Source organism: Spermophilus citellus (genome assembly GCF_964194105.1).
Source record: "Spermophilus citellus genome assembly, chromosome: 15".
Classification (NCBI taxonomy): Eukaryota; Metazoa; Chordata; class Mammalia; order Rodentia; family Sciuridae; genus Spermophilus; species Spermophilus citellus.
The window spans coordinates 27,207,765-27,279,853 of NC_138195.1; the positions used below are offsets into that span (position 1 = coordinate 27,207,765).

At 38.0% G+C, this 72,089-nt stretch overlaps 2 protein-coding genes and 1 pseudogene across 3 annotated transcripts; 2 read left to right on the plus strand and 1 right to left on the minus strand.

Moving 5' to 3' along the window:
- Positions 1–5,557: 5,557 nt before the first annotated feature.
- LIPM (lipase family member M) lies at positions 5,558–23,809 on the plus strand (the record flags this gene model as incomplete). The annotated part of the gene is made up of 9 exons (XM_081268025.1): positions 5,558–5,719; positions 10,961–11,078; positions 13,856–14,054; positions 14,905–15,014; positions 18,375–18,511; positions 18,655–18,801; positions 19,995–20,066; positions 20,919–20,990; positions 23,540–23,809. The coding sequence occupies exons 1-9, from the start codon at positions 5,573–5,575 to the stop codon at positions 23,807–23,809; spliced, it is 1,272 nt and encodes a 423-aa protein (XP_081124151.1). The 5' UTR covers positions 5,558–5,572.
- A 3,206-nt stretch (positions 23,810–27,015) lies between these two features.
- On the minus strand, positions 27,016–36,787 carry ANKRD22 (ankyrin repeat domain 22; the record flags this gene model as incomplete). Its single annotated transcript, XM_081267658.1, has 5 exons — positions 27,016–27,093; positions 27,361–27,459; positions 29,611–29,688; positions 32,401–32,508; positions 36,560–36,787. 5 exons carry the CDS (start codon positions 36,785–36,787, stop codon positions 27,016–27,018), a joined length of 591 nt encoding a protein of 196 aa, XP_081123784.1.
- Positions 36,788–48,608: 11,821 nt separating this feature from the next.
- On the plus strand, positions 48,609–49,208 carry LOC308634099 (adenylate kinase 4, mitochondrial-like; annotated as a pseudogene). Its single transcript has one exon. The product of its transcript is annotated as an adenylate kinase 4, mitochondrial-like (transcript).
- The last annotated feature ends 22,881 nt before the right edge of the window (positions 49,209–72,089 follow it).

The following is a 72,089-nucleotide window of genomic DNA, read 5'->3' on the forward strand; positions in this document are numbered from 1 at the left end:
GATGAGGGTCTCCTTTCACCATCCATCCTATTCCCCTTCTCCCTCCCTTTCCCTCCCACCCCTATTCCCTATCTAGAGGTAATCTTCCTCCCTTGCTCTCCCTCCCAACCCCATTTTGATCATTATACAAAATACATGTATGAAGATGTGAATTTGGTGTCAACATACCTTATATACAATCAGAGATATGATAAATTGTGGTATAAAGGTGTACTAAGAAATGTAATGTTGGGCTGGGGTTGTGGCTCAACGGTAGAGCGCTCACTTAGCGCGTGCGAGGCCCTAGGTTCAATCCTCAGCACCACATAAAAATAAATAAAATAAAGATATTTTTAAAAAGTTTACTTTTTAAAAAAATGCAATGCAAAAATAAATAAATGAATAAAAAGAATTGTAATGCAAAAAAAGTGCATGTATAAAGGCATGAATTGGCGTGAACATACTTTATATACAGAGATATGAAAAAATGTGCTCTATATATATAATAAGAATTGTAATGCACTCCACTGCTGTCATGTATTAAAAAAAATAAAATCAGGGCTGGGGCTGTAGCTCAGTGGCAGAGCGCTCACCTAGCTTGTGCGAGGCCCTGGTTTCGATCCTCAGCACCACGTAAAACTAAATAAAATAAAGGTAATGTGTCCAACTACAACTAAAAAATAAATATTTTAAAATAAAATAAAAAATAAAATCAATAAAAGATCAAAATTAATTAATTAATTTAAAAAACCCCCAAACTTAGAAGCTAAAACCACAAGTCTTAATTCTATAACATTTAGACACTTCTCTATGATGAAATAATAATAAAAGGTACCAAAAGCCAAATTTTAAAATAGAAAGAAATTATATTAACACATATAACAAAGATCAATATCTATCATAAAGAAAAAGTCTAAGCAAATGATCAGATAAAAATATAGGCTAATAACTTAAATGACCTAAATGCATTTTAAAAATCATAATCTCACTACAACTCAAGAAAATGCAAATGAAAAGTACAATGAGATGTCATCTTTATCCCATCAAATTAGCAAAATTAAAATGTTTTTTTAAATGTGAAGTTGGTTAAGGAAGATATGGAGTAACTGCCACATTCATGCCCTATTATAAGAAGCCACATTGATTCAATCTTTTAGTAGAAAATTCAGCAGTAGCTATCAAAATGTAGACTGTACATAACCATTCATCCAATGTTCACATCTATAAATTTCTGCTATAAATACATTCCCTTATGTGCATACAATATGTGTATACTAGGGCACTGGCTACGTTATTGTTTTTAATAACTAAACCCTACAAGCAAAAGGCCATGGTTGGTACATCAATATAGTTTGATCATCTTGCAAATAAGTTGTCTTTATGCAGTCATTAAGTAAAATTAGATTCAAAATATTGAAATGAAAAAGACTTTGTTGCAGAAAGTTTAGAGCTATACGTAAGTATATACATTACATATATCTTATCTATATCAATAAGGTTGGATATATTTGAGTTATATAATTATGTGTATATGTGAACACATAAAAAATCTCTTGAAAAATGCTAACACACAATCAGGGAGGAGTATAGAAGTTTATTGGATTAGACAAAAGAGAATGAAGGAAAGGGAAAGGAGGATGGAAATAGGGAAGACAGTAGAATGAATCAGACATAACTTTCTGATGTTCGTATATGAAAACACGACCAGTATAACTCCATATCATGTACAACCACAAGAGTGGGAGTTTATACACATGTATGTATACTACGTGAAAATACATTCTGCTGTCATGTATATCTAAAATGAACAAATAAAAAAAAATTTTAAAGCTACACATCAAACTGTTAATGGGATTTAAGTCAAGGAGAAAAATAGAATGTGCTCTCAATCTATGCACAGTGTTTGATGTTTTACCACAAATATGTATTCTATCATTTTTACTAAATGATATAATTTTATATTATCTAGTTTTTAAAAATAAAAAAGCAAGAATGTTGAACTAAACTGTTTCTGCAATCTATGAGGTTAGCTCTAAAACACTATGACTTAATTAAGCCTAGTTTAGAAATACATTTGAAAATTTAAGTCACCAAACTTGTGTCCATACCATTGGTTCCTTTAATGGAAAAGAAGTCAGGCATGGTGGCACATGCCTATAATTCCATGACTCAGGAGGCTAAGGCAGGAAGAGGGGAATTCCAGGCCAGCATCAACAACTTGGTGAGGCCCTAAGCAACTTAGCTAGACCATGTCTCAAAATAGAAAATAAAAAGAGGGCTGGGATGTGTCTCAGTGGTTGAGCACCCTTAGGTTCAATCCCCAGGATCATAAATAAATAAATAAATGAAAAGGAAGGGAGGAAGGCATTATTCAATGTTAGATTATATAAGGCTCTCAGGGGTTGAGTTGTCTGCCCAAGATCAGTGGCCCAGGAAATGATGGAGCCAAGATTCACAGTGGAATTGCTGAGTGGGGGATGTGATTGCTGCTCTCTACACCAGATGTTTTCTAGTTTCACAAGTTAATAGATTCTGCTTCATCTTATAAGCTTTGGGGCAGGAGACCATGGTGCTAGGGCAACTTCCCATCAGCATAACCCTTATAACCTGCATGAAATAAAATTGCTGAAATGTAATGGGTGTTCATTCTGCACCAGGCACTGCATTCCTATCACACTTAACCCTCTCAGCAGCCCAGGGGAGAAGGTGCCTTTCTTTTTCACATCATGCAAATGTGAACAATAAGGCTCGGGAAAAATAGGGAAATGTCCCAAAGCCACATACGCAGAAAGGAATGGAGCTTTTTATCTTACTCCATGGCTTAACTTCTTAATGACTACCTACACTAAATAATGTTTAAATTATTTGCTGCTAGCTAGACTTTGAGAAGAAAGAAATGACGAGGCATGGTGCTACATGCCTATAATTCCAGCAACTCAGGAGACTGAGGCAGGAGGATTGAAAGTTCAAAGTCAGCCTCAGAAACTTAGCAAGGCCTAAACAACCTAGTGAGATCCTATCTCAAAATAAAAAAATAAAAGGGCTGGAATGTTGTTCAGTTGTTATATTCCCTTGGTTCAATCCCTAGAAAAAAAAGGGAGAGAGGAGAAAGAACTGTAAATTATAAGATGTTAGGTGTTTAAGCAACTCCTAAGACAATGCTGGGAGACAATGATAAAGTTGTTTGCTTCTTTTAAAATGGAATTATGTGTAGTATTTCTGCACTGAAGTGAAATACATGTTGATTGATATACCTAAGGTACCCGTTGGAGTCAAAGTGAGAATCAGGTATGTGCAGGCAGGTCTGACCAACTGAGAGGGCAGATAAAAACCATGCCCATTTGCCTAAAGACCTCAGAGTTTCCTAAGAGGTAGTTCATGCTAAGGGAAGGAGTGGTGGCCCTCTTCTATATTCCCAGCAGCTCTGGAGGCTGCAGCAGGAGGATTGCGAGTTCAAAGTCAGCCTCAGCAACTGAGCAAGGCCCTAAGCAACTCAGCAAGACCCTGTCTCTAATTAAAAATAAACGAAGGCCAAGGAGTGAGGTGTGAGTTTGACTCCACCCAAATATTTTGGCCATTTGATCATATAGTGATTTCGACAAGAGCATTGACTCTCTCAGATTGGCTCAGTGGTACCATTCCCACTGGCTTCATGGTTGCAGTTTATAAAACCTGAAAGAATTTCTTTAATAAAACTCATTTCAACACCTGGGTTTACATAAAGCAGCACCAACTTGAAAGCCCTCTAGCCTATAACTCAAACCGAAGGGAGAGAGGGTTAAAGGGGAATTTGTAATCTCCTTGCAAAAAAACCCAGAATTTTCCCCCTGAATCAATTTATTGCTATCAACTCTCTCATGAATAAGTTTCTACAGTATTTACAAGTATATTGATCTCATGTAGGAGATGATCTTACCTGAACATACTAGAGCAAATATGCATAGATTGTATCTGCCAATTTAAATTTAAAATGAAATCAAGACTTATTCTGAATTTTTAAATCCAGAAGAGAACCTCAAGAAATAATTCACAGAGAGTGACGTGATGGCTTTCTAATATTAGATGAGACATCATCCATGAGTGAGGAAGAGGACACTGAAATGACACGTATCTACATGGTCATGATACTAAACAGTGAATTAAAATACCTGAATTTTGACTTGGGCCTTGCCACCATCTAGGCAATATCAAACAAGTCATTCAAGGTATCTTTATATTTCTGAAAATGAAAACTGAATGAGATTTTATTTTCTTTTTGGCTATATAGCATTTTAAAATCTTTGATATGTCAACATTGGAAGCCAAGTTCTTTTGCATAATTGCCTGAAGAACTCAGGCATTTTGAGGACGGGGGCTCTGTGGAGCTAGACAATGATCTCTCTGCTTTGCTAACTAGGTCAAATTGTTTTTCAGTAGCATGCAACAGATCAACCGTGATGGGGATGTTCAGATGGGTCCAGATAAGAATGGCAGGCTCGCCTTTTCACACCTATCCAGCCAGCCCAGGGCGTCTTGCCTGAGTCACTTGGGCAGACACTCACAAACTCATCTTTCCGGTTCCAGCTTTGGCTTCTTCACCCACCACATTCCCAAAGTCTGCAAATTGGCATGGCAGCTGTTAGTTCATTTCTGAAGAGTTGATATAAAAGTAGAGAAATCTTTCACTTGAATCTTTTTTGCTAATATCTAACACATCTTTACTTAAAAGAACAAACAAATCTCCTTTCCTAGCTGCTCAATCATTAATTGGTCCAGGAATTGCTCAGATTGCCTTACAGTCAATTGCACTGGGACTTCAGTTCATGGCAATAACTAGGTTGTAACTCACCATTTCATTTATTGCAGATGATTTAATTACTAGGTATCAATCTCTCGGCAATTAGCTAGTGATTGCAAGCCAAATTGAAAATTTTGTATCTGTTTAATTGAACTAGACAAGAATGGACTAAAACATAGATTTGTTTGTTTTCTTCCACTCAATGTTCTCACTCATCATTAAAATTTAGAAAATGCTTTGTGATTTTTGACATTTTAAATAAAAGTATTTCTCACTACATTTATTCTTCAACAAAGGACAGTAATCATTGAAGCTGCAGAATATGACTACAGAAACTTGCAATGTTCTCTGCAATGTTCTCCGCAGGCTCCAGATCTTGCTACATGTCAAAGAAAAATATAAACTGGGTTGTGGGGAGGTGCTCCTTACGGTCCTTATTACCCAGTGATGAAGAACAGGGATTTTATGGGCTGTATCATGTGCATAAAACTCATTACCCAGTGATGAAGAACAGGGATTTTACAGGCTGTATCACGTGCATGAAACTCCGGGTTGCATCAAAGCAAATTCTACACACCTAGAAGTTGAAGGATTGGTGATTACAAGTTGTGTGAGGGAGGAGCGGGAGGAGCCAAATGGTGTTGGGACATCCTAGGCAGTTCCAGTCTACTCTGTCCTGTGAACTAAGTTGTTCAATTCACTTGAGCATTTGGAGAAGGAATTGGACCTGGGAAATATATAAAAGGGTTTGGAAATCTGTAGATCCCTCTTGTGACTTCAGATGTAGTTGTTTAAAATAAATGCAGATGTTGGACCATGTCAGAAATCTTGTCAAGAGTGTGGATTGTTTCACACAGAGTGGAGATGTGGCTTCTCATTCTGGTGGCGTATTTGTTCCAAAGAAATGTGAATTCAGGACATATGCCTACTATAGCTGTGGACCCAGAAGCATTCATGAATGTTGTAAGTTGGGGTTTTTCATAATGTTTTGGGGAAGTGGAGTGACCTATGTGTTCATGTGTCATCGGTGTGATATCTGCATTGTGTATTATATATTTATATCTGGTGGCAATTCATGCTAGCAGGGCACAGTGGTAAAATAGGTAATCGGGCTGGACAGAAGGCTACACTGGGTGTCAGTAGTCCTGGGGCTCCACCAATTCAGTAAACTTGGGTGAACAGCTTCCTTCCTTTGGGCTTCACATAATTTATCTTTTCTTTTAACTCGTAGGTTCATCCTATGAGCAAGAAGTAACTGAGGTGTTTGGGGCCCATCTCAGATCCCTGATTGCTCAGACCCATTTTGTCTGTGCTTTTATTCTTTTTCTACTTTCTCCCACAACGTAAGGTATCAGCCCTAACTTCTTGCTAGCAGGCCACCTACTTCTGGTAGCATCTGGTACCATTCTAATCTACGCTTTTCACCCTGCTCTGGACTGCTCACTCTGTTGATGACAATAAAAGGATCCTGTGAGTTCTGGAGAAGGCCTCTTGTGAATGAAAGGCATGAATAATAACACACTTCTTTATATCTCCCAGGGAATTTTTTTGCAGCTTACTTTCAAATTCCAACCCTTATCCCATAGCAGACATTGTGTTAAAAGTAACAAAGATATTATTTTATTTCGTCTTTACTGCCCTATGCAGTAGATAACATCATGACCATTTTCAAATCAAGAAACTGAGATTGAAGAAGTTAAGCAAGTTAAACAAGGCCCCACACTGGTACATGGCAGAGCTACAATTTAAATTCAGGCCCGCCTAAACTTTACAAAGCCTATAATTATAACCACGGTGCGTGCAATAAATAATAAACCCTCCTAGGTGAGGAGGAGGAGGAGGGGCTACCTCTAGATGAGTGAGATGATTGTGTGTAATGTCCACAACAAGAACTCATCTAATTCCTCCCAGAAAGAAGAAACTTAACATATGTTTTTGTAGGTTTAAGACTCTTTTTTATAAAAACCTATTTTTGTGAGTTCTAAAATTGACAGGCAGTAGAAATATTCTGAGTCTGCTATCAGGTTCCTTCTGACCATCCCAATGACTGACAGATGGTTTGTCTAAATAGTAAATATATTAGTATAAACCCTTGGGGAGTCATTTTTTGGGGCCCTGAGACTGTCCTGTACAGATTACTATGTTTTATATGTGAAGGGAATTTCTTTTGACTACCAACAAAGACAATCTTCCTAGCTCTCCCCATACTACTGGGTCTTCAAGATTTCTTAAGAATAAAACCCATTGAATTGTTCTCTGCCATTGAGCAGGAGGTTTATATAATTATTGGTGTAAATTCATCAATAGAATAAAAATAGTTGAATCTGAATTGATTTTGACTCTGTATCCTGATAAATATGGATTGTAGTCTATCCTATACTTTGGTATACAACTGGCTTCATTCATGTATATTTTTAGCAAGTGTTTATTGAGCACCTACTAGACACCTGATACGGTGCTATGCACTGAAGTCACAGAGAGATCTCAGAATATCAAAAGCCTTGACTTCATGGAGCTCACAACCCAGCAGGGAAGACTATCAGTTACTAATTAGGAGAATAATGAATTCAAAGAATAAAACATAAAACAGAAGGAACTAATCAGGAAGCTTAAGAAAGTTGCTAAAGTAGGGTTTCTCACCTGACATTGGAAGGATGAAGAGGACTTAGGTAAGAGGGTGGTGGCCGAGAGGTCAGCATGTGGGAGAGCTGGAGCAGCTGGGAACATGCCATCTTCAAGGAGCTGAAGACAGGCTCTGGTGAGTTGGCTTTTAAACACTGAGATCTTTTGTTATTACAAAATAATATGTTTCATTATAGAAAATCTGAGAAAATGCAAAGGAGACCAATAATCACTAACAAACCCTGGACCCAGGACTACCCACTAACAACTGTGTCACAAAGGCTCTTGTTTTCTTTAAAAGCTATGACTTTTTCTGCTATCTCAAGCAAGGAGGAAGAGTGCCATGCAATTGACTGTTCTCTAACCTTTTTTCTACTTCATCTATGTCATGAGAATTTCCCAAAGAGTTTAAATAACCTTCTAAGCACATCATTTCAACTTCTCACATGAAGTTCCATTTGTCGGGGGAGGGTGTATATTTTTCTCAGGTTCTCGGGGGAGCAGACAGACTGTAAGGCCGAGTTGATGTTCAGGTTGTTTTCTAAGGAGAACCCTTAGAGATGGGTGCAGTGGTGCACACCTGTAGTCCCAGCTACTTGGGAGGCTGGGGCAAGAGGAGCACTGGAGTACATGAGTTCAAGACTAGTCTCAGAAATAGAGTGAAACCCTGTCCTGTCTCAAACACACACACACACACACACACACACACACACACACACACACACACCACAGAGAGAGAGAAAGAGAGAGAGGGTGAGCGAGCGCTTTGGGATCAACAGCTGTGGAAAGGAGTAGCAGGAATGGGTAGAGTGTGCATTATGATTTGGACTCCAAAATAGCCTCAACAAACCTCCTGGGGAGCTTGAGAACTAGAAGCATCTGGACTGAGATGCCCAGTCTTTGTACCCCAAACAAATCAGTCTTTGAATGTGGCAGGAAGGGAGGTGCCTTTGAAAAAAAGTGATTCTCTAGAGTTGAGGCCATCCCTAAAGAGGGTGACAGCCAAGGCTCTCTGCTGACAACAGCAGATTGGACAGGTGCTTCAAGGAAGGGGGATCTGGGAAGAGCTTCTCAGCATCCACCAGAATGTTCATTTAACCAATGTCCCAATATAATATTTTATTTCTATAAATAAATGCTGGCATAAACATCCTTATCATTATGCTTTAATATATATCTCTGATTTTTTTCCTTAAGTTAAATTTTGAAGAATGGACAATGGGATTCGAAGTTAAATGTCAAATACAGTTCTAATTTGTGAATTTACAATTAAATTAAAAATTTAAATATTTAGAGTTTAAAAATACATACATATATTGATGAACTACCCTCAAAAATGGTTATGCAAACTGGCAAGTTGAGAAGCAGTATCCCATCCTTCAGGCTATGTTGGGCCTGTATTTTTATACCCACAAATTTACGTTCTAGGCTGGGGATGTGGCTCAAGCAGTAGCGCACTTGCCTGGCATGCTTAGGGCGCTGAGTTCGATCCTCAACAACACATAAAAATAAAATAAAGATATGTGTCCACCTAAAACTAAAAAATAAATATTAAAAAAAGTATATCCTACTACTGTCATGCATCTGTTGATTATCTGTAAACAGTGTTCACTGAGGCTGGGATGCTCACGCCCACAATGCCTACTTCCTCAGTTCCCTTGAGTAACTTCTTTTCAATCCTCAAGGCCCAGCTCAAATCCTTCCTTCACAGGGCCTTGCCTGACTAGCCCTGCTCCTGACGCTCTCCCCGCTCACGATTCCTTTACTCTCTCCTTCACTCACATCTCTCAACCCTCATTGAAAAATAACCTCTAAATAAACACTTGTCACCGTTCTCTGTTCTGATGTTTTACATATTTATTTTATCTCCCTAAGTAGTCTCCAATAGTGATCCTTGAATGTTAGTTCCCAGACCAGCAGAATCAGCATTACCTGGGAACGTATGTCATTGAGGCCAGATACAATGGCCCACACCTGGACACCAGCTGCTTAAGATCCTGGAGGATTGAAAGTTCAAAGCCAGCTTCAGCAACTTAGTGAGGCCCTAGGTAACTTAACGAGACACTATCTCAAAAAATAAAAAGGGCCGGGGATGTGGATGTTAAGAGCCCATAGGTTTAATTCCCGGTACCAAAAAAAAAAAAAAAAAAAAAAAAAAGAAATGTCATTGGATACTGACTCTATTAGAAACTTTGAGAGTAGAGTCCAGCAATTTATGATTTAAGCTAAGTAATTCTGATGCATGCTGAAAATTTTAAAATTAAGTATGCAATGGTGCTACACACACACACACACACACACACACACACTACATTCCATAAGATATGGTTAAGTTATAATTACAGTAGCAGCCAATATCAATTGAGGACATACTACAAAATGCCAGGCATTTGGTAATTAGTGATATATGTTTATCATCTTTTTACAACACTGTTATGCAGTATGAACCAACAAATGAAAACAATTTAATCAAATTTCCCAAGATCATATGGTCAATTTTTGTATTAGTGTTAGAGTCAGGATTAAATCTTGAACAGTAGGACCATAGGGCTTTCCTCTTGATGACCATGCTCTATTCTACGTCAGGCATTTGGCACTTGGCTTCTTTTCTCTTGCTCATTTTAAAGCATCCTTGAAAAAAATAGTTCTCTGCTTCTCTGGATGATGACAGTGAGCAAGAACAGTGAGGATGCTTAGGTGATCTCTGCAGCTTCCTATTTTACAAAGAGGTTTCTACACATAACCAGTGCATGGAGTAGGGACTTTTAACCAGGAGCCCATATATAGGCAACAAGGATCTGAAACCCCTGAAATTATATGCAAATACATTTTTGTGTGTCCATGTGTATATCATTAAAGCCTTGAATTCATAAGGGCTCTTTAATCTAAACTTGTTAAGAATCGCTGCTCTTGAGTATGTCGTTTTAGAACTGGAAAGAACCTTAGGGAAGGCATGGCCCAGGGATTCTCATAAATTGTTCTGGAATAAGTCCCTGCTGGCTGTATTAGAATCACCTGATTTCTAACTTGAAGTAGAACCAAGAATCTGTATGCTTAGATGCCCTGGATGATTCTGATACATATTCGGTTTTTGGAATCAGTGTTCTCATCCAGTGCTTCTCAAACAATAGAATGCATTAGAATTCCTTTAAAAGATTGTTAAAATAAAAATGACTGGGCCCTCTTAGAGTTCCCAATTCAGTATGTTTGGTTGGAATGTGATAATCTGCATTTCTAACAAGTACCCAAGTAATGCTGATGCCTTGGGCCCACTCTTTGAGAACCATCACTTCAGTCCAGGTTCCATATTACGAATAAAGAAAGTGAGGGAGAATGTAGCTCATGGTAGAGCACTCGCCTAGCTTGGCTGAGATCCTGGAGTCAACCCCCAGCATCATAAAAAGTGAGGACTGGAGAGGGTTGGCTGTTTTTTTTTTTTTTTTTGAGGTAACATGGTTTGGGAAAATCAAGGGCTTTTTTATCTATGTCTTTCAGCATCCAAGAATCAACGCTTTCTTCTGAATCCTTGCGAGTACAGCCATATAGAGCTGAATTCAGAAATAAATTGTGCTTTTTCCATAGAGCGAAATCATCCTCCATAAAGGCTACCCCTGTGAGGAATATGAAGTTGCAACTGAAGATGGGTATATCCTTTCCATTAACAGAATTCCTCAAGGCCTACTATCGTTTAAGAAGAAAGGTATGGTTTGCCCAGTGTCACCCCAACACAGCAGCTTCCTTGTAGCTGCGACTTCCTTGTGATTTCTGTTTATAGAAGTCAGGATTCTTAGTGCAGCCAGGGATCCATCAGTCAGGTCAAAGGATGGTGTTAGTTTCCCCAGAATCTCCATCACCACCACCCTATCCCACCCAACACCCATCAGTTATTTCAAATAAACATACAGTGTTTGCTTTTTTAAAAAAAACACCTATAGACTGAGTTGGGGGTTAGTTCAGTGGTAGAGCATGTGCTTAGCATGTATGAGCCCTAGGTTTGAGCCCCAGCACCAACAAACAAACAAAATCCAAAACAAGATAAACTACCTTCAATAAAAATCCATTTCTTCACCTCTTCTAGCACTTAACTCTTTTCCCAAAGTCCTCCTGTATAAATGTTCTAGAATATTCAATGATGATCCCTTGAACAGACCTCACCAACCCATACCAGTGAAGAATGGAAACTCTACTACGCTCACCACCTCACATTTATACACTGTATTCCCCATGCAAAGAGCACTTTAAATATTTAAAATGTCTTCTCGTTTTTCTTCCTTTGTTTTTTTTTATTGTTGGTTCTTTTTAGTTATATATGACAGTAGAATCCATTTTGGTATATTATAAAAGCATGGAGTATGTATAATTCTAATTAAGATCTAAATCTTATGTTTATACACAATAGTGGGATTCACTGTGGTGTATTCATAAATATACATAGGAAAATTATGTCAGATTCATTCCACTGTCCTTTCTTTTCCTATCTCCCCTTCCTTCCCTTCATTCCCCTTTGTCTAATCCACTGAATTTCTGTTCTTCCCCTCACCCGCTTATTGTGGGTTAGCATCTATGTATCATATAAAACATCTGACCTTTGGTTTTTTGAGATTGGCTTATTTTACTTAGCCTGATAGTCTTCAGATCTACCCATTACTGGCAAATGTCACAATTTCATTTTTCTTTATGGCTGAATAATATTCCACTGTGTACATATGCCAGAATTTCTTTATCCTCTCATCTATTGAAGGGCCAGTAGGTTGGCTCCATAGCTTAGCCATTCTGAACATTAATGTGGCTGCGTCACATATACAGGTAATATAATTTCTGTTTTTTAAATATATTTTTAAGATTTTTTTAGTTGTAGATGGACACAATGCCTTTATTTTATTTATTTATTTTTATGTGGTGCTGAGGATCAAACCCAGTGCCTCATACATGCGAGGCAAGCACTCTACCACTGACCTACAACCCCAGTCTAGATAATATCATTTCTTAAGTTCTTCTTATATACCAGGTACAATAGTAAATGCTTTACTATCATTTAAGGTTCACCATAACCCTAAGAAACTGCCACTCACAGAGGTTATATCACTTCCAGAAAGTCTGTGCTAGCACTTGCTAGAATGTTGCACTCAGATCCATATCTGTTTGCCAGTGTAGCCCTTGTTTTTAACTAGAATCAGAAAATACTGGGAAACACTGTTGGCCTTCAGCATAAATAAGCTTCAGGGTTCTTGTTTGGTTCCAATTTTTACTCATGTTATTTTTTGAAAATCAACTCCTTTTTTACACTAGAGACCCAGTTGTACTTTATGTATGTCCAACATGTTTCCACCTCAGTGCCTTTGAACTTAAGTTCTCACTTGGACCATCAGATGTCTATGCAGCTTGCTCAGGCCCTTCTTCCCTGACCTACCTTCTCAAAACAGCAACCCCTTGCCATCTGGTCACAGCTGGCCCCTTACCCGGCTTACTTTTCCTTCCAGCATTTAATATTCCCTAATATGGCAGATAATTGCTTGTTAGTGTATCATCTGTCTCTCAGTGGGAACAGGGACTTCATCTATCTTGTTCCAAGGCAGTAAGACTATTGAGCACATTGTAGGTGCTAATAAATATCTTTTAAAAGGATGAATGGATTCTGTATAAAAGAAAAAAAAATGAGTTGCCTAGGAACATGGAGAGACCTTTCACTAAGCCCCACAGATCCTGAAAGGTGAGCAAGGCATGCCACTTTAAAGCAATTAGCAACTACTAAGCAAGGGGTTCAGCCGCAGCCCCGTTCATGGATCAAGTTTGCTTTCTCATACCCTGCTGACTTACACAGTTCACTCATGCTGAGCAGCTTGGGGTTCAAGGAAGCAGCCTTCTAGTCCAGTTGGAGGAACAATCCCCCCCAGTGGCTGATATTGTTCCTGTAGATTCCGTTTGCCTCTTCTGGGCTATTCTTAATTTATTATATGTTTATTATATGGATATAATTCCTTACTATAACTTTATTTTGATGCTCAAATTCTCCTTCAAGCTGGCTTGAGAGTCCTTTTGACCTGAAGGACCCTTAAACAATATATATGTATAGTATACTCTCTACTGGGGCACTTCTAATATTTTCTGAGGAGCACAGACAACTCCAGTAATAATAAATAAATAAAAACAACAATGGAAACTGAATTTTATTCTTTTGGGGTTTTTTTTTTGGGGGGGAGGGGTAGCCAGGCATCATGCCATCTGTTCCTTGTGCCTGATCATATTTAATATTAAAAAGAAGCATTTTACTGATGATGAGGAAATTGGGACACAAAGGTGTTTAGCAATGGGCCAAGATAATCAAGCTATCAAGCAGCTGAATCAGGATTCTGTCTGTATCTGATCATAACCTTTCATAATTTTTTGTTTTGTCTGACCTGAAAGCCCTTGCACATTAGGCAATAACAAGAAGAGCAGAGAGCACTTTACACATGTGGAATTTTCTCTTGACTGCAGGTTCCAGGCCAGTGGTGCTCCTGCAGCACGGCCTGCTTGGAGATGCCAGCAACTGGATTTCCAACCTACCCAACAACAGCCTGGGCTTCATTCTGGCCGATGCTGGTTTTGATGTGTGGATGGGGAACAGCAGGGGAAACACCTGGTCTCGGAAACACAAGACCCTCTCCATAGAGCAAGATGAGTTCTGGGCTTTCAGGTACATGGAGGAAGGTAGATATGGATGTCTTGGGGAGAACTAGGTAAAAAATTATAGCTTCTAGTTTCTGGAGAATTCACTTTGGTTGTGTCATCAATATCCTAATATGATAATCCTGAATTTTCTTAATTCACTAGTAATTCTTTGGGGGAAGATGGAGAATATTGGGTCCCTACATAGAAAGTTGGGTCTAGCTAATGGAGAGAAAATGCTCATGGGTGTCATGTGATTGAGGCTGGAATGAGAGAAGTGTAGACCCATTTCCTTGCAGATGGGTATCCTGAGACTGACTCCCATGAATGATAACAAGGGGAGTGGCCCCCAAAAGGAGAAGAGACCAGGTGGCATATAAAGGAGGGGGGGACTGTTATACCTTGGGGCCCATCGATTTGATTAACATCTCTCATGGCCTAACAAATAGTTACTGTTTTTACCTAAATTATATATTGATATGCAACCTTCTCTTTATACATTTCATCAAAGAGTTCCTGCCATGTCTTTAATATGTTTCCTATAAAGGAATCTGTATGACCTGCTGCTATTCTGCTAACTGTATAAGAGGACCCCTCCATTAGGAGGTGGATCGTGTGCTCAAATAAATATTCACTGATGACCATTGTTCTATGATAACATCTAGAGAATGCAGAGAGGTTCACTGACAGCCTGTGACCCCAGTGACACCCATGGATGGCAAGTTTGAAGCAAGTCCATCTGAGTCATGGGAGGGGCATAATGATGAGCTATCAGGGCTGACCAGTCAAGACCTTATTTGCAAATCCTGGGAGGGGGCAGTAATTCTGTCTGTATCTGATCATAATTTTTCATATAACTTTGTCTTTTCCCCTTGTAGTTATGATGAGATGGCTAGGTTTGACCTTCCTGCAGTGATAAACTTTATTTTGCAGAAAACGGGCCAGAAAAAGATCTATTATGTTGGCTATTCACAGGGCACCACCATAGGTAGGTTCAAAGTCCATCAGGTTTGTATGCTCAGAAGAGACATGAGCCTTTGGCCCAAGCTGTGCCTGGAATCACTCCCTCATACTTCTTTCTGATTGGATGGTTTTTTCTTTAAAACTGAGCTGAGAGGAACAGGAATTGAATTGAGGGGGGGATGCAGTATGGTAGAAAGAGAAAGGGCTTTGAAATCAGAGACATGTGGATTAAAATATTGTCTTTGCCAACCCATACCTAAATATCCTTCAGCAGATTATCTAACTCCTCTGGCCCCGGTTTCCTCATCTACAAAATGGGGATGATAACTCCCTCTCAGCAGTGTTAGAACTGTTGGACTACTCGATATGATGATGTATGTAAAATCAGTGTCTACTCTCCTTTTGCTTTGGATGATTTTGTGAAAGACTTCATAGGTGGCCCATAGGATCCAGAACACTTACCCGGGAAGACGGAGATTGTGGTCATCTTAGCTCCTTATCAGATCAAAGTCAATAGGTGAAGTGTGATAGGCTTAGATTAGGAGGCAGAAATATTTCAGGAGGCATGGCATGTGACGTGAGGAGTCGGCGTTCCAGAGAGAGAGATCTCTTTACCCTCATCCTGAGGCCAAACCCTAAGATATAGGCCAGGGTACACTTTTCGAAGGAGAAAAGTGAGCAGTCACTTACTATAAGTAATACTCATTCTTTAACCAGGACAGCTGTGTCCAGCCACCAGGATAAGGTTTATACTCATTATTATGGAAATATATGGTTTTGTAAACAATTTATTTTTGGGCCCCCTTTGGCATCTGTATTTTAATAACATCTTTATATCATGCAAGCCTTCATAATAATAATAGCCTTTTGCCAGGCACAGTGGTGCATGCCTATAATCCCAGTGGCTCAGAAGGCTAAGGCAGGAGGATTGCAAGTTCAAAACCAGCCTCAGCACACGCTAGGCACTAAGCAACTCAGTGAGACCCTGTCTCTAAATAAAATACAAAATAGGGCTGGGGATGTGGCTCAGTGGCCAAGTGCCCCTGAGTTCAATACCTGATACCCTCTAAAATAAATAAATAATTGCTTTTGTGAACACTTACTAACTGCCACCCCTTACATATGCATCATTTTGCTTTGTTTCCGCACAAGAATATGTGGGAAATATTTGTATCCCTATTTTATGGATGAATAATTTGTGGCTCATTGAAAGAGCTTAAACAAGTGCTTATACAGTAGGCTCTAAGCCAGGGCCTATACCCATGTACTCAAAACTCATGCTAAATAATCACTGTACAGTGAGGTCCATAAGGGGAATAGGAATTATATACACATTGCTAACTCCTAGAAGAGTCTTTACTGCCACCTCCAGAGACATTCTTAATATCAAATTATCCTAAAAACAAAAATAGATAACCTCTAGGATGATAGGTTCATCGACATACTGAATGCTTTATGAATACAGGCCAATAGTGGGGATACTTCAGCCAGCCTTTAGTTAACTCGAAGGTTGCTTATTGTTCCCTTGATGTGACAATATACCATGCCATCAGTCTGAAACCATGTTTCTGAGTCATGTTTCACAGACTCGGTCTGTGGATGCTGACTTGCCAGGTGATTTGCTTCTGCAGTCTTTCACAATGATCATTAAACATCATCAGCAAGCCATGAGTTCACCTTTGGCTCTTTATCTTCAAGCAATAATGGCCTCTTTACCTTCCTCTGAAATTACTCAGGTTTGGGCTCTGTCCTCAAGCAAGTAAGGAAAATAAAGTAGTTTACATACTCGCTTTGAGAAGTTTCAAGGAAAAAGGAACCACAATTATTAGAGGAAATCCAACATATATGTAAGGCAAACATTTTCTAAGAAAGCCCCTTCTGTATCAAATTATTTGGATCTCTGCTGTAAGTTGATTGGCCCTGGCAAATACATCCTAAGAAAGGAGGCTGAGAATCATGACAAACCTGGTTGGCAAAGACTAAAAAACATATGGCCAGAGCCTCTGGTCACTGACTTTTATTAAACAGAGAGCACCTGTAGTTTACCACACAGGATTAACCTGACTCCAAAGGAGGGTAAGCATAGCAGAATAATTCACTACTCATTCACTATTTTTATTTGATTCTCTCTTGTTTGTGTAAATCAAAATGCTACTTTCAGCGTATGTTGAGGATGATGTGATTCACTGGGCTTCATACTACCAGGGTTCAATTTCACATGAAGGCAAGGTGCTGATGACAAGGCTAGGTGCTATTTTCAGAGGAAAGAAGGGGCAAGAAAGCATAAGGTTTTTCAAGTGGTAAACCATGGAGCTGATAATATGGAGAACTTGAACTTGCTTTGCATTCAGAGAGGTAGTGCAGGAGGGGTTATCTAGAGTTCTCAGATGTTGACATTGCTCAGGCTTAAGGTGGGGTGTAGTTTGTGTATTTCCACCCATTCCTGCTGATGGTGTAACTGAGAGAGCAGAAGGTAATAACTGTCACTTCTGTGCCTGCCTTTCTTAGTATGTGGCTGCCAAACCTAATCAGATGGAGGGAAAAGTGGAAAGAGCCTCTTCCTCATCCTCACCCACATTCCAGGAACTAGCCTGAAGTCATGTGATTCTAGTTTTTCTCTGCCCAGCGTTCTCAACGATTCCTCAAACTGCAAATACCACGCTAGGCAGAGCATATGCAGGCTTTTTAAAAACAGACACATGGTATTTCAAATATAATGACAACATCCTGGCTTTAGGTAATTTCTCTTTTTTTCCATGGGCTCCATAAAGATCTTCCCTAAATTTTGAGGAATTTGTCTTTTTTCTACAGATATAGAAACTGAGTCACAGACTGATTTAATCAAGATCTTATGCCAAGTCTAAGGCATAAATAAGAACTGGATTCTAGTTCATTAGACAATTAACTGTCTATCAGACCATGCTACAGTTTGGGTTCCAGAAAAGTTAGGGATCAAGGAAAACCAACCCAAACCCTGAGACCCCTATGCTCATTGTTACAGAACATACCTCTTACAGAGCAAGGTAATTTCTTAAATTCTGTTTCTTTCACTATAAAGTTGATTTTTTATTTTTTAAAAAATAAGCTCAATTCTGGGAATTAGATGAGTAAAGTGTCCAGCATGTAATTACCTCAACATGTATATTTTTTCTCAAAGTCAAAATTTTTGTGTATTCAATAATTCAATTGAGAACTTATTGATTGAAATAAAATATCATAGGAACACAGAGGAGTCTTTGCTGTTGCTCCTGCCAGAAGTTTATAATTTTATAGAAGGAGAGTTAAGACACAATCACACTTAATTATTAAAATATTTTAACAAATATCCTTTTTACAGGTTCTAGGACATTCTGTGTCCATGATGACAAATATTTCTCTCTTACAGGCTTTATTGCATTTTCCACGATGCCAGAGCTGGCTCAGAAAATCAAAATGTATTTTGCTTTAGCACCCATAGCCACTGTTAAATATGCAAAGAGCCCTGGGACCAAATTTTTGTTGCTGCCAGATATGATGATCAGGGTAGGTGACACCTCAGATACTCCCTTGTGTATGGAGAAGAGTCTTTCAGCCAAGTTTTCTAAAATATAAACTTTTAAGTTATAGCCAATTTTTTTTTACTGCCCATACTTTAATGATTCCTATTTTACTTCATATTTTCACAGGGATTGTTTGGCAAAAAAGAATTTCTGTACCAGACCAGATTTTTCAGACAGTTTGTTATTTACCTTTGTGGCCAGGTGATCCTTGACCAAATCTGTAGCAATATCATACTACTTCTGGGAGGATTTAACACGAACAATATGAACATGGTAAGTAAGAGCCTAGTCTCCAAGCTTAGTCTTCCAAGTCTCCTAAGCAAAGCTGGGCATAACTAGTGTCACTCCTAGGATGTAAACTGCTGCCAGTGAAGACAGTAAAGAGAAAAGATGTACACCCAGTTATTTTCAGTTTTCAAATCATTAGGAAATGCTACAAAGCTTCAGCAGGGGCAGAAGCAAGGTTGACCTTAGATTCCAGATGGAAGATTAGAACCTGGAAGTCAACAGAGGGAACCGCCATGCGTCATCCACCTCTTCTCTCCACTGGGGTCTTTTTGGTTTAAGTTCTGTGATGGGACATCTGGGAGTTTCAACTTGGCTCAGGCATAGCCATCAATTGGAGAGTGTCACAGGATGGGTTTCCTGCGGCAAATAGATTAAAGTTGGAGATTTTTGTGTGGAATGATTTTGAGATCTGCTCTTGAGATAACACCCAAAGAAGGAAGGACACAAGATTTGGTGGGTGAAAATGTGAAGCACTGATACAGTCTCAGGACAAGCCTCAATGGATTCTACAAGGATTCGTGAAGATGGGGTGACCCTTCAGCCCTGTCCCAAGTTGGGAAGAAAGGGCTGGTCTTTATATTCTACATGTCGTTTAATGCAGACCACGCTATAATGAGGGAGGCATTGGTCAGGCGTTTCTCAGAAGCCAGGGTGATCCCAATCAAGACAGTCAGTGGAGGAATGCCAGCAGCTGGAGAAACAGATCTTTAATTCCTGAACTTTATTGTTTTTCAGTTGATAATTTCACTTATAGCTACCATTTGATAGATATTCATTTTGTGTCAGCTGCTATTCCCTATAACAAACCTATGCAAAAAATATTATCAGTATCCTCACTTTACAGATTAGTATACTGAGATTTAGTGAGTTAAATTACTTGCCCAAATTCACCTAAAAATTAAGCAGCAGAGTTAGACCCAATTCCAGAGTCCTCATTCTAAATATCTCTAGTATTTTTTTTTAAGTGAATAAGTCATTTCTAAGGAGAAACTATTCTCAGGTGAAAATTGTAGGTGCCTGAGAATATATTTAGTGATATTTTATTGATGTGCATATGTACATTACTGTCTCATAGGTAATTACTAACAAGTTGATGGTGTTTCTATCTAGAGATTTGACCTTGACAAGGTGCACATCAGTTTTTCCATGTCTCACAAACCACTCATGCTGTGTTACAGAGTCGAGCAAATGTGTATGTCGCCCACACTCCTGCTGGGACATCTGTGCAAAATATTTTACACTGGAGCCAGGTGAGAATGTTGGATTTGTAGTCTTTCTAAGGGCTCTTGCACATTTTGTCTGGAATAGTCCAAGGATGCCCTTTTGACAGTTCTGGGGTTTGTGTTTATTCCATGATGATATGCAATCTGGTCACTAATGTTTCTATAGTGGACTTGATATAGATCAGGAGAATGAGAGGAAAGGACAGAAATGGTTTAAGGATATCTACAGAGGATCTTAAAAATAAGATGGCCTATGTGAGAAACTTCTCTGTCTCTATCCACTTCAAAGACGGGCCTGGAATAAATTATGTTTCCACACTCCCCTTGTGGCTTCTCCAACAGCAGAGTCAAGTAGGAACAAAAATACTCAGGTGGGCCTAGGGGCCCAGAGAGATTTTCACAAAAGTCCGCTGCACTGTAGACTTCACCTATAATCTCAGAAGAAAAAGCTCTTTGTGTGTATGTCTGTGAGATGTGTGTGTGTAGAGAAATATTGCATGATCAAAATCAAAGAAAAATTCTAAATTGAATTAAGCTTTAGTCACTATCTCCCAGAATCACCACATTGCACAATTCCGGGGGGGGGGGGACTTTCCCATTGTAACCTCTAGAATTGTGTCAAATACCTATCCACATGGATTACACTGAGGGTGCACTTCTTGGAGTTGCTAATGTGGTGGTCAGGTGTTTCTGCAGTCCGTCTCTTTCCCTGAGAGAGTTCGGTTCTTGCCTTTGCACTTTCTTAAAGATTATCCCAGAATGGAAGAGAAGCTCAAAGGGTCTTGTTCTCTATTTCCCTCACAGTTTCAGATGTTACGGTAGCATATTTCCACTACCCCATCACCACATTTGAATATCTGGTAAATTTTTCTCTCCTAGGCAGTGAATTCTGGGGAACTCCGAGCATTTGACTGGGGGAGCGAGACCAAAAATCTGGAGAAAGGCAATCAGGTAAGAAAGACAGAGAGCATCTGCTATACACATATCCTTTGGAAACATGTGAGAGAGAAATTACAATGATAGGCACGTTCAGGGGTGGGAATAAAATACAAGAGTTCAAGAAGGAAATAAGAGTTCGTGTTTGACTCCATTTGAAAATGGAAAGAATTCACAGCTTAGCCAAGAGACTTCTTGGCTTCTAGAATGGAATAGAAATAATTTTTGCTAAGGCTTCCTTGTGAGCAAGACACAGGGCCTCTCTGGAACAAGATGAGGGAGATTTAGTCTAGGGATGAGTATTGTCTAGGAAGGAGAGTAGAACAATCCTTTTCTGATCAAAACAAGCAGACTAATGGGGATGGGAGTATGAGGTTGTTGCATGACACAATAAAAAGAATGGCAATTGAGGATTCCTGTGTTAGTCTTGCCTCTGCTATATAAGCTTGTGTGATAGTGGGTAAGCTGCTTTGATTCATCAGGACTCACTTAGCTTTAAAATAAAAAAAATAACTAAGCTGGGTGTGGTGGTGCACACCTGTAATCCCAGTAGCTTGGAGGCTGAGTCAAGAGGATTGCAAATTCAAAGCCAACCTCAGAAACTTAGTGAGACCCTAAGCAACTTAGTGAGACCCTGTCTCTAAATAAAATATAAAAAGAGCTGGTTATGTGGCTCAGTGGTTAAGCAACCCTGGGTTCAATCCCTGGCACCAAATATATATTTTTAATTATTGGATTAAGAAATTCTTAAGAATTATTCCTGATTACACTTTTAAGGAATTTGTGACTTGTAAGTTACAAATATGAAAAAGAATATTAATAACCCAGCAAATATGTAGCCAGTGCTATGGAATAAATAAAAAACAGAAGTATGAGGATCAGAATTGGATAAGGAGGCTATTTTGATCATAAAACTTTCACTGAGGATTATTGGTTAGCATGGGTATGAATGTAAATAAATATTGATCATACAAACAAAACGAGGGAGAATAGTGGACACAGCCTCATCTTCCTCTGAGAAGCTCACATCCTACTTAACATCCATTCTGTACATCCATCTAGACAGAAAATGCTAGGAAACTGAACAGATTATACAGTTATCCCTGGATAGCAAACTCTCAATCAGCTATCAACTACTTCTTTTTAGATCCTTCTTTACTTGTTACCTAAAAAAAAAAAAAAAAAAATATGTCTTTAGAGAAAGAGTTACTGTTCTGAGATAGTTTTAATTTGTCAACATTTAGTGGACTGAGTCCTAGAGGAAGAGATTCATGCAGACTAGACACCAGAAAATGGTAGTAGAAGGGAAAGGAAATAAAACACATAGAATGGGCTCATAGAATCAAGGTAACACGGACCAAGAGAGGACATTTAGTTCAATCTCTTCCCATATAAGATGAGAAAAAAATATGACTGACTCCATAGAATACTCCAACCTTTTATATCTAAATTAATCTATGATTCCAAATTCTTAAGGAACCATGAAGACAAAGAAGGATGTCTAAATTTGGAGCTGGGATACAATGGTAAATTTTGTGATAAGAAATGAGCCAATTCTATGGAAAATTCTGGATGCCAGTTAATCTCAAGGTCTCAGACTGCCAAGCATAATTACTAGCTCAGCTTGAAATTCCCAGGAAATAGGAAGATTATAATCCTTCTTTGGATAATTTGAGCAGAATATGGAATTGGGGTTAGAACAGGCATTTAACTTGACCTGATCAAATTACCTGAGTGCCAGAGGCCAATTTGTGATTTCCCTAAGTGTTTGGAGGTGCAGTCAAGCTGGGCCTGTGCAAGGGATGCTTGTGATCATTTAGTTTCTGTGAGGATCCAGAGGCCTTCCCAGTAGGATTTCTTGCCTTTCTATGTAGAATATTTTTAATTCTTGCCTGCTGAAGCATCTGTGAAATTATCTTTAAACACTAATAGGGACATTATTTTAAAATGTAATTTATCTGTAATATATTTACTAGGAAATCATTAAACGTTATTCAATGTCTAATCCATAAGGTGTAGGGGATGGTGATGTTGCTCAGTGATAGAATGTGTGCAGGGCATACACCAGGTCCTGAGAAAAAAATATGACTGACTCCATAGAATATTCCAACCTTTTATATCTAAATTAGTCTATGACTCCAAATTCTTAAGGAACCACTCTCGGCACCACAATCACCCACAAACTGAAGGTAATGTTTTCTCACTTGATCCTGTAATTATCCCCATTTCATAGATGAAGAAACAGGTTTAATGATATTAGGTAATTTCACCTTAAAGTAAGGAGCTGGAACAAAATTTTTATTTATTTGTTTGTTTGTTTGTTTATGTACTGGGGGGTGGACCCAGGCCCTTGTGCCTGCTAGGCAAGTGCTCTACCACTGAACTACCTCCCCAGCTAGAAACTCTTACTGGAATTCGGATGGCTCTAAAGCCCATGCATCTTTCACCACAATACATGCCATGTTTATTGTCATATTGTTTATTTGAAATATAAATTATGAGCTTGGAAGTTCAAATACTTCAAGTTAAAACTATTTCAAGTTAAAACTCTTCTTTCTCTCTAGCCAACACCTGTGAAATATAAAGTTCGAGATATGACAGTCCCGACAGCGATGTGGACAGGAGGTCAGGACTGGCTTTCAAATCCAGAAGATGTGAAGACACTGCTCTCTGAAGTGACCAACCTCATCTACCACAAGAACATTCCTGAATGGGCTCATGTGGATTTCATTTGGGGGTTGGATGCTCCTCACCGTATGTACAATGAGATCATACATCTGATGAAGCAGGAGGAGACCAACCTTTCCCAGGGAACCTGCAAGGTCAAACTGTAAAGCCTCTGATACTGACAAGTTTTGGGGACAATCTTATGGGGTTAGGGCCAGGAGTAGAGAATTTTAAGGGGAATTTCCAGAAAAAGTAGAAGAGAAGGCAGAGATACAGTGTACATTCTTTGACATTTTTGCATTTGGCACTAAAACCATTACTTAATTTTTTTTCTGATTAGTTAAACTAAACTAACTTGGTAAATTCAGGTTTTCTGTCCTATTAGGTTTTCTACCATCTTGAAGAGTAGGTTGTTCCTGACAACCAAAAAGTATCTCTATATTCCCTACATCATTCAGGGAAACCTCCTTATAACATTTATTTTTTTCTGTAAGTCATATTTTTGAAGCAGTAAAGTAAAATGACAAATTGGGACAGACATTGAGGTCACAAATCTCTGAATTATTGTTAACTTTGACAAAATAAGATGACATTTGCAGTTTGTTACTATAGACAGGGTACTACCTAAGAAAGCCAGAATACTTTAACAACAACAACAAAAAATCAAGGTACAGTGTGATTAAAATATATTAAACATCTTCAGAATAGGGCCATACTTTATAGTTATATCTTAAAGAAGATAATTAGATAATTCTGGAGGATATTTATGAGTTTTCCAATAAATGCATAATGCTCGTGTATAGCACATATGTGTATATCTGCCCCTCAATTCTAGTTTATGCCTGTTTGAGGGTTTATAGACTATTGCTAGGAGACCTACTGGCCCAATTTTCTACCTCCAATAATTAAGAAAGAAAGAAAATGTTTTACTGTCCTGCGCATAATGAAATAAATTGTTCAGTATCTTATATTTTGATCATGAGAAAGTCACTGTTAGTCTCTCCAACTCATTCTAATGTAGATTTGTTTCTTTAGAAAACTGTTCAATTTTCACAGTTTCAAAGAGTGCTGTTTTGAAAAATCTCCTCTGAAACCTATCAAAAATATACTGTGTACGTCAGTGGTATACTGTTGAAAGTACATTGGTGTGTGATGAAAGTATAATTTTTAAAGTGTACTGCTGTGTGAAATTTACATTTTTTTCATCTCCAGGCTCACCTGGTAACTCCGTTCAATGCTAAAGAATCTTGAATAATTTATGTAAACACACTTAAATTCTTCATAATCATGTCAACACTACTACTTCCCTCAGGGCCTGTACATAGTTCAATAAATATTTCTTGCATTTGATTTTTTATTATACCTTTGTTCTGTTCAAGGATAATAAATCTTTCATCCTTAGACTAACTTGTTACCAAATATAGTATGGTTTAGTCCATGTCTACAGCTAGACCTAAGTGCCGAGAGCCATCTGTGAACTGTGCATGAACTAAAGTGATGTGGAAGCCATTAGGCAGGAAAGCCTGGAATCAGGAACTCCCAGAGGCAACCCTGCTGGTTTGAGAATGTTTGGTTCATGTGGCTTCCTATCCAGCTCCATCACAAGTTCAGCACAGCCTTGGAGATGGGATGACCCACTGGAACCATACAGCCTCTTGAAAATGGGTGTAGCTTGACAAAATGCCAATCAACCTGTTTATTGCAAGACCCCTGACATACTGAGAAGCAAGACTCCTCCTGCTGAAATCTTACCCCTGCCTCTGATGTACTCCCCCTTTAATAAAGAATAGGGACCATTTTTTGTTCAGTTCCAGCTCCTATCAGGACTGGAAGACCTATCAGGTGCCCCAATCTACCTAATTTCTGGCTCTGGCTCTATTTCTTACTAATTATTTCAGACTTTCTAGTTCTCAGGAGCAGGAAGCTACCCTGGCAGGGTGCTGGTTGCCCCATAATACCTAAGTCAGACATATTTTAAAAGTGTATTTATTTCTACTCTGTCTTATTCACAAAGGAAATAAAATAGATATTTGATATTCATAGTATCTCACTTAAAAATACAATCCAGATACCATCTCATTATGTTTTTCTATTTTTTGTGAAAAATTTCTTCATCTGCATAAGTTCCATCAACATTTAAAATTTTATCAGTAAAATGAGCCAAACTGGAGCTGAGGGTGCAGCAGTGGGCATGCTTAGACCTTGGGTTCAATCCCCAGCACGATGAAAATATAAAATAAATAAAACTGCCAGGTGCAGTGGTGCATGCCTATAATCCCAGCAGTTCTGGAGACTGAGGCAGGAGGATCTCAGTTTCAAAGCTAATCCCAGCAAAAGCAAGGTACTAAGTAACTCAGTGAGACTCTGTCTCTAAATAAAATACAAAATAGGGCTGGGGATGTGGCTCAGTGGTCAAGTCCTCCTGAGTTCATTCCCCAATACCAAATGAATGAATGAATGAATGAATGAATGAATAGATACTAATGAGCTTAGTAATCAACTTACATTTACATGACGATTTTATTTTATTTTTAGTTTATTTTTTTGGTACTAGGGATCAAAACCAGGTCTTCATGCATGCTAAGCATACACTTTTCCACTGAACTCCCCTTGCCCCAGAAAGATATTTCTGAACAGACATTTTAAGAGTTCCACTTACTATTCAAACAAAAATAATTTTCGTTTGTAAACTGAAACCAAAATGTCTAGTGGTATGCTGGTAAACCAGTACTGGAGGGCAGGGAGGAAGAAGCTCTGCTTTGTAGCATTTGCTAATCTGAGGTATAAACACACCCACCACTGACAACTGAGAGGTGTTTTTATTGAAGTTGTTTTGATCCAAGGAATGTTTACACTGGACTCTCTAAACTGCCCTGCCACACACACACACACACACACACACACACACACACACACACACATACACACATTTACACAGTTCTATACAAATGTACATACTTTGATTCTTCCTCTTGGTAGTTAAAGGACCCTGAGAGGAACAATTTGTCTCTTAGTGCATGAGATAGACAGGATAGACTCTTCACAAGCCTGACACGACTGGAGGAGAGGACTCTACCTCAAATAACACTGATGATCTGCCTCAGGAGAAACTGAGTTTGAAATATCAGTTTGGGGCAAAATTGGAGACACCAACGACTTTAATGTTTTCCCTAGAAGAATGGTGGCCATGGTATACTCTGCTGAGTAAAAAATATTATAAATGAAAGGCTCTTCAAAAACATTAACTATGGCAGCCATCGCTGTCCCATTAAGTCAAGGTACCCAGGTGGAATGGCACAGACCAGTAGTCCAAGATGGAGACAGAACGCAGTCCTTTCACGTTGTTGGTATCTCCATCTCTGAGGTCACAGGATTATAATGCTTTCCTTAGCATGAATTCAATCTGGGAAAATTTTAATCTCTGTGCAATATCCAGTGAGCTCTCACCATTCTGAGGAGAAAAAGAAACTTCAGTTATTTATTTCCAATAGAATAAAATGTCAATGCAAATGTAAACAGATTAGACTGAGCCTCAGGCTTGGCAAGGCCTTTAAGGGTCGTTCAGTTTTAAAAGGAGTGGCCTAGCTTCTTTCTTCCTTAGAATGCTTAATTTTAGCATTATTCACGTGAAAGGAGGTTGATTTCCTTCAACACAAGACCTGGATTAGAAGATTATTCTGCTAGGGGGAACTTCAGACTCAGGTTTGCAGATCCTTACCTTGTCCTTTATCATGGGATTTGCACCGGCTTCTAGGAGCAGAGGGATGAGAGTCTGGTTTTTCATTTTGCAGGCATAATGTAATGCAGTGCAGCCATACTGAAACACAAAGGACCAACATTGCAGCCCATCAACCAGGCTGTCCACAAACTGCAGCACCTGTTTCTTTAGCAACTATTCACATTTGGTAATGTTCGACTAAGCAGAACAGCTTGCAAACCATCTTGTACTGAAAAGTTTTTCTCCTCTCCCTCCAGATGTACATGAGTATCCTATATGCCATCAATATCTTCCCTCCTCATTTTCCATTACAAATTATAGAATGTAACTATGATAACATATAAGATATATTTATAATAATATATGATGCTTAATTATACCAACATTTCTTTGTGGAATTTCATATACCTGGGCAAGCACTACCCTGATAATTTTACCATCTTTTCCCTTAGAGAGTTACCCCATGGACCTTTTTTTAAATACTATCCTTTATGGTTTTCAATCAAAATCCTCAGTCAGAAGAAGGTAGCTGCTCATATCACTACAGAATATGTATAAGATCCTAGGAGTTTGATGTACAAGTCCACACTTAGTTTGCTATAGTTCATATTTTGTACTATAAATTAGCAGTCATACTCTGTTGGTACCAATTTAAAACACTAACCACAAGTTAAAAATATTTTATAGTGGGGGAATTTGTGTTCAAAATTTGTCTTTCAAAAAGTAGCCAATAAACTATAGTTTTGGTAAGAGAAAACAGTATCCTCAACTGTTAAAACCAATAGAATTAATTCTGGACCTTATTCCCTGGAAATTCTTCTAAGATTATAGGAAATTATGTTACAATCATTTATTTTTATCAAGTGATGGCACGATGAATGGAAGAAGGACTCTGGAATTTTCCATGTGAAATAAAGTGAGTCTAATTAGCTAAAAATATAAAATACTGCCTTAGGACTAGGAATATGCTTTAGCAATAGAGTGCTTGCTACCATGCAGAAAGCCCTGGATTCAATCCCCAGCACCACAAAAACAAACAAACAAAATAAAACCTACATTTTTTTGAGTTAGAACTTGGATCACATGTTTGGTGGAAAAAGATGGTGCCTATGTGCATGCACATGACACATGTGTGCTTAGAAATATAATATCTCTGTCTAGAGATAGATAAAGACATAAATAACTAGAAAAATATCTGGAGAGAAATTTTGACCACAGGCACAAATTTTAAATCTTTTGCATTCAAATGAAAAGATCAACAAAAACCTTCAAAAACCTCCAACATAACCTTTACTAATCTCATATTTTAATAAATTTCAAAGCTGTTTAGGAGAGTAGGATGCATCATACTAGTCTATACAAGTTAATTTTTAAAATTCTATTTGAAATAAAAGACATAGATTACATCAACTTATTGTCCTGTGCTCTCTCATGCAAGCTTGCACTCTTTCCCACACAAAAATTATTTCCATTTAAGCCTTCTTCAAATTTAACAAAAACTAAAATAATGCAAAGAATTAATAGAAACAGGGATAAAGACATATTTTTCTCATAGAACAATGGTAATACACAGAGACTGTCAAAAATAGAACACTAGTTTTCTGTAATCAAATTTCAACTTGCTTTTCTTGATATAACACTAAAAACCTAAAATTTTATCCAATTAATTTAAGCAAATAAAACACCATACAAAAAAATGTTTGATCCACTATTAGCATTTAAGGGAGGAAGGTGAGTACAGAGGTGCAAGGATAAAAAGTCAAAACAAAACCTTACACATCCTTATGGGAAGAAGTCAGCGGATGCTGCTAGAGACAAATGTTATTGCAGCTCATAACATCACTTGGATTTTCTTTGATCTTTGCCCTTCTCGAACTTTAATTTATAAAAGAGGCCTCTCTTAAAGGCTCTTGGCTGAAGAAGCAGCTGTTAACAAGCAGTGAGCACTTACTAGGTAATAAATTTATAATTGGCCACCCACCTAAGTAAAAAGTGGCAGGCCTATTCACACAGTGGCATTCTGACTCCCGCTTAAGCACTGAGGATGCTGGTGTTATCAAAGTCTTCCTTATCTTTATTTCTTACCAATGTCAAAACCAGTTCTTTTAAAGATGTTCTGCAATCAATAAAGATTCTGCACTCATGAGTTTAGTGGAAGAATATAAATAACCTCAAAGTTGCATGACTGGCAGTGAGTAAAAAGAAAACTAAATGAACATTATTTTGGAATGGCTAAAAATATAAACTTACACAGTCTTTAGCATCAACTTGGACTCCAGCATTAAGGAGCATTCGCACAAGAACCTCATTCTGCTTTGTCTTCGATACCTGTTGTAACAGTAAGTGCAAGAGAAGTGGTTTGACAAACATTTTCTTGATCTTGTGTCTGAGACTATTGTAATCAATTGGCTTCATCTGAATCTCAACACTGCTAAACATCTCTCATCTTAAAATCCTTGAAGACATATCAGGTTGTGCTCTTGGAAGGGCAATCTCAGCACCCAGGCAACTTGTTTGAAATGCACATTCTCAACCCTCACCCAGACCTACTATCTCCTGCTGAGGATGGGATCAGTTTTCTATATTTTCCTTCCTGATTCATAGCTCTTCGGAATTTCTCATCGTTCTGAAGACAAATCTAAGCTATTCAACATGATCCCTCTAGGGCTTGCTCCTCTAATCCTCTCTCACAGGAGATACCTCCTGGATCACCCTGTGTTAGCTACACTAGCTTGTTGTTAAGTCTTCCATTTCCACCAGGCTCCCTCCGGCATTATTACACAGATGTTCCTTCTACCTGGAAGCTTCCTACCTCCCATTTTTGCTTTGCAAATTCATCCTTCATATCTCAGCCCATGTTCCTCTTCCACCAGGAACTTAGAGCCTCTATTTTTCTTGCTGCTTCCCAGTGCCAGACTTCCTGGACTTAACTGATCAGATGAAGAAATCCTTTTCTTCTGGGCCCTCAACACCAATCACTTCTCTGTATCACCTGTTTCATGGCAATTTCTCTTGTGTTTGTCATTTGATTAATGACTCCCCACCATCCTCTAATGCTCACGAGGTCAACAGCTATGTCTGTTTAGTTCATCATGGTATCACTAATCCTTGTACAGTGTCTGGTTCATAACAGATCCATGAAAATACAGGTTGAATGATAGAACAAATGAGTGAAACCAACAAAGTTCCTCAGAAACTCACTTTTCCTTTTTGGTCCCTCAAGGTTCTGACCACCTGACAGAGCCTTCCCACTACAGAGGTTCACCTGAGAAAGCAGAGCTCTCTACACATAAGGCATCAGCCCTTTGTCACCTGGAGCTATCCAGTTGTCTTCTCTCCTCCTTCTTCCTTCCTGTGTCACTTGCTCAACTGCCTTTTTTTCTCCTACCTTTCTTTGAAGTGACTCGATCCTTTCTGATCCTTTCCCCTACGCTTGCCTCTCACATCACTTATTCCTTATGCATCACAAATTTACAATGTCAGGCTCCATTAATAAATAGTGTATGTGTGCAATTGAAGCCAGGCTGTTCATTGCAATCTATATTTTTGCTTAGGCCTCTCCAGCTTCTAAACATTGGACCATCTCAAAAAGCAGAGCTATATGTCAACAAATTCCAAATGGGCCTTGCCCGTAGTTGTGATGTTTTTCTTCAGAAAAGGTCAACAAATTACTCCTGCCCCCAAATGACAAATATTCCAATGATGTGTGCTGAATACACAGTGAATTCTCAAAACATTTTTAAGGATATAAGCAGATAATTTATTAGTGAATTATAATTTTCCCTCTCCCATAAATTAAAAGATCAAAACCAACATTTTTGTATTTAACTACAGTTCCTCAAATTCTGCAACATTCAATACCTAAAGAGATAATAACACTTTCAACTGACTGAATTTATAGTGGAACTTTGTTAAAAGGGAAAACTGAGGTTTGACGTCAGTTAGCTACAGAAAGGGGGGAAACGTGGTTATTTAATTGGAATAAATGATGTATCTTTTGAGTCATCTCTCAAAGGTGGAACTGGCTACAAGAGAAGCAGGGGTGGGGGGTTTGGGGGTGGAGAATCAGTGCACAGCTGTCACCATATTTGAAGGTAAAACAAAAACCCTCAAACTCCATCTTCTTCTCATAATATGAATACATTCCTACACCAACTATATATTCCCATTTAAACATGATTCAATACATCAAGGTGAAAGATGGGCTTCAAATTCCCCATAAATATCTTCTGTGTTTGTCAGCTCCCTGGTGCAAATCCCTTAGGATCTCTTTTCTATCTCATCACCAGGATGGGTCCTTAAATGTCAGTAATTAATAAAGAGATGTGCAAAAATATAAATTCCACTGAGAGAGAAAGAGAGTAGTAGGAATAGGATTTTTCCCCTAAATTTTCAGAATTTTGTAGTTCCTTCAGATAAAACATAAAACTAAGTCAAGATTAAATTTTTTTATAGATAAATCTTTCACAGACTATTTTACCATTGGTCTATTGTTTTTGCTACCTTCTCTCACTTTACATAGTCAGCATTGCATGAATATTGGAAATGGTTTTCGTAGAATACGCTTGGTATTCTACAAAACTCACAGTGGTTCAACTTAGGATTTTTCAACTTTATGATGGTGGGAAAATGATGGTCATTCAGAGGAAACCACACTTTGAATTCTGAATCTTGATCTTTTCCTGGGCTGGTGATATGCACATAATACCCTCTGATGATGCTGAACAGTAACAGCAAGGTACAGCCGCCACTCAGCCACACGGTCACAGGGGTCCAAGGACCCGTAGTCTACAGAGTACGGTGTGGTTAAAATGTGATATTTGGTAGGTGAGGTATATTAAATGTATTTTCTGCTTATAATGTTTTTATATTTGAGAGGTTTATTGGGATGTAACATCATCAAACATCAAGGAGCACATGTACAAACCAATAGCTTATTTTGTTATTATTTCTTTACAATATCTTACTGGCCTAGCAAAACTTGCATATCGTGCATAGTTCTCCTATTCATTTTTCCTGTACCCTAATAAGTGTACTCACCATGAGAAAATACCCAATAAGCAGGACAGGCATCAAGAGGACAATGAGCAGATAATCAAAGAAGGTAAATCTTTTCTTCACAGCATAATGCAAGCAGGTTCTCTCTTTCTACAATTAAGAAAAAAAACTCCTCATTTCACTTTTCATATTTGCATATTACTACATCAAAAAGTTCATGCTTTTTATTTTTATGGTACTCAGGGCATTTCTTTCTGTAGGGCTTGTCTGATTAACAAACTTGGATTTCCACTGACCAGAATATTGAACAGTCCAATCTAAAGGAAAGACAAAGATCAACAAGAATCAACAGAGGTGAAGATGCGTTTTAGAAATCATTGAAGTCTAGATTTTCACATTAATTTTAGTTTTTGAGGGACAAATATATTGAGATACAAATATAGCACTGAACTTAGTATGTAATGTAATAGTTATCCTTAATCAACTATGGTGGACAATTGTTCATTTAATGATATGTTTACAGGAAAATCTTAACCTCATTTAAATTTTTCCGTGTTCCCTCATGAACACAGACAGTGGCACAAGAATGCACATAACTTAATTATTTGAATATATCAAGATTCATCAGGTGGCGGACTTAAGCTTTGAGGGGTGGTATATAGAATGTGAACTCTCAGGGGCTCATAATCAAAGGTGGCCAGAAAGATGTGCAAGTAAGTATAATGCGAAAAAGCTATGGTATAATTGGAACACTATTCAAATCAATAAAAGGAAAGGAAATGTAAGAGAGAAAAGAGAAGTGAGTTTCTACTTGGAGGTAGCTCTATTCTTAAATAAAAACTCTTGTTTTCCTAATTATTAAGGTATACATGCTACCTGTAAACATTCTGGAGAGTAGAGAAGGTTAGAATGATAGAATTCAGAATTATCCATTATCAAATAGTACAGAGTTAATTCTTGACATTATGCTATATTCTCTCAAGGTCATTGTCAATTCCATACACATGGAATTTTAAAACATAGAATCATATTGCATATTCAAAATCATATCTTGCTTCTTTCCAGTTTAGAGATGCACATTAAGAATATGTACATTTTCCATGCCCATTAATATTTTTAAGTACATGTTTGCAAGGATTGCCTGGCTGCTTATGTTTTTACTAGCGTGTCATATGTAGACATATTAGTGGAGCTCATTTTGACAGATTCATAAATTCATAAGACATTATTTACTCCATTTCAATTCACAATACTTCCTCATTTCCTCTCTTCCTCCCTTCCTCTGATCTCCTGCCTCTACTCTATTGGTCTTCCTTCTACATATTTATTTTTTTATTGGTGTGTTATAGTCATAGATAAAAGTGGAATTCATTGGGATATATTCATACATGCACACAGCATAATTAGTTCAACCTCATTCCCCAGTTCTTTCCTTTTCCCTCTTCTCCTCCATCCTCCTTGGCCTCCAAACTCTACTGATCTCCCTTCTATTTTCACAAGATCCCCCCCCCCATTTTTTGTCTTTTTCCCCCCATCTAATTTTCACATCAGAGAAAACATTCAGCCTTTAAGTCTGGTTTATTTCTGAGTCTGGCATATTTCACTTAACATGAGACTCTCCAGTGCCATCAAATGATACAATTTCATTCTTAGTTAGAACTCCATTATATAGATCACATTTTATTTATCCACTCATCTATTGATGGGTACCTAGCCTGATTCTATAACTTGGTATTGTGAATTGCTCTGCTATAAACATTGATGTATCTGTATCACTATAGTATGTTGATTTGAGTTCTTTTGGATAACCACTGAGGAATGGGATAGTTGGGTCCTGTAGTGGTAATATTTCCAATCTTTTGAGGAATCTCCATACTGCGTTCCAAAATGGTTGTACTAATTTACAGTCCCACCAACAATAGCTGAGTGTACCTTTCCCCTATATCCTCACCAGCAATTGTTATTTATATTCTTGATGAATGCCATTCCAATAGGAGAGAGATGAAATAGCAATGCAGTTTTGATTTTATTTCTTTGATTGCAGAGAATGCTGAACATGTTTTTATATATTTGTATATATTTTATATACATATTTTTATAAATATATTTTTATATATTTGTTGACCATTTGTATTTCCTCTATTTATATCTTTTGCCCAATTATCTATTGGGTTATTAGGGTGTTGTTTTTGCTTTTTTTGTTTGTTTTTAATTTGTTTGTTTGGTGTTAAGCTATTTGAGTTCTTTATATATCTTAGATATTAATCCCCTATTGGAAGAGGAGCTAAGGACTGCATGGCTTCCTACTGAATGGAGCTTTTCTAATTGATTTAGGCAAACCCTCTATCTATCGGACATTTCAAGTTTTTAATCTCTTATTTTTATAAATAACATTGCCTGGATATCCTCATTCACAAATCTTCGTCAACAATTCTAATTCATCTTTTGCAAAAGTTTCCAATGACTCATTAGCATGAAAGGTAATGTGTACTGCCAAATTGTGCTCCAATAAGATAATAATAATTTAAACTTTCTCCCTGGTCAACATTTGATTTTCTTTTTAAATCCTGATTAATTTGCAGACCAAAAAAAGTATCTTTATGTTTTAATTTAATTCAATCTGTTTTCCATAAAACCAATGTTTTCTATAGGCATCTGCTTCTCAATCATTAAGATCTTTGTTTAGTACTTCTGAAAATAATTTATCAACAGATTTAAGAAATGTAAAAGTACTGATTTAAATTATTAATGTACAAAGACTAAATATTTGGGGAAAATAAAAAATATTAAACACTAAAACTCCTTTAGAAACATTTTAAAAAGTAGAAATTACAAACCAAAACTCTTCTGATAAAATGTCTATTAGTTTAAACTATGCCATGAAGTCCTTTTCATACTTATGATACCAGCAGACCCCAGCAGGCTGGCTGAGGTTCTTCTTTACAGAGCAGAGGTAAGGGTGCCCCCTCAACCCACCCTGAGCTGTCACATATCTCCCTCCCTCAGCTTCCCCGTGAGCACACTTCTTGAAAGAGGACAGAAACTCACAGAATCTGAATTTGGGTGGAACTGCTCAAAACAGCTTTATATACCTGGTCCTTCAACTGTGTTCTAGGGACATCCTGTCCCACACTGTACTAAGCTGCCTATCAGACAGAGCATAGTCATGACTTGCTTTTAAACTAGCCCAGAACTGGGAATGTAACTCCATCTTAGAGCACTTGCCTAGCCCTGCATTGGATACCCAGAAAAAAAAATTAAAAATTTTTAAAAACCACCCAAGCCAAAAAAAGAAAATGGTAAGCACAGCAAGAAACTCCTATAGTGACCAATTTTCTGATAACACATAGTTACTTACTCCCAATAAGCTAGCTTTTAATTTGATATTGAAGGGGCAAGTGGGTCCCTATCAGCTACTTTTCTCATTGAATGCACATGAGATGGTTCAGGACATTTATAGTTATTGCAAAAAAAAATGACTGTAGATATTTATTTAGTATAATTTAAATGTTGCCTTTAGTACATGCTGATGCTAGATGTTCAGAGGAAGTTCTAAAAGGATTCTGACAGCAAAACACACATACTGCTCTTCCTTGGTCCTGAAGACTCCAAGGTAGCTAACATTGGACCTGTAAGCACATTTTCTGTGTGATCTCAAGTAACTTCAAGTCACTTCATGAGCTTATTTCTCCTTAGTAAATTTCTCGATAGTATTCTTTCATTCTATAAGAACACTGTAGTGTCTTTTGGAGAATACGGCATTAACATAGTAGATAAAAATCTAACAAATAAAATAACATCACAAAATATATATTTCTTTTCCAAAAAATTTTTCAATTACTTCTATAAGAGTGAGCAAGAGGAGAAAAGAGAAAAGGCGGGGAAGGGAAATGGAGGATGAGGAAGAAGAGCAGAAGAAAGGAAAAAGCCCTCTCCAGACAACTGAATGAGCCATTCTCTTTCTCTTCAGAAGTACAAAGACATAATTAATCACAAAATATACTTGCTGGTTGAGCTACATTTTATTTTGCTTTTTAGCGGAATAAGATGTCCTTGGTATGTGTCAGTCTCTCTAAAGTAAGGCAAAAAAGAATTGTTAATAAGGAGCTATAAGCAATGAAAAAATTACATTCACAAGACATCAACTAGAAGAGACAGGAAGGGTGACAATTATTCTTCCCACCATATGTCACAGCCTCACCTGGTTTTTGAGGTTGACATTAGCATTCCTTTTTAAGAGGAAGGAAACAATTTTCACGTGCCCTCGTCTGCAAGCACAAATGAGGGGGGTGTCTCCATTGAAGCCATCTTGAATGTTGACATTGCAGTTGTCTTCTCTTACCCAACGCCACACTTGACCCAAGTCATTCTGGTAGGCCGCCTGGCAGATGGGCTGAGTGGAAAAACAGAGGAACTGTTCTTGATACATTAGCATAATTAACCCCCCACACAAATGTCATCATGCAACCACTTAAATTTGCAGTGTTTTCAAATTGTAATATGTTGTCAAATAGATTAGTTTTTGTTTGTTTTACTTTTTTTTTTTTGTCTCAGCTGTGCCTCTTTTTAAGTTAGAACATGCATAAGCTCCCACAAGGAACCTCTTCCATTTTCCTAAATTGCTTGTTACATGGAGCTAGAACAAAACAGGGAACAAAGGACTGAATAAATAAATGAAATACTGCAAATCCAACTCGGTAAGGAAATTGTATATTGTGGTCGTGAGTAAAATGGTCCTGCAGAAAAGCAGGATCTTGCTAAAGCTGAAGTAGGCGCAGGGGAGGAAGGAGTTGAGGGAGCACTAAGAAAAAGAACAAGAAAAAAATAAATAAAATATATAAATTTAAATATTTAAAAAAAGAATCACCTGGCTCTGAACTCAAGAAACACAGAACAGTGAAAAAGACAAATAATATAAAATAATATAAAAATAATATAAAATAATATAAAAATACCAGTTTCTATGGTTAGCTACAACTGATTAGAGGCTGTTTCTGAAAAGCATGATGAAGAGCTCTGCACAGCACTACAGGCAGCAAGTCCTTAGCTAGCCTCATCCTGCCAGCTTTCCCCTCTGCTCCAGCCCTTCCAGACTTCTGTTCTTCAAATAACCCATGTTTCACCCCTTCCCTGCCTGCTCTCCCTGCCTCAAACACTCCCCCAGCCTTCACCTAACCCCTAACTCAACCCTAACGTCATAAAATTTTCATTGTATCCAAGAAGTTTTTCCTGACTCCTAGCACCTGCTATTTTTCCTTCACAACTTCTGACATAACTGTACCTCTTCTTTCACTTATTTACAATCCTATGTTTTAGAATAACATACATCAGAGAGTTTTGAGGCAGCACTGCATTGAAACTTAAGCTATTAACCTGTGGGGACCAGAACTATGACCATTCCATTCACCACCGTATCCCCAGTATTCCGTACAGCATGGGGCATGCAGTAGGCAAAGAAAATATTTTTAGACTGGTTTTATGGAGAAATTCTTTTGTTTAAAAAAAAAAGACAATAAAATCAGGTTTTTTTGGTTTTTATACAATGTATCTGTCACAGGGATAATACTCAATTTATGGAAAGAATTACTGCTTATCAAGTCAGTCTTTGTTTCACTAACCTCTGTTGTATACTAGTTAAAGGTGCTAGGGAAAAGAGAGTATAAACCATGTTATTCTTACATGTGGAATCAATTCATCCAGCAGGAAAACAGGATGCATACAGACACACACAGTAAATAATGTAGTTTTGAGGGTTTGGGGCTTTTGCTTTATTTTATATTTTTGCCAAATAGATATATATGTGTATATGTTGCTGGATAATGAACCCAGAGACTCATGTGTACCTAGTATGTGCTCTACCACTGAGCTACACCTCCAATCCCTAAGAAAACAATTTTGAAGCATAGTTGAGTATATAAGACCTGCAGAAGTTAAAAGAGATCAGTGACAAACTTGAATGGATCTATTTGCCAAGCAACTCAGTTTCTTTTTTTTTTATTATTGTTCAAAACATTACAATGCTCTTGACATATGCAACTCAGTTTCTAACATAGCCAAAATATTTATTACTTTACATTTTACTTTATATATTATTATATTTATATATTACTATGTATATTATATAAAATTATTTATATGTATATTATATAAAACATTACTTTGTATAAACACATACATATGCATATGTGTGTGTGTGTGTGTGTGTGTGTGTGTGTGTGTGTGTATATATATATATATATATATATATATATATATATATATATTTGTTTTTTTTTTTTTAAACAGTGCTTGGAGTAGAAACCAGGGCCTCACCAATGCTAGGCAAGCAAGCATGCTACCACTGAGTGACACCCCCAGCCCTATAATAAACTTTTTAACCTAAAGGCCTACTCATGAAAGAAAAAAATAAAGGAAAATCAACTCATAACAATTATGAGACAAACTTCTGTACCCCAAAATGCAATAAGCATGACACATGGGTTGAAAATTTTTACAGAAATTCTCAATTATACAAATTGCCTATTCTATTACCCAAAGTCTTCCCTTTTGAAGGCTTGTCTTCAAATAACATTCAGGTGGGCACATCAGTGTCTCAGTACTGTCTGACTGACACAGACAGGACTGGAACAATTGAAAGATTGTGTATTGGTACTGGGAAAACAGAATGTAATTGTGGCTCTGTCACTAACTCCCTGAGTAACCATGGATAATTCTTTTCCTTCAGTGTATCTTAGTGCCCATGGACATGAAATAAAATAACAAGACAAAAATTCCTTTGATTTTTCACATTCTATGACTTCAGAGACTTGAATCACAATCCATACATCTCCCATATCACTGCTGGAGTCTAAGGTTATCCTGACACAAATAGTGCTTCAAAACTTCCAATGAATTTTTATGGTCTTGATAGCAATGCCCAGTCATTTGGATTTTAATAACAAATAAAACAAAACTAAATGCAACAAGATGATGTAAAGTTATCAATTCTTAATTTTGCCAATTAAATACCTTAGAACTAATAATATCATTTCACAAAAATATTTTAATATAAACATAAAAATAGGGCTGGGTATATAACTCAGTGGTAAAGTGCTTGCCTAGAATGAACAAGGCACTAGCTTCAATGCCCAGCATGGCAGAAAAAAATATGAATAAATAGAACAAGGATGTTTTAACAAAATATACAGAGATAATATAATTATGGGAAGAGTCAGTCCTTTATATTGAGTAAATTTATCTGTACAGAAAAATTCATTTCATTGTCCTTTTATTATTGTTGACACAGAGTCTCACTGTGTTGCCAAGGTTGATCTTAAACTTGTGGACTCAAGTGATTCTCCCACCTCAGCCTTCTGAGATGGTTGGGCCGAATACATGTAGCATCACCCTTGACTGTTTATTTTTAAAATTTTCATCATAAACCAGTGAAAATTTAATTAGTAGTAATTACTAATAGTTACTTATTAGAAAACTGAAGATCTACCATGAAAAGCATGTGGCCTTGCAGTTATTTATTTATGCAAATTTGTAAACATTTTATGTACTAATTTGACTTTCCATTTTTTCTTTAAAAATGTATAGTTTTGCTAACACTTGGTTCACATCCCCATGGGAACTAAGTAACCAGTATTTAAGGGTTTTTCTTGTTCACTTTGTTCATCTGTGTAACCTACCTGGCCTACAACCTTCAAGATCAAGACTACTTTCTTTGGACTTATTGAAATCTTTACTAGAATTAACTAAAAAGAGAAAGAAGGAAAGGTGGAGAGCTATCCTGAGACAATCACCAGATGCTTTGAAGGTTTTATCAATCCCACTTAAGCACTATTACTTAAAATATTAACCTTTTATGTTTAATCTTTCCTAGGCTTCCTATATTCAAAAAACAAAGTTTCTGTTTTTGAAAAGTTAAGTGTTGAGGCTGAGGCTAGCTCAGTGATAGAACACTTGCTTAGCTTATACAAGGCCCCGGGTTCAATATCCAGCACCAATAACTAACTAACTAAATAAATAAATAAAGTATCTTCCTGGATCATTGAAACATGCAAGTAAGTTGACAGGAATTGCACCAACAGCAAGATTCTATGCTGTTATGAACTCTCAATTTCCAGCAGGGGGCAGCTCAATGTTAGAAAACCATTGACAACAGACAGGAAGTTCAACAGATAAAAAAACGTGCTAGTGGCCTAGGAGTAGTAAGTTCAAGTTTTGTACTGCACAGTAGGGTGACTATAGTTTACAATAATTTGTCATATATTTTACAAACAACTACAAGAGAGGAGTTCAAAGGTTCCCAGCACAAAGAAATGATAAATGTTGAAGGTGCTGGAAATGCTGTTCTCAAGTAGACACATATGATTGCTTAAAATCTCATGTCTTTCCAACTACATCACCTACCACTCCCTTATCCATGGCCTTAATGCAAGTAAGTAAAGATATTTGTGCTTTCTATGGTTTGAACTCCCCCAGAGTTCATATGTTGGAAGTTTTATCCACAATGTGGTGGTATTGAGTGGTAGGACCTAAAGGGAGGTGTTGAATCATGGGGACACTGCCCTCATGAATGGATTAATGCATTATCTCAGGAATGGGTTTGTTATTACAGGAGTGGGTTCCTTGTAAAAGGATACATTTGTGTCCCTCTTGTTCTCTCTTTGCCCTTCCACCTTGGAATGATGCATCAAGAATGTCTTCACCAGATGCCAGCCTCAATCTTGGACACCCCAGCCTTAGAATAATGAGCCAACATATTCCTATTCATTATAAATTACCCAGTGCATGATAGTCTGTCATAGCAGCTGGACTAAGACAGTTATTAACAGCAATATCTACAATTAGACACCAGTTTACATGAGGACAGGAATTGTGTCTGTACTTATTCATCATCGTTTCCCCCAGAATCCTGCACAGTGCCTGACATTATGCAGGCATTTAATGTGTGTTTGACAAGTAAACAAGCAAATTATAAGGGGAACACACGTTTATTGAGGTGAGTAATTTCACTTAACCCTCACAACAACCTTGTAACATAAGTATTGCTATTAGACTCATTTTGCACAAATTAAACTAAGATTATCTTTTTTGCCCAATGTCACACAGCTCCTAAATGATGGGGTGTTTTAGTCAGCTTTTTTGCTGCTGTGGCTAAAGGACCCAACAAGAACAACTTTAGAGGAGGAAAAGTTTATTTGGGGGCTCATGGATTCAATTATCCGTAGATAGCTGGCTTCATTCCTCCAGGCACAAGGTGATGCAGAACAACAGGGTAGAAGAGTTTGGCAGGTGGAGGCAGCTCGAATGATGATCAAGGAAGTAGAGAGAAAATGCAACTGCCAGATACAAAATATATACCCCAAAGGCAGCCCCCGATGACCCACCTCTTCCAGCCATAACCTACCTGCCTTCAGCTACCTCTCAATTAATTCTCATCAGGGGACTAATCCACTGATTGGGTTAAGGCTCTCATAATCCAATCATTTCTCTAAACCTTCTTGCATTGCTTCACACATGAGCTTTCAGGAGACACCTAATATCTAAGCCATACACAGTGTCAGTGACCAAACTAAGGGGAATAACTACAGAATGCATATATTCTGCCTGCAATTATTTCAGCTTTAAAAATCAACCAGAAAAAAAATCTTCTGGTTGCAAGACTTTGGTTTTGAGACTTGCACCCAAAGTTAAGCTACAGTCTACACTCTCAAGATATTGATCAGTCCTCCTCAGCATTGGCCTGATGGAGCTCAGTTACATATCTAGATACTTTCTTGAGACTAACCTAGAATTAGCAATATCTGTTAAGAGGTAAAAAGTTGTGGCTTCAAGAGAAACCAGAAAAAGATATGACCCAGAGGTCAAGAAGGGAAGTTTCAAGTATAAACATAGGCTTGGATTTGAAAATTAATGGCTACCCAGTGATCAGTTTTCTAGTTTTCATACAGTGACAGGGCACAAAGCAGAATACAGGAGCCTCAGTATACTGTCTATGAAGGTTTAGAAACTGTGATTGGAGAGGACTCTCTGGTAAGTTTGGCAAGGAAAGCTGCTAGTGAAAGCTAGTGATTACACAGGGTACAGTCAACATTTTGCACATTTTGAGAGCAAAATGCTGTGTGTTGTCAGATATTTACAAATACAAGTTCTGAAATTAAATTTTCTGATGCAAGGTTGGTTCAACATACGGAAATCAATAAATATAATTCATCACATCAATAGACTTAAAGACAAGAATCATATGATCATCTCAATAGATGCAAAAAAAAAAGCATTGAACAAAATACAGTATCCCTTCATATTCAAAACACTAGAAAAACTAGGGATAACAGGAACATGTCTCAACATTGTAAAAGCTGTCTATGATAAGCCCCAGGCCAACATCATTCTAAATGGAGAAAAATTGAAAGAATTCCCTCTAAAAACTGGAACAAGACAAGGATGCCCTCTTTCACCACTTCTATTTAAGACAGTTCTTGAGTTTCTTTGTAGACCCTTTTGGGTCTTCTAGGTATAGGATCATGTCATCTGCAAATAGTGAGCTAATAAATGAATTCAGCAAAGTGGCAGGATATAAAATCAACACGCATAAATCAAAGGCATTTCTGTATATCAGCGACAAAACTTCTGAAACAGAAATGAGGAAAAACACTCCATTCACGATATCCTCAAAAAAAATAAAATACTTGGGAATTAACCTAACAAAAGAGGTGAAAGATTTATATAATGAAAACTACAGAACCCTAAAGAGAGAAGTTGATGAAGATCTTAGAAGATGGAAAAATATACCCTGTTCATGGATAGGCAGAACTAACATCATCAAAATGGCGATATTACCAAAAGTTCTCTATAGGTTTAATGCAATGCCAATCAAAATCCCAACGGCATATCTTGTAGAAATTGACAAAGCAATCATGAAATTCATATGGAAAAATAAAAGACCCAGAATAGCAAAAGCAAGTCTAAACAGGAAGTGTGAATCAGGTGGTATAGCGATACCAGATTTCAAACTATATTACAAAGCAATAGTGACAAAAACAGCATGGTACTGGTACCAAAACAGGCGGGTGGACCAATGGTACAGAATAGAGGACACAGAAACCAACCCACAAAACTACAACGATCTTATATTTGATAAAGGGGCTAAAAGCATGCAATGGAGGAAGGATAGCATCTTCAACAAATGGTGTTGGGAAAACTGGAAATCCATATGCAACAAAATGAAACTGAATCCCTTTCTCTCGCCATGCACAAAAGTTAACTCAAAATGGATCAAGGAACTTGATATCAAACCAGAGACTCTGCGTCTGATAGAAGAAAAAGTTGGCTCCGATCTACAGATTGTGGGGTCGGGCTCCAAATTCCTTAATAGGACACCCATAGCACAAGAGTTAACAACAAGAATCAACAAATGGGACTTAATTAAACTTAAAAGTTTTTTCTCAGCAAGAGAAACAATAAGAGAGGCAAATAGGGAGCCTACATCCTGGGAACAAATCTTTACTCCTCACACTTCAGATAGAGCCCTAATATCCAGAGTATACAAAGAACTCAAAAAATTAGACAATAAGATAACAAATAACCCAATCAACAAATGGGCCAAGGACCTGAACAGACACTTCTCAGAGGAGGATATACAATCAATCAACAAGTACATGAAAAAATGCTCACCATCTCTAGCAGTCAGAGAAATGCAAACCAAAACCACCCTAAGATACCATCTCACTCCAGTAAGATTGGCAGCCACTATGAAGTCAAACAACAACAAGTGCTGGAGAGGTTGTGGAGAAAAGGGTACACTTGTTCATTGCTGGTGGGACTGCAAATTGGTGCGGCCAATTTGGAAAGCAGTTTGGAGATTCCTGGGAAAGATGGGAATGGAACCACCATTTGACCCTGCTATTGCCCTTCTTGGACTATTCCCTGAAGACCTTAAAAGAGCATGCTACAGGGATACTGCCACATCAATGTTCATAGCAGCACAATTCACAATTGCTAGACTGTGGAACCAACCCAGATGCCCCTCAGTAGATGAATGGATAAAAAAAATGTGGCATCTATACACAATGGAGTACTATGCAGCAATAAAAAATGACAAAATCATAGAATTTGCAGGGAAATGGACGGCACTAGAGCAGATTATGCTTAGTGAAGCTAGCCAATCCCTAAAAAACAAATGTCAAATGTCTTCTTTGATATAATGAGAGCAAATATGAACAGAGCAGGGAGGAAGAGTAGGAAGAAAAGAGTAACATTAATCAGTGACATGAGATGGGAGGGAAAGGGAGAGATGAGGAAAATTGCATGGAAATGAAGGGAGACCCTCATTGCTATACAAAATTACATATAAGAGGTTGGGAGGGGAATGGGAAAATAAACAAGGTGAGAAATGAATTACAGTAGATGGGGTAGAGAGAGAAGAAGGGAGGGGAGGGGAGGGGGGATAGTAGGGGATAGGAAAGGTAGCAGAATACAATAATTACTAATAGGGCATTATGTAAAATTGTGGATGTGTAACCGACATGATTCTGCAATCTGCATTTGGGGTAAAATTGGGGGTTCATAACCCACTTCAATCTAATGTATGAAGTATGATATGTCAAGAGCTATGTAAAGTTGTGAACAACCAATAAAAAAAAAGAAATTAAAAAAAAGACAGTTCTTGAAACACTAGCCAGAGCAATTTGACAGACAAAAGAAGTTAAAGGGATACAGATAGGAAAAGAAGAACTCAAATTAACACTATTTGCCAGACATGATTCTATTCCTAGAAGACTCAAAAAAATTCCACCAGAAAACTTCTAGACCTAGTAAATGAATTCAACAAAGTAGCAGGATATAAAATCAATACCTATAAGTCAAAGGCATTTCTGTATGTATATCAGTGACGAATTCTCTGAAAGGGAAATGAGGAAAACTACCCATTTATAATAGCCTCAAAAATAAAAATACTTGGGAATCAACGAAAGAGGTGAAAGACCTCTACAATGAAAACTACAGAATGCTAAAAAAAGAAATTAAAGAAAACCTTAGAAGATGGAAATATCTTCCTTGTTCTTGGATAGGCAGAATTAATATTGTCAAAATGACTATACTACCGAAAGCACTATACAAATGTAATGCAATTCCAATCCAAATCCCAATGACGTTTCTCATAGAAATAGAAAAAGCAGTCATGAAATTCATCTGGAAAAAATAAGAGACCCAGGTAGCAAAAGCAATCCTTAGCAAGAAGAGTGAAGCAGGTGGCATCACTATACCAGAACTTAAACTATACTATAGAGCAATAGTAACAAAAAAATCATGGTATTGGCACCAAAATAGACTTGTAGATCAATGGTACAGAATAGAGAACACAGAGATTAACCCACATAATTACAGTTATCTTGTATTAGACAAAGGTGCCAAAAACATATATTGGAGCAAAGATAGCCTCTTCAACAAATAGTGCTGGGGAAACTGGAAATCCATATCCAACAAAATGAAGTTAAACCTCTCCCTATCTCTCACCATGCACAAAACTCAACTCAAAGTGGATCAAGGACCTAGAAATTAGACCAGAGACCCTATGCCTACTAGAAGAAAAAGTAGGCCCAAATCTCCATCATGTTGGATTAGGCCCCAACTTCCTTAATAAGACTCCTATGGCACAAAAATTAGAGTCAAGAATCAATAAATGGAATGGATTCAAACTAAAAAGCTTCTTCTAAGCAAAAGAAACATTCAGTGAGGTGAATAGAGAGCCTACATTTTGGGAACAAATTTTTACCACATGCACATCAGATAGAGCACTAATCTCTAGGATATACAAAGAACTCAAAAATCTTAACACCAGAAAAATAAATAACTCAATCAATAAATGGGTCAGGAAACTGAACAGACACTTCTCAGAAGATAATATACAATGAATCAACAAATATATGAAAAAATCTTCAGCATCTCTAGCAATTAGAGAAATGCAAATCAAAACTACTATAAGATTTCATCTCACTCCAGTCAAAATGGTAACTATTAAGAATACAAACAACAATAAGTGTTAGCAAGGATGTGGGGGGAAAGGCACACTCATACATTGCTCGTGGGACTGCAAATTGGTGCAGCCAATGTGGAAAGCATTATGGAGATTCCTGGGAAAACAGAGAATGGAACCACCATTTGATGCAGATATCCCACTCCTTGGTTTATATCCAAAAGACTTAAAAACAGCATACTACAAGGACACAGTCACATCAATATTTATAGCAGCACAATTCCCAATATCTAAACTGTGGAAACAACCTTGATGCCCTTCAGTAGATGAATGGATAAAGAAAATGTGGTATATATACACAATGGAATATTACTCAGCATTATAAGAGAATAAAATCATGGCATTTGCAAGTAAATGGATGCAGTTGGAGAATATAATGCTAAGTGAAGTAAGCAAATCCCAAAAGACCAAATGCCAAAATTTTTTCTCTGATATAAGAATGCTGATTCATAGGATGGGGGGAGCATGGAAGGGATAGATGTACTCTAGATATGGCAAAGGGGAGAGAGGGGAAGGGAGGGGGGGTGCGGGTAGGAAAGGTAGTGGAATAAGATGGACATCATTACTCTAAGTATATATATGAAGACACAAGTGGTGTGATTTTACATTATGTACAACCAGAGATATGAAAAATTATGCTATATATGTGTAATATAAATTGAAATGCATTCTGCTGACATATATAACAACTTAGAATAAATTTTACAAAAAAGAAATTAAATTTTCTGTGACCCAATGTGAAATCAACAACTTAACAGCTGTGTTATTTGGAACACTTACCTAAACACTTTGTCCCAGATCTCCTTATCATTCCTTCTTTATTAGGTCACAGAAGGAATTAAATTTGATTGTGCAGATAAAGCACTTAGCTCAGGTCTGGTTCATATTAAACCCTCAATTAGAATTAGCAACTCTTATAATTATTAAAACAGAAGAAGCCAGTGAAGATGGGCAGGAATGGTTGTAAAGCAGTAGATAACTACTCAGTGAAGAAATACTGGGATGGAGAACAAAAATGGAGTCATTGGCCTTACTACCTAGAAGGACAAATCCGATCCAAGACAAAGCAAGGGAGCATGGATAGATATATGAGGTAGAAATATTTTTTTTTGCCAAAAAGTCAAAGGATTGGTCTTCATGATATATGTTAATACATATTTATTATAAATGAATAAATTGGCAGATATAGCTAGACAAAGAGAATTGAGTTTAGATGAATATTTAATGACATAGGAGATGTGACTGGAACAAGAATATGAGACTCTTGAACATAATGGGCAAGATTTGGGACAGTCATAATTAAAAGTAGAAATAAAAATATGAAATGGTTTTAAGCATCAGGTTGTAGAAACACACTGAGAAGCACAGCTGACTGATTTTACATTGATTTTCTGTGACTTGCTTCAGCAAACCTATGGCTGAGGAAGGGTGGAGTGAAGGGGCAAAGGGTAAAGACTAGGAAACACGTCTGTCAGCCAGGGAAGTGAGAGGACAATGGTTTTCCATGAGATGCAGACTGAGTGAGCCCCATGTTGGCCAGATGGAGACAAACTGACTTGACAAAAAAGAAACAAGCAAATAGAAAAACACAGGGATTAGAGCAGAGTACAATATGGGATCTAAGTAGGAAAAGTGACCAGTTAAAATGTGAAGATGGATAAAGTCCCTCCTTTCTCCTGTAGGGACAACAGCCAAGAGCCCACATAAGCAGAGGTGCCAGAGACAGAGGGCAAGAAACACTTCCAGTCACTGTGCTGCCTGCTTGGCCACCTCCCTTCTCTCAAAGGCATGGCTTTCAAACTCCAGAACATGGTCATCCTCAGGCCACAGATTAAGGAAGGGGTCAGCTTTTTCACTGCTGTGATTAAAAGAACTGACCAGCACAATTGTAGGGAAGAAGTTTATTTGAGGGCTTGTGGTTTCAGAGGTCTTAGTCCATAGAAGGCAGGCTCCATTCCTCAGCGCTCAAGTGAGGCAGAACAGCGTGGCTTGAGAGTGTGGCAGAGGGAAGCAGTCACATGATGATCAGGACGCAGAGGGAGAGAGAGAGCTCCACTTGCCAGATATACCCCAGAGACATGCTCCCAATTCCCACCTCCTCCAGCCACACCCTACCACTTCAGTTACCACCCAGTTTAATCCCTATCAGAAGATTAATTCACTGATTGGCTTCAGACTGCCACAACCCAATCATTTCTCCTCTGAACCTTCTTGCATTGTCTCACACATGAGCTTTTGGGGAACACCTCATATTCAAACGATAACAGGTACTGTGTGCCAGAGGATCTCCCAAAACTTAGGCATCTCTCCAGAGGCCACTTCTTGTGGGAGAACCTCAAAGCCAACACAAAAATTGGTGATGTGGCAAAGCAATACCTAGAGAAAAATCTTTTGATTCTAGATCTTGTGATCACATGCTGAATGATGTCATGGATAGATGCCAGGAGCAGTCAGAACTGGCTACTAGATTATGTTCAGAGGACATTAGTACAGGCAGAGGCCCTGGATCTAATGATGATTTTGAGAATTCCATTCGAAACACTTAAAGATTGTCTCAGCCATCATTGGATCCCTATTAAGGGCAGTGTATATAACCTGGACTTCAACCCACCTCTTATGCATGGGATTGATGACATTTCTCATGAATCATTCATCAGGAAGATGTTAAATCTGAAGTGATTGACCATGGTCTAAGACTGTATAAAGACTTGGCAAAGCCAGTCACTGAACTATACAAAAACAGAGTAGTTCTGGGATAGAAACTAATAAAATCTGGCCTTATGTTTACAAACTGTTCTCCAATAAGACCATACCTATTCAGGAGTAGGGGTGTAGCTCAATGGTAGAGTGCTTGCCTAGTATCCACGAGGCTCTGAGTTCAATCCTTAGCAAAGGAATGAAGGAAGGAAGGAAAGGAGGGAAGAAGGGAAGCCAGAAGGAAGACAACTATTTAGTCCAAAGAAGCACACTGAGCCTGTCCAGAGGAAGAATCAGGAAGACACGGTCATTCATTCAGTTGTTGTTTGTGTAATACTGGTGCTGTGTCCATGTGAGAAGCTATCTGCAGTAGTTTGCAGCATCTTTTCTAGTTTAAAAGGTGAACTGATAGGAAAACAAATGGGAACACAGTTCAATGAAGAAGCCCCCTCCACCCTTCAAAAAGGGGTTATCGGCAATGTTTAAAGTATCTCTGCACATGTGTCAAGTTCTTTGCAATTAAAAAAAACATACACACACACACACACACACACACACACACACACTGGATTTCAAATGGTGTAAGACCTGAACTTTAGCTGTTCTTTTTTGGGGGGACAAGGGGGAGGGGCGGGGGGATGGCCATGTTGTTTCTATGGTAGACTAATCACAATCATTTATCCTGGTAGGACTGAAGATGTCTTCTTCCAGGGATCCATGCTCCACAGTATCCTTCCTTTTTGACACAATTTTTTTACTGTATTTTCTTACATTTGTTTTCCATCTTCCTAGGCTATTAAATACTACAGATAGTTATTGCATTTATTCCTCTTAAATTCCTCTTTGTATGCATATGCATCGAGAGATGAGAGACTATATTAAATCTCTTCAATACACTAAGACCTGAGCCATGTAGAGAGTTTTTAAACTGTTGGTCCAACTCTCATGGGCTTGCACTTCTACTCTTACTGTGAAAAAATTTTATTTCCAAGAGTTTTGGGGAAGCCTTTAAAAATATTGGGAAGCCTAATGTTCACCTAAATGTTGCAAGCTTGTATCTTAGGTATAAATTAATAGATAATTCAAAAGAGGAAAGTGTGCACTTTTTCAAAGCAGAAAGAAATCTTAAAACTTCTTTCTTTAGTTCCCTGTGTGCTTAGCAGATGATCCAATGTAATGGCTGCCTTTTGAATTTGGGGGAGAGGTATAAGAAATGGCCTGATCCCTGATGCATACTCTACTCCTCCATCCTCCTCTCTCTAAACGCATCTTCCTCTCTCTCTCTCTAAACAAATGAAGTCAGTATCAGGTCACTGGGTCCCAACAGTATTCCTACTACTGGGATTGCCTGGCTGTTGAGGGTCCTTTGCTAGATGACACCAATAAGAGAGAAACTTTTCAATGGTTACTTAAATATGGTGCTTGTTTCATGTTCAATGTCCTTAAAAATCTATTTCTTCAACAAACTTGCTACTTTTCCCTTAAATTATTCTGTAAAAATTAAAGTTATCTTAAAAATATTTTGACACAAGTAAAACTAATGGAACTTCTTTTCTTGGGTTTCCTTCTAATGCCATGCATGCAGTTCCTTCACTTTAAAGTAAATAAAACAAGTTTGGATGACCTCTAAGATTCTGATCTGACTTCACAAGTTCTGATTCTGCCCAGCTCTTAATTGAGTTTGCTTTCCACTTATTTGGACATTGAAAATGTTGCTGTGTTTATCCTCCAACACAGAGGCTGACTTATGATAGATATCATTTATTGAAGGTCTACTGGGTGAAACATAGTTTTAGGACCTTTACTAACATTTCAACTAATCTTTCTAGCATCATATGAGATAGACATGGCCCCTCTTTTATAAACAAAGAAATTAACTTATACTAAGATGTGAAGCATCTTGCCTGGGCTCCTGTCACCAAAGAACACTGCAGGTAGGATTCAAGTACAGGTTTTCCAGACTGAGAAGCATGAGTTTTTCCCTGAATGTTAGATATCTGTGTCTTACTCCAAGCAACCCAGGACACTGACACGGCTGAGTTCTGCTTGTGGCCTCCTGTCAAGAATAGCAAAGTTCACTAAAGTGACTGTGTGAAACTCTTTCTATTTCCACCCTTTGTTTAAGCAAAGGAAGCTACTGGAGGAGAGTGTGAGCCTTTGTTCCTCCTCCCAAAGTCCTTGTCTGTAAATTGAAGGGACTTGGCCCAGGATAATCTGTGGAGGAGCCAATCTCATTGAGCCATCCTTAACCATAGTGCCTGCCCATAGGCCTGGGCTTCTTGGAGATATTCAAAACCTACTCCCTTTTCTACCTTGAGATCAAAGCAAATCATTCCCTGGCTCATACCTGCAAGCAGATCTTGATGATAAACTAATCCTTGGGAAAGTGATAGCAGGGAATGAAATAGTAGTCAAGCATCTAACAAAGGACAATTCTTGACTATTGTACTGTTGCCCTATATATATTATGCATTTTCATGGTTCTGAATGCCAGATTCCCACTTTGTCCCACCATCTGCTTTTCATGCAACAATTGTGTCCATAGTCAAGGGAAATCTGCTTCTTGTCTTGTCTTCCTTCCCCAAGGATCTCTCCTCTGCCACTTTCCAGCAGTCAAGCTCAAGTTAACTCCAGTGTCCCCGGGGTCATATCCCTGTGTTTGGTAGGGAAGGGGAAAGAACGACTAGCCTTTAGTGAGAGAGAATTCTTAAAGATACTGCTGTGTTTTTTCCTGCAACTCAAAATGCTGAGATGGGTAGAAAGATGCCTGTGCAGATCCATAAATAAGGTCTTTATAAATTTTAGTTAATCACAACCTGATTTTAGTTATTTGATAGTTTTAGCCTGCTGGGGATCTTTGTTTAAATCATAAAGACCATATATTTTCAAATGTGTTAAGGTATAGTCACTCTAGGTAGTTCTCCCATACTAAGTGCATTAAACACATTGCCTAATTAAATCTTCAAGAATTACCCAGTATAACAGTGTAATAATATTATTTCAATTATCTGGTCTTCTTATGTTATAAAACTGAAAAACTCCTGTTTATTTAAACATTTGCTTTCTTTCATATATCTCTAGGGATTCATCAGGATATTCCAAAGAGCCTTTTTAATACCTCTCCCTGGTTAGTGTTCCCCATCCTCATGACTAGGTGAAACAATATATTTGCTCCTGGAATGTTTGCTTCGATCCTTTGGTCATGAGACTAGAAATGGCAATCAGTGTGCTATGGTGGCAGCTGCACACTGGGTATACAAAGGGTATGTGACTCATGTATAGGCTTCTGGATTATGGAATCTCACCAGGCGTTCATGTACACCCCATGAATTTCATTTATTTACCTTTAATATAACAGGCAGTGCCTTTTCTTGCTGCAGATGATTTGTCAGGCAGGAAATAAAGAAGGTCTCCTGTTCACAGTATGAGTGGCTTTCTCTATTCTCCTACGGTTCTATTAACTCTCTGGTCTATTTGGTGAAGGCCCCAATAATGGAGACTTAAATATGAGAATGTGGTCTGGTCATAATCCTTTCTATATCTAACTGACCCAGTCTGGTTAAATGTTGGGAAACCATGGAGCTGTATTTCAACTATGAACAAAAAATCTGCTTCCTGCATCTATGGAAATGCATTAAAATTAAGAATTGTCATAAGTGTCATACCTCATCTTTCTTGTAGAAATCTGCACAATTCTTGCCAGAATAAATATCATTATCTATATGCTTCAGGATATTTCTTAATTTGATGGGGGTAGGGTATGAAAGAAACAGGGTAAAACATTTCCAAAAGAACAAAGATGGTATGCAGATGAATTCCTTCCTCTGGTAACAATTAGTTCATTCTAGGACAGTGTCATTTGCTAAATAAAAGATTTCCTGTTTGAAACTTCAAAGGAACAACCCACCCTGGAGATGCTCCCTGGGGAACAAACTACTCTGTATTTAATTTAGAGAATAATAAAGGGGAAAAAATTAAAATTCTGCCTTCATGTAAGCTCCAAGGAATAATGGGGCTTAAGAGATTTTCTACTTCTATGGGAATCTATACTACAGATTTTTACATATTCCTGTTTTTAAGATGAACAGATCTCAGGGGGAAATTGTTGAATTACAACCTTTCACTGTGATCCCTCTCAAGTTCAAGTCTGTTTTCTTTCTTTTTTTTTTTTTTTATTGGTTGTTCAAAACATTACAATCAAGTCTGTTTTCTAACCCAGGGACCACCTGTCTTTCTGGTTTATTGTTCTGTGAAATTACAGGGTGTGTTTGCCTTTAGTCAGAGTGCTTTACCTCGGTGTGACAGAGCAGGGAAGGCCCTGACTGCACCCACCAAGGTTTCCTGCCTAAAGCAAGCAGCTTTCAAAAAAATGTTTCCACCGATGATCGAGTTCAGGAGATGCTGACTCCTCCCCCAAGCTTTCCCTCAACCTCCGCACAAGCAATAAATAGGCTTGAACTTGACCGATATATGACCTCACTGGGCTGGCAGTATAAAACACCTCCACCTCTTTAGCAAGCGAAATGCTGAAGTACCTAACCACAGTTGGCCGTGTGCAAACCTCGCGCTGAAAGCAAAGAACTGACGAGATGGGTGCAGCCATCCTCAGGTTTGCAGAAGCCGATTGCGCCTGTGCAAGCCCGCCTTCTTTTTGGCGGTATAAGCTTTGCTCCGCCCGTCTGTTTCGAGCAGTTTGGGGACCCTACCTCAAGTTCTCCCTTGCTTGAACCCAATAAAGCCTCTCTCAAATGACATCGCTTTGTCCCTTCATGATTTCTATCTTGAATTAAGCAAAAGAACTCTAAAATGAGCCTCTAATACTCAGAGCTGGAAGTTGATAACACTGAAACCAGTAACATCAAAAAGAGCTGCACTTTGCTTTTTCATTTCTATCAGGAATTGAGAAAAAGAACCCTGTGATGACTGATAACCTCTTGATTTGGGTGTGTGCGCTTAAAAGTACCTAATCCTGTGATCTGTTTTCTATTTCATACTCTGTTTATTATCATTTTGGTTATCTTACTTGAAGATTGATACTTTTCAATTTGATAGAAATGAAAGTTTTTTTCTGCTTGGAAAAAAAAAAAAGTTATGATGAGAGATGTCAATTTGTCCACGGATGAGAAGTCAAGAATAATAGCTGTATGGAAAGGGAATGTGAGATTATTTGGAGACAGAGGTTGAAAAGGGGAAGGCTTGTGAATATTAAGGTCATAAAGAATGACGTCAGGAGACAGAAGGAAAGGGCAAAGTGTGCTTCAGAAAGGTGGAAGGGGATCCTGGAGGGTGGTTGACAGAAGCTGGAAGGTAGAGAAAGTGTCACCAGCAACAATAGATGTCGAAGAAATCAAGAAATTGAACCATGGTCAAAAAAAAAATGGTTATGGTGGGCATAGAGTAAAGGGAAATGACCACAATGAGGGAGGGCATGACAACACCTGGCCAAGACCATCTATCAGTAAAGACGCTGAGGAAATAGACTAGTGGGTGAGGAAGAGGCTGAAGAGCAGGAGTTTTTACCTAGCATGCAAGAATTCTCGTGGGCTAACCTGTGAATGTGGCTCCTACAGCTGTGCTCTGCACAACCTTCGAACCAACACAGAATTAATACACCGCACTCACAATTTGATTTTTCTCTTCAACCTCATCTATACTCTCCCTCTGCCTCACAGCATTCCAATTCTTCCATGTTTACTTCTGTCCTCGGGTGTTGTACTTACTTGGGAGATACATTGCTGGCTTTCTGCTAGGTCAGATTAGGTATCAGCCCAGGTGTCACCTCCTCAGAGAGGTTTTTCCTGACCATTCAATCTAAAGTGATCATCCCCCAGTCCAAGGCACTCCCTATAACATCATCTTGTTAAATTGCACTGATCATTAATGAAATTGGGAATATTCCTCATTTCCTAGAGGGGAAGGTGTCCATGATGTTTTTCTGGTTTTCTTGGTGGGCCAACTGTGCACAAACTATTGCCTTTGTACTCAATCTTACAGGTCTGATCAGGCCAGTCTCCTCACTCCTACCATTGGACTCCTTGCTTGCAACTATTCTGCCTTTGAAACTATGCTATCTGGCCCAGCTCATCTTCAAGAATTCTCTTTAATCTCACCTACTAACAAAAAGTAGGTAGTATATAGAACCTCAAGTAGCTCACTGGACTTTTTCCAGTGGTTTAAGTTTAATCTACCTAACGGGATTACAACTATCCTAAAGTTAGACTTCTGTAGGGGTGAGCATGAATATGAATAAAAATTATTTATTGATTGGTGCACAAATCCACCTGACCTGGCTGAGAACTGAGGTTAGAGAAGGGTTGAGGTTTTTAAAGTAATATATCATGTGATATATTACTAGTTGTCGGTGTTTTTCTCTCTGATTATCAACCATGGCTAAGTGAAGGGCATTTTAAGACATGGCCCAGGCCTTACAACTAACCAATTAAATCAGAATTTGTAGGAATAAGGTGAAGTCATTGGTGGTATTTGAAAGTTCCCTGGGTGATTCTGATGCATAGTGAGGATTGAGAATCTCTGCAAAGGTAAAAGAAATAAGGCCCCATAACGGAAGTAAAGCCATAACATAACATTGAAACTCTTAAAATCGTATTAACTAAGGAGCATTCAAAAATCTGGAAACTTGAAATTTTAGGAACAACTTTTTGTGCCTTTATTCTAACCATATGTTTCCATTTCACTTTTCCAGGCACTAAAATTTAAGAAATGTCTATGGTAGCATAAGCCACACAGCATGTTCACAATTACCTGTATGTCATTTAACATAATCATATTTTAACTTGCTCCAAGTCTAAAAGAAATAAATAAAATCTGGGAAAATATTTGATATTATTTTAATCATCTAGAAATACCTGAACTGCTTATACCAGTATGGACATCTCTGAAAGTAAAGCTTTCCCCCAAATTTTGCCTGAGCCTCAGAGGAAATCTGTTTTTAGTGATATCAATTAGCCAGAAAAGGGTATGGACATTGGCGCTAGAATTAGTTGGATTATTTTGGTGTCACAAATGAGTTTTGGTTATTACTTTGAAGTCTATTTAAAATAATTTTGGCCACAAAAGCATGAAAACTGAGCTGTTATAAATTAGGAATTGCCTATATTCAAGAATTTCTCCCAAGGGTGATTGATTGGGATAATTTTGTGTCTGGCTTTATGATTAGGTAAATTCTTTGGAGAGAAACAAATATTTTAGTTTTCACATTCTTATAACTTCTACATAATCCACTCTTTTATTTTCTACAAGGTAGATACATGCTTATTAAACTGACATTTAAAACAGTGAAGGTATCAATATACCTTCATCAATAGCAGCTACCATACTAGAAATCATAAAAATCATAATAACTATGACCTAACAAACCAGAAAAAAATTTAAAATTATAATACTCGATAATTTAAAATTATAATACTTGATAATGTTTATAAAAGAATAGATACATAGAGAAAAATAAGACCTGTTAGGTGCAGGACAGGCTGAGTAAGCTGTCTGCAGGGCATGCCAATTAAAGTTAGCTGCAGGATGACCTGACCACTCAAACCCTCTGTCTGGCTCTTTATCAACTATTTGCTTCAAGCCCAAACACCCAAGCCCCGGCTCAAGGCTGAACACTCAACCCCCCTTGTGCCAACAAGGCAGCTTGCAGACCCAGAGACCTTATTAGATTTGGGCTATAAAAACTCCCTCCTGCAGGGCCCCTCTCTCTCTTGCTCTCTCTCTTGCTCTCTCTTTTGCTTTCTCTGTCTTTCTCTCTTGCGAGGGCTTCCTCTTGCGTGCGCTTCCTCTCTCTCTCTCTCTCTCTCTCTCTCTCTCTCTCTCTCTTTATCTTTCTCTCTTTTCTCCTCTGTTGCACTGCTGCAATAAAGCTCTCTTGGTCGCTCTGAGTGTTGTGGTCACTTTTCTTTCAAGACCCATCTTAGATCTTAGGTGAGATTTAAGCAAAGATCTGTGATGTTTTAAGTGGACAGAGTCAAGTAGCTCTCAGGGAAGGGAAACCTCCCAAAGAGAACTTAATTGTCAAGATCTTGACATAGGACCTGGATTGCATTTCCCTAGAAAAAGAGGTCAGTGTGGCTGCAAGGGCAAGGAGAGTGGTAGGACATTGAACACGCTTTGGGGACCAAAGAACATAGGCCTTGTAGATCATGGTAAAGACTTTGAATCTTATTCTGTTTGATGAGAACCTCAGTTGAGTTTTGACATGATCTGCTTTAAGTTTAGTGATTCAGTTTTGAGACTTCCCAGTTAATAAGCATGTGAACGATTTTGCTGCAGTATCTTCTGAATTCCCAAATAGTAAATACTTCCCACTCATCTCTTTTTCAGAGGTTTCCAAGAAAAGGAGTTTCTAAACTTGATAGCTTTAAGATGAGGGGAGCTAGGCACTAACAAGTATTCATACTACTAAGTAAACAGTACAGACTTTTAATTAAAATAATTATAATTTGGACAGACTCTATGAAATCTTTATTTTAAAAGTAAAAAATTTCTGTGACACCTTAATGCATCTCAAATAATCTTGTCATTTTAAAAGCCAAATGGAATTTCTTCAGTTGGTAAAAGAAAACTTTCAATTTATTTAGTTGAAAATTATTATTCTAATATACATATGCAAACAGCTATGAAATGAAGTTTATCTTGTAAAATGTAAAATAAAGTGATTTCCTCCTTCTTAATGGGCAAGATTTGGGGGAGTTATTCTTCTTGCTTTCCTCCCTGAAATTGGTAGGGCTGGAATTTGAAAACTAGGCTTTCTGACGTCAGAGGCCAGCTTTTCAACTGTTGTACATTCCTGCTTGAGGCTCTTAGAGACAGAAGTGAAACTTCTGGAACACAAACCATGTGTCCTGTCCTGTCCTGTCCTTTTATTATAGGACTTAAGAAACTCAAGTTTCTCCTTATTACCACATTTGGTTAACCAATTAGTTAACCTCATATGTAGAGGTTGAATACTACTAAGTTTTCATTTTCAGAATTAAAAAAAATCTACCATTTGACTGAAGATTTTTATGTTTATTGAGTGTTACAAGGTCAAAAGATGTTTGAGGGAGTTTTTCCTATAATATTTCCTTACTTCTCTTGCAGAACCAAACCTTTCTATAATAATCTGGGGATCCTTGGCTGTCTCCGTATTCTCTCTACCTGAACCCATCTGTTTCTATGGCTTTACATATATATGCATATAACTCCAAAATGATGACCTCTTACCCAGCCTCTCCTTGGAGCTCCATTCCTGTATCCATGCTACATCCCCATCAGGGAAGTAATATGTCCAAATAGAACTCTGAAACTCACTAGTCCCTCTGACCCTCTCTTTAGCACCACCATCACCTGGCTAGTCTAGGACAGAATCCTGGGTATCAACTTTAGTTAATAACTTTCATTCATTCCGCATCTCCAAACCAGCCAAAAATTTGTCCACAGTCTACTACACGGATCTTTACCATCACCACCACCATCACACCACACTGACTACCACAACAGCTTCCTTTCAGGTTCCCATACCTCCTCTTGCCTCCTGTCAATTTATTTTCCCACTGGTGACAGTGAGATCATCCATTATGGCCCTCAAGACCTGAATGATCTATCCCTGAAGACCTCTATAACTTCAGTTCCTAGCACTCTCAAGGCTTCTGGAAGCCAGGATTTCCTGCTAAACAGTGGGAGGGTGCTGTTAAACTGATGTTCTAAACTGGCATTGTTGAGAATCATGGGGACATGGTGATCTTAAAAAGCAAATCAACTTTTAGTCAGTTTTATTGGTCTTCAAATACTGCATGAACAATGCATCCTCCTCGCTTACATCTAGAGGGACTGTTCTCCCCATACTTCTCGATTATTCCAAGCAGTCCTGACTCATTTGTGCTTTACAGTCTCCACATATACACTCTTTCAGTCTGGCAAACTTTTTCTAAACTTCCCAGGACTGAACTCTTACTTCTCAAAGCTCAGCGCAAACGTCACTAAGAGGAGATTTTTCAGGTGAAATCTAATTAGATATATACACCTCTCCTCAACCCTCTTGTATACTCTCATAACCTTCTTGCTTCCTTGATTCTTCTTTTCACTATTAATAATTACTTTTTTCAAGAGTTATGTTCGTTGTTTTATGGGTTTGAGTTCTTTGTTTGTTTACATTATTGGCTCCAAGAAGTCAAGGACTATTTTTCTTTTATTTACCACTAATTCCAGGAATTAGCATATGCCTGGAATGTAATATGCGCTTAATAAACAAATTAATTAAATAAATGGATAGGTGAAGGAATGCGTAAATGTATAAATTTTCAGTCCTAGTTGCTTTTCACACATTAAAGTTTTCCTTTCCTTTCTGAAATGAGATTTATCACAACACAATAATTTGTAAAATTACTTATAGTATACAAGGAAAGAATTATAGAACCAATGAGATAGAAACCCATACTCCTTTTGCATACTGAATGCCAAAAAGTTGCTAGTGGCTCAATATATAAATAAGGCAGATAGAGTGCTTGGAAGATTTGAGGGAGGCAATTTTTTTTTCCATTGTCTTTGGCTTGCCTTTTCCCACATCATAGAATAACACATTAATTGCTGAGCTGAATCTCATGCAGGTTCTTTTTTTTATTTTTTATTTTTTTATAAGTATAAAAACTGTGCACCAGAAAGGTTAAACAACTTCCTTCCAGTTTCACAGAATTCCTGGCACAATCAAGACTAAACTCTAGGTGTTCTTGACTTAGAGTTCCAAGACCTTCCCTTCAGCCATATCTCTATTCTTATGTCCCCTGTGTTCTCCTCATTTGCATCAATGAGCTTTCCTAATAAGCCCTTCTCAGCCTAAATTGTTCTCTCTGGACAGGGTACGTGTCAAAACAATCCCTCATTTCTTTGAAATGTATTCCCTTTTTTCTATGGTAATAGGAGCTTCTTTGAAAAAAATAGATCCGTTCCTAAAGAATTAATATCAAGTGTGTGTGTGTGTGCATGAATGTGTGTGTGTTCACGCATGCCCACACATGCATTTTTCTGCTCATAGCTAATCTTGTAATTAGACCTTCCCAACACTTAAAGGCATATATGTAACAATTTTCAAGTTTGGGGGCCCATGTCCACGGCTGACAAGGCCAACAGTCTATGAAAGTTATGTAGATCTGCTAACAAGCTCTGTTCCTGAGCTTGTTAAGTTCTCAACATCTTCCTTTTTTCCAACTTTTGTAATATTTTTCAGTACAGCAATCTTCTGCAAGAAAGAGCCCTGGAAGGATAGTACAGTGGTTAAAACCAACCACCATGGGACTTCAGATGTAGCTCAGTGGTAGAGTTATCTGCCTACCATGAGTGAAGCCCTGGGTTCCATCCCCAGCACTAAAAAAGAAAAAAAGAAAAAGAAAAAAAAATACTGACATCTATGGAGCATGGCATCTCTGTCAAGATAGAAAGTAGTAAAATAACTTAATTGTTGAACAGTCATACAAGAACTATTTTCCTGAATGGACAAGCAGAGGTTTCATACCCCAGTCCCTGACCTCTAGCCAATAGATCCTTTTCAGCTGCATATATCTGGACAAGTGACTATATTTGCCTAATTTCCTCATTTGTAAAATAAAGATAATAATATTGACTCATAAGATTCTTGTATCATATGAGTTAATATGTACCAAGGGTTTGGGAACAGAACCTGATATGTTACAAACTCTAAATTAATGTTTGTGATTATTGTAAATATTATGTTTGATAAGGGTTTAAATGAATCAGTCTTGTTTAAAGTCCAGCTTACATAATTGGCTAATTATTCCAAAGCTCAATCTTTTCAGTGATCTCTAAATTTATCCTCTAGTACAGATTTTAGAACCCACTTTGAGATGCTCTCTCATTTTCTCCTTCTTTCTTACGAGCCAGGCCTGTAATCCCAGGGACTAAAACAGGAAGATTGCAAGTTGGAGGCCAGTGTCAGCAAATTAGTAGGACCCAGTCGCCAATTAAACAACAAAGGATGGGGGATGTGATTCAGTGGTAGAACAACACTGGGTTCAACCTTCAGTGCAAACAAACAAAAATAAATAAATAAAATATTTTGTGAAATCATTATCAATACAAGCTTTAAGGGAAAATGATGTCTATGTCTCCAATCCAGAGGAGCTTCCTGCACTCAGAGTGAGAAATAGAATTTTCACTTAAAATGCTTTTAAAAATAGCCACTTCAAGGCAGCATATGTCTAGGGATGAAGCAGACTTTTTTCGTCTCCTTAATGGATGGCTCACGGCATTTACCAAGGAAACAGAGCTACCAGTACATAAAAAATGTGGAGGTTACGTTTAAGCATTTAAGAAATTACTCCAGAGCTTCTTAGCCTCTTCAAAATCACTATGAGAGAGTCCAACCACTGACTTTCAGCATCAGAATACCAGAGAATGAGACCAGGGGTTTCCCCTAATTCACACCCGTAACTCCCACCTGCAGACAGAAAAAGCAACCAAAGATTCCTTGCAATCTCAGAGAACCCACTTCTCTTCAATATCTTCATCCATAGCTCAAGTCTGACTATTCTGATCCTGAATATTTCATAACCTGGCATCAGTTCAGGTATCCAAATTTAACATCACGGTGAAATTCTGAAAATTAGGAAATCATATGCCAAAAGCAAAAGCATCTTTCTAAATGACTAAGACCTCCCAGGCGATTCGTGCTTTGTTTCATATTGCCAGCTCTAGAGCAAGTGGGGAGGTGAGCAGAATGACATGGAAGGGCCCGGAATCTGCTTCCACCTGTGGTGTTGAGTTGCACAGTGACAACATTTATTTCAACACTATTCATGATTCATTATTAATCATGAGCTTTGAATAAATTACCTATGAGCTTCAAGTAAGTTGGTACTTTCTAAGGTGAGTGTGTCTGTGTGTATTGTATTTATTTTAAAATTTATTAGAAAATTTGAATTTACTTTACCCTTAATATTCCTGGGAATATTCTCATTGATACTTAAAAAGTAATTGAGCATGTCCTGCCTGGCCTGGCCTTGACTCAACCACTTGCCGAATCAACACCCAACTAACAATCACACTGCTTTTGTAGTAGAGACTTTTTTTTTCTTAATACAGTAGTTCCCAAGGCCAAAGGTAGAGCCTGGCCACTCAGTGTGGTCCGTGGACCAGCAGTATCAGCATCAGGAAACTGAAATACATAATCTTAGGTCTCACCCAGACCAACAGAATAAGAACCTGCATTTGAGCAAAACCTTCAAGTTATCCAGATGTGCATTAAAATTTGAAAAGCACTAGCCTAGAGGAGTATTTATCTCTCTCAGGATGATGCTAAGCTGATCACCCACATCAGGATCACTGGCAATGCTCCTCTTAAGGAGTAGTATTCTGGACCCTTCCACAGACTGCATCACTGTCTGGGGTGGGTGCCCTTAAAACTGCATATTAAACAATCTTCTCTCCCCGATGCTTAGGCATCTAAAGTTTAGAATTACCAGAGCAGAATTTTAGGACATTATCTGTTTTGTTATTTTCATATTTCTCTTCATGAGACAAATCAATCGCTGAGCAAGATATACTTAGAATGGTAAACCTATCAAACTGTACATTTACTATAAACACAATCACATAAACACACGTATATGCACGTACCCACATAAAAGTGGCGTTAGAGATAAGTGCAAATATACTGCCTTTAATGGTGGTCAAAATCATCCAAGGAGGTTCCCTAGCTCATTTGGAATGGAATGCAGACTGACTGGTTAATTGTGTCGGAGAGGGGAAGAAGTAAGTCATGACTAGTAATGACATTACACCTCCTGTACTCTTGTTTAACATAGTTCTTTGTACTCCCTGCAACCTCATTAGAGATTTATTTGATTCCAGTAACTTACTTTCAATACAAGGAAAGAGTATTTTGTATCTAGCAGATATTAAAAAAATACTCAAAACATCAAAAATATACTGCTTTCCTCTCTGTTCTATACAGTGGTAGTCTTTATGAATAATTGCTTAAGGTAATTCTTTTAAATACCAAGGTAAAAGGTATTACTGTATTCATGTGGTTCCATAGAAGAGACAATCTTTTGATTTTGATGTTTAGAAAATCCAGTTGGGTATAATTTTTACTTTCCCTTTGGATGTTTAGCAGAAGAAAAGCCCACTCAAACTCAACTTCACAAGGTCCAAGTCATCCCAATAAATGAAATGAGTGTCATATGGCTCTCAGCTCAGATCAAGCTAACATTTTAGAATTATGGAATAACTTATGCTAAAATATTTAACACCAAAAATTCTAGCACACAGGATTTTATTTTTTCTAACTTAATGCTCACATAAAAAGTTAAACAGAAGAAAGGAAGACATAAAACCAAAGATAGGAAACTATACTTTAAAAACTTTTTTAATACTTTTGGAATTCTACATGCAGAAACATGACATACCTCGGAGTACAGGATTCCCATTCTGATTCTTCACAGGCTTACTTCACCTCTACAGCTTCTTGAGTTCTCTGGAGGTATTTCTGATGAACATTAAAATCCTTCCTGAAGAGAAAGGTCCCTAGAAGCCCAAACCTGTGGCAAGCCCTTTCTTTCCACACCTGTGAGAGTTCTTTCCCAGAAATGCAGGCAGCAACACACCTTCTAGAGAAACAAGACTAATGAAAAAAGGCATTGGTTTACCCTGTAATGAAATGAGCGGTGTATCATTTCATGTTACAACCTGAGGAGCCGGTTTCTGAGTCATGTTTACTCTGCCAGTGGTAAGGTACAGGAAAGAGGGAAGCAAAGTTGGGGTGATGTGGGGGCAGGGTTTTTTTAATTGGCAGAAAGGACTTAGGGTTCAAAATAGGATATGTGTGTAGGACATTTTCTTATCAAAATCTAGTTTTCAGCAGTCACTGGGAAAAACTATACTCTAACAAATTCACTCAGGAGAGCTAGCTGTATGTATCTGTAAAGGGTTTGACAAATAATACTTAAATTCCCCAAAAGTTATTACTAGCAAGTATCACTTTGCCAACTATTTAAACAGTATTATAAAATAATAAATTAAAGGTACTTTTCATTTAAATTTTTAAATTGATATGTGATGATCAAACACATTTATGGGTTATGATGTGATAATTTGATACACATATATAATTCATAATCATTCAACCAAGAGTAAGTAGCATTTCCATCTCTAGCTGTAGAATGCTTGAATTTATTCCTTCTTTCTAACTGTGTTTTAGTACCATTATTCAACCTTCTCTATCCTGCCCCAGCCCAGTCCTTCCTGGCCTATAGTGACTGCTTTTCTCCTCTCAACTAAAGTCAATTATTATGCATTTAAATTGAATCATCAATGTATTTGGTTAAATGTGCTAATATGCCAAATTTCTTAAATATTGTAAACATTTTATTTACTACACATAATTCCAAATATTCACACATTTTCTCTTTACTTAACATAATCATCAATTGTACTATTTTAAACTTCCCTGGAAATAAAACACACCCACCCACACACATGCACATTCCCATGAAAGAAGCAGCTTAGAGAAACAGTGCATCCCAAGCAAATTGATCTGATTTTCCCAGTCAAATAAGATTCCTTAGAGGCCAAAGATTAGGGTCAAATCCAAGGCCTGTGTCTACAGCTGTTCACAGAAATTTTTCCTACTCTGCTAACAGACATAGTGAGTTATTTTTATAATTGTTATAACAGGATTCACACACTCTTCTGTGGAGTTGCCATTGAGGCCACTTCTTGGGAGTTTAAGAATTAGCAATTTGTCTGTTGGAGGAAATGAAAGCCTGCAATACCCACCAACATTGCAGCCATTTCCTCTTTGGCTTGGTTTCTTGTGCGTTTCCTTAGTTTCCTAACACATTTCAGTGTCTTCCAAACATTGGTCTTCCTAGGTACTTCATTCTTTGATGAAAATCTTTTGCATAAAAGAACCCCCTGTGGCCTCTTTGAACTAACCTGTGTGGACAGAAATGCTACTAGCTGCTTCTCCTTGCCCAGTACTCCTTGGGTGAACACTGAGCTGAAGTTTTCTATCAGGATCACAATTTGTTTAATTGGATTCTGCATGTCTTCCTTAATGTCATCTAGTTCTAAGGGAACAATACTCATTATAATGACGAAAGATTAAGTGTTTTAATGTAGGATTAACTAAAAACAAACCAAAAAAGGCAATTTTCTCATTGCAATTGATAAAACTCTTGCATTTATTCTAAACTAGCAAGTATGAACCAGGGGTATTCTTGCCCCCAGGTAGACTTCTGGATGTAGCAAAGAAAAATAAAGAAAGTTCAGTTTTCCTAGAATTTCAGATATATATCTGCAATACTGAATGGGACATAATTATACTAAAAAAATGTGTTGTTTAATTGAGACTCAAGATTTGACGATGTCTGGAGACACTTTTGGTGGTCACAACTAGGCATGGGAGCTTGCTACTGATATCTCAGTGGAGAAAGGCCCAGTAATGCTGCTCAACATCTTACAGTACACAGGATGAATTCTCACAGCAAAGAATTGTTCATTCCAAACTAGTGTAAAACTCTGGTCTAAGCCAACAGGTGAAGTAGAGCTGAAGGAAGAGTGCTTGATAATTATAGAATGTTAGAATGGAGTATAGTGAAATATTTCTGAAAATTTCTGATAATCAGTTTTGGGGTTTTTTTTGTTTGTTTGTTTATTTGTTTTTGTACCAGGATTGGAACCCAGGGCTACTTAACCACTGAGACATATCTCCAGACCCCCTTTTTTTTTTTTTTTTACATTTTATCTAGAGACAAGGTCTCATTGAGTTACTTGGGGCCTCACTAAGTTTCTGAGGCTGGCTTTTAACTGGTGATCTTCCTGCCTCAGCTTTCTGAGCTGCTAGGATTATAGGCATGCACCACTACGCCCAGCTGAACAAATCATTTATAAAAAAGCATTCAGGATACACTCTCTAGCAATTTGAGCCTATAATTCCAAAGACAAATCAGGAAAAAGAACTTCTAGGAGATTACTTTCACACATGAATGTCTTCTGTCAAGAATTAATGTCAACATTCATTTGATCCTGGCTATAGATGTGGCCAAACTCAGCTGACCAGCATCCAGTTCTCAGTGCAGAATGACTGGCTCCTGTAGGGTCTGTTCCTAAAACTTCCTTCAATAAGGGTGCAGTAGAACTTATCAGGCTGAGTGTACTACACAGAAACTCCGTGCTTTATCCTGAAATCTCTACCCTCAAATATTGTTTAATGGCCCCATTGGAGGGATTTAACTAAGAAATTGTCGTGATTAGAATTTTATTTAGAGAACAAAGGTCCATCTGTCTGTTATGTAAATGGTGAATTCAACATAGGCAAAAGGAAACACCCAGATCAATTAGTAGGTGCATGAATGCATTAGGCCAACTGAGAGATCACAGTAACCCAAATCAGGAGAGCAGCCACAAGGATTGAGAGAATCCGATGAGTGCTAGAGCTTAGAAGGTAGAAATAACCGACTTTATTGACAATGAGTTATTGGGCTATTATTTCCTACCATCAAAAGCACTTTTCTATCATCTTTCATTCTGTGATACTGACATTGGTGCTCTGAAAGCTCTAGTGCCTCCCTCACTTCTACCCCCTGAAATCATAAAGCTAAAGAGGAAGAGACACATACTCATTCCTGTGTGTTTTCTGATCCTATCAGCATTATTCTGGCAATGGCCCTTCTTCCTAGAAACAGGAATGGGTCCAGCTTTTTGCCACATACCCAGAACCAGCCTGCTCATACCCTTCAGAGGGGGCAGCCCCAGCTGTCACTCACTCAACCCCATATAGGGAACTCCTCCCTGGAGATTCTGAGGTTCCAACAGCAGCCAGGATATAAGGGCTTGAGTCCCAGAATTTCAGGGCCCTTTTCTCAGTTCTATTAACTCCAATCTCTGGTGGTAGCTGCTGAGATTCTACCTGTTACCCTGGTACTGCTGTCTGTGTTTTTCAGTCCTCCAATATCTACTTACCAATTCCTTATATTAAATTCATTTGGTTTCAATAACTAGTGTGCTTTTCTTTTCTGGATCCTAACTAACACAGTACTCTGGAAATGTTTAGGAGCTAAAAATAATAGGAATTATGCATCTGATATAAGACACATGAGAGGGCTAGGGATGTAACTCAGTGGTAGTGTGCTTGAATACCATGTGCGAGGCCCTGTGTTGGATCATCAATACCCTCCTGCCATGTCCCCCAACCCCCAACATCCCTCGACCACCCACACCCCTTGGCTCCCTACACCCCGTGACCCCCCCACATCCCCCACCTCTGCTAAAAAAAAAGGACATGGGAAAGAGAGGAAGAATTGTGTGCGTATGTCTGGCTGGGAATTTTGATAGTTTGACTCTTTTCACAGAAATGAAAAACACTGAAGAGCAAGATCAGGGAAGGGCTAGGGAGAGGACCAGTTCAGATTTACAAATTTTGTTTAAAGGACATAGGTGAGTGGGAATTCCAATAGGAAGCTTGTTATTTGATTCTGGGCTTTAGAGCAGAAATTACACTTGAGATTATAATTTTTGGTCATTAACGATAGATTAATAATCCTCAGTATAAGAAATGGGACAGTCTTTTTTTCCCCACCTCTATATCGTCCATCTCTTTCCATAATTCTCCTGCTTGTGAATGCTTTTATTTTGTTAACTTAAATTAAATACAGAATTCAGAGGCCAAATTGCAATGATAATTGTTTCTTTACACTAGTGTAGAAGCTTTACTCCTTTTCAAAGACATACTGAGGATCCATAAATGTTTAAATAGTTCATTTGAGCCAACAGTGATCCATAAATTGGGCAGCTCCAAACCGGAAGTGGTTCTGGAGGTCCTGAGAGGGAATGCAAGGCGAAGGCTTTCCAGGGGTAAACATGGAAGTAAAGCAAAAAATTGGTTATGCCCTTGCCTCACTTGGTCTATCCTAGTCTCCAGTTATCTGGTAGTTTATGATTGGGCTAACCTTAAATTTCATTTTTTCTTTAATATAAGAATGTACAAGAAAGAGCCCCAGTTAAGTTGTGCTTTTGTTTGTAAACTAGGCAAGATTAAGGTCACTCATGAGGCCTAGCTGGCTATGTCTGTTCAGGGATTCTTTAGGCCTGGTCTCCACTTTAATGTAGTATTACTTTAACATTCCCAAACTTGAAACGAAATCTCGTCAAATTTGAAATCAATTTTGAATTTTCCTAGTAAATAAGAATTTTTTGATAATGCAGGGGTAACTGGTGTCCGCCAGCTCCTAAAATGAAAATATCCATGTTGTGAGTTTAAATGTAAAATAGGTCATTTAATTGCTTAGCACTTATGCAACACTTAATTCCTCAGTGTGTTCTATTTTTGTGTCATCACCTATTGTGTACTTACACCATTAGTTGCCATCACATGTTTTAATGGAAACATAAAGAGTACATGTCATACTCAAGGTTCCCTGGTCATTGGAATGCTATGATTTATGTTTCCTAATTTTTGAGATGTCCTAACATACCTGAGACAAGGAAGTTTATTTATATTTCTTGATATTTTAAAAAAAGGAAGAAAAAAGCTAGGAAGTAACTCTATTACTGATAAATCATGTTGCATTGAGCGACTATTTCTGGAAATAGTCACCTACTTCTGCAAACTGTCTACTACTCTTCCCATGACTCAGGAATCTGCTGGATGACTTTAATTGTAAGCCTCTTCCTATTTTGTAGTAAAGCCAGTTTCACAGTATGAGACAAACCGTAGTGTTCAGGTGTGAGCTTACTACTCTGACCTAGGGTTGGAGAGGCTGCCTACTTTATACATTGCACAATAATGTGCTTTTACTCCTGGTGCCTTTTAAGCCTGAAAAAAGAGATAATGTATGTCAATTCTCTGGTAGAGCCTTACCGTTTATTATATTATATTACACTCTGATTTGTAAAATACAGTCTCAAGTTTTGGCAAAGTTTGTCATTTTTTTAAATCTATATTATCATAAAGAAGTGTTTGGTGGGCTGGGGATGTGGCTCAGGCGGTAGCGCGCTTGCCTGGCATGCGTGCAGCCCGGGTTCGATCCTCAGCACCACATACAAACAAAAATGTTGTGTCTGCCGAAAACTATAATAAACATTAAAAAAAATTCTCTCTCTCTCCTTAAAAAAAAAAAATTGTTTGGTGAATGAGGAAAGGAGTTTTATTTTCAAATTTCTTCTTCTTGTTTTATTTTATTTTTTTATAGCCCTGGGGATTGAATCCAAGGCCTTGCATATGCTTTTTTTCTTTTTCTTTTTCCAATTAAATTGTTATTAAGGTCATGTCTGTCATCCTGTAGTTGGCCGAATTCCTGTCCTTCCTCTTAGAAGCTGACCTACTTCCCCAGTTCTTGGCTAGGCCCAGGTCTTTCCAACCAAGCATTTATCCTTGAATAAGAAGTTGTATCATGTGCCACTTTATGAAATCAAAACTTTCTTTCTTTGCTTCTGTCAATTACAAACCCATCACAAGAAGTAAACAGACTACTCACTAACCTGAAATGGTACATCTTAACATGTTGACTTTAAAATTGCTTTCAAAATGCTAAGAACTACACAGCTTGTAACAGACTTACATGCCAGAAACCTGCACTTCATTCATGGCCTACCACTTTATGGAGATACTTGATACTAATTTACAGAAGTTGATTTCAATGTTCTTATATTGTATATTTCTTACATCCACAGTTATGATTCAAGACACATATATGATGCATTGTTTAAAGAGATTAATGAAGCTGTGACATATAGAGATTCTACATAAGCTTTAAAATATATTTTTAAAAAATCACACTCTATTTTTTTAAATCAAATTGTAAGTTGTCTGAGCCATACTTTTTAAGACTTTGAAGCCAGGCATGGTGGCATGCATCTGTAATCTCAGGAGTTTGGGAGGCTGAGGCAGAAGGAACACAAGTTCAAAACAGCCTCAGCAACTTAGTGAGACCCCAAGCAGCTTAGTGAGACTCTATTGCAAAATAAAAAATGTAAAAAGGACTCAGTGGTTAAGTGCCCTTGGTTCAATCCCTGATACCATAAACACACACACACACACACACACACACACACACAACTAAATAAATTGGTATTGTTTGATTTCCCTGGGATTTCCCCTTCCTTGGGATATGCAGGCACTCTTGGTGTCGGGCACACACAGTCCCTCTAGGCATTTTCTCTGTCATGGCCTTGGTATCACATTTTTCTTTATGTAATGTACTTGAGAATAACTTGGGAGCCTGCTTAAATGTACATTCCCACACCCACAGAGGCAGTGAGCTAGAGTCTCTAGGTGAGGACCTGAAGACCTGTGTGTATTAAGTTTTCCAGATGATTCTGAAGCTGGAGGTCTAGGGCCACTTTGAGTAAAGATGATATTTTTATCTTTCCAACACAAAAGCCTGGAAAGGAAGTAGCACAGTGACAAATTTAACATTTTTATCTGGCTTCGCACTTGTATTTAAATGTATTTGAATTTGAGATTCTGAAATTTTTTCACATAAAATGAATGAAGTTGTAGAAGGAATAATACCCTCTACCTTATCACTCCTACTCTTTCAACAGCTACACTCATTTTCTGATGGATGCTTTGGAGGCCAGGGTTGCATATTCATTTGGATTCTGGGCATGAAGTCTAAAAGATCCCTTACAAGAAATCTGTGAAATAAGAGCATGAACAGGCTTATGTCTGAATGTTGATTCTAGGATTTTGACTCACTAAATTTCCTAAACACTACAGTTTTATTCCTTAACTATCAATAATTTGGGTTTTTTTTCTCAGGGGGGGTGACATTGCTCCCCCAGGAAGTGAAATCGTTTCTTAAGGGGCAAAAGTCTCATCCTTATGAACACAGCACAGACAGAAATGCAGTAATTAAGGGAAGAAAAAAAAATTTCCTCTATTCCTCTGTCCTCTTATATTCTGTCACCAGGGCCTGTGAATTAAACTCAAGTGGCACCCCCTTTCTCCACAGAAAAGCCCTCTTCACCATGGCTGATTTTAGGACTGTCAGCAAAAGAGTCTCTGTAAAAGAGTCCAATGTAGATAAACTTCCTATTTTCGTGTCGTTTTGTTTTACTTGGCCACTTGCGGGGAAGATACCAGCACTCCAGGTGCTGGACACCCCCTTACTAGTTTTTCACAAACATATGTCCAGTATAGTACTTTGTAGAACTGTGCAAAACAAGGCCTCTGTCCTTGAGCTGGGCTTCACAGAGATGTCTACATTTTTAAGATAAGTTACCAATGGGCTCCATGGTAACAGCTGGCAGGGGGAGGAAAGAAGCTCTCCCCTTCTCAGGTGTTGTCTTTGAAAAGTTAACTTGCCCAAAACAGTGAAAGAAAAAGCTGCTTTTATGTGAACTTCTGAGCCCCTTCCCTTACATGCTGGATATAAAACTCTGAAACTCCCTGAACTCGCGGTTCAGGGTATTAATTGACTACAGCAAAAGCTGTGCCCTCTGAACCTGGTTGCAGCCAACTAAAACTGTTTCCTGCTATCTTCGGTGCTTTGCCTCTTTTATCTCTACAACAAAACTTCAAAAGACAGATTAACAGAAGGAAAAAAACAGTTTCTTTACTGTTCAACAGCATACACATGGTAAATCTCAATGATAGTAACTCCAAGGGAGTTGGAATTCACAGTTTATATACTATTTTAATAGGAGAAGAGAGAAAAGCACTTATAGGAAACATTTTGGAAAGATAAATAGCTTTTCAAGAGAACAAACAAGAGATAATGTTTGTGAAAATATTTGTCTCTACAGGCACCAGTGATATTTCTATTTTCTTTGGGGTCATAAAGTTACCAAGAAGGGATTTAAGGTAGTTTGCTGTTTCCCTGTTGGGAGTGGAACCCAGGACTTCACTCATCCTAGGCAAGCACTCTACCACTGAGCTCTATTCCTAGCCGCCCCCCTTCCTTTTTTCTTTTCATTGAAACAGAGTCTCCCTATATTGCCCAGGCTGGTCTTGAACTCTAGATCTTCCTGCCTCAGCCTTCCATATAGCTGGGATTAC